Source organism: Bactrocera oleae, chromosome X (genome assembly GCF_042242935.1).
Source record: "Bactrocera oleae isolate idBacOlea1 chromosome X, idBacOlea1, whole genome shotgun sequence".
Taxonomy (NCBI): domain Eukaryota; kingdom Metazoa; phylum Arthropoda; class Insecta; order Diptera; family Tephritidae; genus Bactrocera; species Bactrocera oleae.
The window spans coordinates 27,687,920-27,759,335 of NC_091541.1; the positions used below are offsets into that span (position 1 = coordinate 27,687,920).

General features: G+C 36.0%; 6 long non-coding RNA genes across 11 annotated transcripts; all 6 read right to left on the minus strand.

The window, feature by feature from the left end:
- Positions 1–5,033: 5,033 nt before the first annotated feature.
- On the minus strand, positions 5,034–14,064 carry LOC138858011 (uncharacterized). 5 transcript variants are annotated; one of them, XR_011397266.1, is made up of 4 exons: positions 12,262–14,064; positions 6,742–7,655; positions 6,370–6,630; positions 5,034–6,284 (listed from the first exon to the last, which is right to left on the minus strand). It is a non-coding gene; the product is annotated as an uncharacterized lncRNA (long non-coding RNA). The 5 variants fall into 5 exon arrangements; XR_011397269.1 differs by having other exon boundaries at positions 7,414–7,655; positions 12,262–13,241; XR_011397268.1 differs by lacking the exon at positions 6,742–7,655 and having other exon boundaries at positions 12,262–12,545; positions 12,957–13,232.
- Positions 14,065–14,285: 221 nt separating this feature from the next.
- On the minus strand, positions 14,286–16,228 carry LOC138858012 (uncharacterized). Its single transcript, XR_011397270.1, has 3 exons — positions 15,250–16,228; positions 14,870–15,140; positions 14,286–14,729 (listed from the first exon to the last, which is right to left on the minus strand). It is a non-coding gene; the product is annotated as an uncharacterized lncRNA (long non-coding RNA).
- A 21,024-nt stretch (positions 16,229–37,252) lies between these two features.
- On the minus strand, positions 37,253–39,327 carry LOC138858100 (uncharacterized). Its single transcript, XR_011397337.1, has 3 exons — positions 38,838–39,327; positions 38,445–38,728; positions 37,253–38,359 (listed from the first exon to the last, which is right to left on the minus strand). It is a non-coding gene; the product is annotated as an uncharacterized lncRNA (long non-coding RNA).
- Positions 39,328–45,076: 5,749 nt separating this feature from the next.
- Positions 45,077–48,308, minus strand: LOC138857971 (uncharacterized). 2 transcript variants are annotated; one of them, XR_011397224.1, is made up of 4 exons: positions 47,939–48,308; positions 46,344–47,851; positions 45,951–46,234; positions 45,077–45,865 (listed from the first exon to the last, which is right to left on the minus strand). It is a non-coding gene; the product is annotated as an uncharacterized lncRNA (long non-coding RNA). The 2 variants fall into 2 exon arrangements; XR_011397223.1 differs by having other exon boundaries at positions 46,344–48,308.
- Positions 48,309–52,325: 4,017 nt separating this feature from the next.
- On the minus strand, positions 52,326–58,260 carry LOC118681068 (uncharacterized). Its single transcript, XR_011397225.1, has 3 exons — positions 54,342–58,260; positions 53,949–54,232; positions 52,326–53,863 (listed from the first exon to the last, which is right to left on the minus strand). It is a non-coding gene; the product is annotated as an uncharacterized lncRNA (long non-coding RNA).
- An 8,389-nt stretch (positions 58,261–66,649) lies between these two features.
- LOC118682618 (uncharacterized) lies at positions 66,650–68,721 on the minus strand. The gene is made up of 2 exons (XR_011397226.1): positions 68,351–68,721; positions 66,650–68,210 (listed from the first exon to the last, which is right to left on the minus strand). It is a non-coding gene; the product is annotated as an uncharacterized lncRNA (long non-coding RNA).
- Between the last annotated feature and the right edge of the window lie 2,695 nt (positions 68,722–71,416).

Genomic DNA, 71,416 nt, shown 5'->3' on the forward strand with positions numbered 1-71,416 from the left:
TGGTTTCACAATCCACAAATTGTGTTTTCTAGAGGATTTCAATTCGGTGCGAACATAGTATAAGCCAGACCATATGTGAAATGAGCAAAAGCGGCGTAATCGAACCATCAGAGAGCCCGTGGAGCTCACCTGTAGTACTTGTGAAGAAGAAAGATGGCAACATGAGATTTTGTGTGGACTATAGAAGGTTGAATGATGTAACGAGGAAAGCCAGTTATCCACTACCTAGAATCGATGACACACTGGACTCGTTATCAGGCACAAAATGGTTCTCAACACTTGATTTGAAAAGTGGTTATTTCCAAGTGAAGGTAAACGAAGAAGACAAAGAAAAGACGGCTTTCAGCGTTGGAGATGGTCTATGGCAATTTACCGTAATGCCCTTTGGATTATGTAACGCTCCTGCTACTTTTGAGAGACTTATGGACCAGGTATTGAAAGAATTACACTGAAAGACCTGTTTGGTATACCCCGACGATATCATCGTGTTGTGTAAAAGCTTCGATGAACACCTTAAGGACTTGGAAGAGGTTTTCCAACGGATAGCTAGCGCTGGTCTGAAGCTGAGTCCAAAGAAGTGTTCCCTTTTTTAAAAGGAAGTAAGCTACTTAGGGCACAAAGTGACAACGGAGGGCATTTGCACAGCTAATGAAAATATCGAGGTAGTAAGAGATAGGCCCACTCTTGAAAATGTATATGAATTGCGGAGTTTCCTTGGACTGTGTACTTATTATAGACGATTCGTTCTAAATTTTGCCTCCATGAACTCACGAAAAAGAACAGAGTTTTTGAATGGAATAAAGCACAGAAAGTGGCTTTCCAAACTCTGAAGAAACAGTTAAGTACTGCGCCAATGTTAGCATATCCTGTCCCAAGATCAACGTTTATTTTGGATACGGATGCTAGTGGATTTGCAGTAGGAGGCGTTTTATCACAAGTCATTGATGGGCATGAGAAAGTGGTATTATAGCCAGACCATTAGCAAGCCAGAGAGAAATTATTGTGTTTCTCGGAGGGAATTACTGGCGTTGGTGAGTGCATCAAACATTTTAATAAGTACCTTTATGGCCAGCGATTTCGGGTGAGGACAGATCATGCAGCATTAAAATGGCTTTTACAATTCAGGAACCTAAAAGGACAGTTGGCACGGTGGATTGAGAGACTCCAAAGTTACAACTTCTCTATATAACATCTCAAAGGTAGTAGTCATGGAAATGCTGATGCCATGCCCCTCCGTCCATGTAATCTGGAATGCAGACATTGCTCAAGAGCTGAGGATAAAGAAGACATTATAGATGTCCGATTAATGACTATAACAACAGATCCCAGAACTGGGATCCGGAGAAGCTACGAAATGTAAGCAAGAGGATCCAGATTTGAAAAGTGTAATACACGGGTTGGAGATGAATAAACGTCCAACGAGAGAAGAAATAGCTGCAGAAAGCCCAGTCGCAAAGACTTATTGGGCACAATGAAATAGTTTAAAGTTAGTTTCTGGCTACTTGCATCGCGTATGGGAAAGCGAAGATGGGCAAAGTTCACGAGTTCTGATGATTGTTCCAGAAGTAAGAATTCCTGAAGTTCTCAACGAACTGCACAACGGTCCAAGTGGTGGACACATGGGTATCACTAAAACCTTGGAGAAATTAAAGCAAAGATTTTATTGGGTTGGTTGTCGTCTATCAGTTACGGAGTGGATCGCCAATTGTGTCGAGTGCATTGCTGCTAAAGGGCCGCGGTCCAGGAGTCATGGCCTGATGAAGCAGTACAATTCAGGTGCGCCGTTTGAACGAGTAGCCATGGATGTAGCTGGTCCATTTCCTATCAGTAAATTAGGAAACAGATATGCTTTGGTAGTCATGGACTATTTCAGCAAATGGTCAGAAGGATACGCAATTCCTAACCAAGAGACAGGAACAGTAGCGGATGTATTTATCAACAATTGGGTATCGAGATATGGTGTTCCAATAGAATTACATTCTGACCAAGGGAGAAATTTTGAATCAACTGTAATACAGGATATATGCCAGAAGCTCGGTATCCGGAAAACCAGTACAACTGCACTACATCCGCAGTCCGATGGCATGGTAGAACATTTGAGAAAAGTTGTGGACAAGTATCAAAAAAATTGGGATACCCATATATCCTTGTTCCTGATGGCTTATCGGTCTGCTGTACATGAAACAATGGGGCAGACTCCAGCAAGGCTAATTTTTGGTAATGATCCTCGACTACCGATTGGTTTTAAATTTGGAATTATCGCCAACAGAGGAAGGAATACTAAGGAATTCAATAGCATCCTAGAAGACGAGATGAGGGATCTACATGCTATGGTGAGACAGCGCACCAAAATTATGAGCGATAAGATAAAAGCAAAATACGACAAGGCAATAAATTCTGATTGTTTTATTGAAGCCGATTTGGTATTGTTATATAACCCACAACGAAAGAAAGGGTTATCTCCCAAATTACAGTGTAATTGGGAAGGACCATATCAGGTTATTAAACGACTCAATGATGTAGTGTATCGCATACAGACCATTGGAATACCAAGGAATAAAATGAAAGTGGTTCATCTGGAACGGGTTGCAACGTTTGGTACCGCAAATATGTCTAATCGGGACGATCAGACTTAGGTAGAGGGCAGTTCGGCGAACGCGAATACCAGAACAAATCAGAATCGACGATAAACTGCCAGAAGCAACTAGATAAAGAATTCGTAGTTGCCAGAATGTTCTAGTAGCGAATTTTTGTTAAAAATTAACTATATAAGGGCTGCCGGATTGTGCAGCAGACACAGTTCTAATTAGAGTGTCCGTGTAAAAAGCAATAAAGCTATAAGCAATAAGTTGTAAACTCGATTATCGAGCAATAAGTGTTAAGTTGTTGGAATAAAGATAAGTGTATAGCCATTAAATTGGACTTTAATTTAACAATTCAGTGATCGAACTCAGGAGTGAGTTACAGATAGACGATTTATCGAGAAATCCGTTACAATATGTATACTGTGAAATTCGATCACAACAGAATGTTCGCATAATATATTTCAATTTCATAATTTTGCTCTCCAAGATCAGGATTACTAAATAAAATATATCTTTCTTTACAATTTTTGTTTTTCCACGGTTCTTAATGCTTTTTAAGGTACTGGTAAACCGTGGCATCAAAAATACTTCTGAATTGCGGTTGCATGTATAGTGAGGTTATGTGCAGTCGGCAGTACAGAATAATTGAAATTCTTTGCTAACTGTATTACCAGACTATATCTATATTATTATGTAGCTATATTAGTTGAAATTTTGCAATGTTATGAAAATTGTTAGTAATTCTAGTTTAGGCATAAAGCATCGATAGTCAAAATAAACTATCGATAGTGAGACGAATATTAAACTATCGGCAGTCTCATCGATTGATTTGCAGCTCTAGTCAGTAAACTATATCAATTATTGATATTGGAAGAGGATTTGTCGCGCTCGATTCGTTATGATTTCAATTAAACAAATTAATATGAAACATTCACTATTATAACATCGACTAATCATGCACATATATTCATATGAATTTATGGTGTTAGGTGTAGTCCGAATGTCGACATCGAATAGCCAGCAGCAGCTGCAAGCGGCCAGGTAAATTGAGTGTAAACTCCAAATGCGCTTTCTCAAAAGTACGAGTATGTCTTTTGAACTGGTGATCACTTTTAGCTCGAAAGTCGCTCAGAAGATTTCAATGAAATGTGTACAGCTCTTTGAAAACATGAAAATTTAGTGCCTGTTCGGAGTTTTTTTTTCATTTCAATTTGTAATATACAATTAACCGTTGTTTTTTTCCCGAAAAACTGGAAAAAAATTGTCCTGAGGCCGCCATTTTGCTAATTAAAGAAATAAGATTTAATCAGGCACTAGAATATCTATTAATAAAACAAATGTTTTTGTCCAATTGATTTTAAATGAATCACCAAGGACTAGTGATGGAATAACGAACAGGATTACCCGCTATTACTTTTAAAATAAATTATTTTTTCTAATTCCTATAAAGTCGAGTCGAAACCTTTAAGTGCATTATTAACTATGATAAAAACATTGTCTTTGACTAGACCAAACCCCTTATTTACTTTTTTTCATTCTGTTTTTGAATCTCACATTGTCTAATTGAAATTTTCGCATGAAAACTGAAAATCATCCAAATACTGAGGAAATGTAACAGTCACAATTTCTTTTGCGCCGCGATCTGGGGGACTCATAATTCAATCGCGTCAAACTTCTTTCCACACAGGCGGCCTTCGGCCGCGCGTCAAAAACATTGCCCTGGTCGGTCTTACACCGGAATGTTCATAGTTCTTTTGCACCGAACTCCTTTCAGCAGCGGAAAAAAAAAGAATTTATTTTAATGTGTCACAATTTTTTATTTTTAATGCATATGTATTAAAAACAATAAAAATAACGTTTTTTTTGGTTATTTTTGTTTGAAAAAAAAATAAATAGAAATGTTGAAAAAATTCACTTTTCGGTTAAAACTGGAACTGAAAAACTTAACATTATTTTAAAAGTTTTTGTGACTACGTAGTGCCGCATTGTATAAGCCTACAAGTAGCCAAAGAATCAGCTGTTTTCCTATGTGTGTGAAACAGCCGTGATCACCTGATCGAATATGCCTTTTTTTGACACAGAGTTTTAAATAAAAGGATGTAGTTTAACAATTTGGTAATGAACATGTATTTGTTATGGAAATAATAATGAAAACTCTCAAGAATATTTTCAAAACAAAATATTATTATATATTAATTGCTTTTTCTCACCACCTCTGAGGTTGCAATATAGGCGCGTTACCGATCTTTTTTGGGTGTTCGGTTCCCCAGGACTAAACCGGTAAACTAAGAATTTAAATATTCAACAGACAAAGGATTTTCACTCACAAAAACATAAACATGTACGTTTAAAATGATAAAATTCGAAACATTTAATAATATTTCAATACAATAAATAATAATTTAAATAATACTATGTAAATTTAATCTTTAGGAATTAAAACAACCGATGTTTGAATATGGAACAAAAACATTCATAAAATTATAAATTTTAAAACATAACACGGCAACACACTATAGCAGATTTCTGTACAAAGTGTGACTTTAGTAGCAGAATATTGGTTGGCAACCCGTACCAAGTGTGATTTTAGTAGTAGAATTTTCGAGGCAACCCGTACCAAGTGGGATATTATTATATTAGGATTGGCTACTTGTAGACTTATACAATGTAGTGCCGCACTCCATGAATCCTGTATCGTGTGACTGTTGAACTACTAGGGATGGTAAACTCGATTCCGGTTCTACTCAAAAATTGATTTTTCGGAGCCGACCTTTACTTTCCGAGATCGAAAAAGAATCGATTCTGGGTAACTAGTTTCGAGTTCTTCATACCATTATAATATCATAACACACCGTGTGATAGAAAGGCATACAAATATATATATATTTACTAATTTAGTACTTATTATTTATATATTAACATCGAAATATACTTTTAAATATATTTATTAAAATGGCACCTAGCGCAGTATTATCTGTTTTACCAGTGTACATAAACCCTTGCAAAGGATATGCGTTTTCTTCATCACAAATCCACCAGATCTTTATACCATACTTAGCTGGTTTCGATGGAATATATTGAGTAAATCAAGTACGACCACATTATGGATCAAGCTGTTCATCAATCGTAAAGTTAGCTGTTGGTTTGTACATCTGAGTTAAATTTGAATTCAACATTGTCCACACATCATAAATTGAAGCTGCCTTGTTTTATTTTTTACGTTCACTTCGAGTTTTACCATCGTCGAATTGCAAAAAACGCAGAATATTATGGGATATATATATAATCTCGTCAATCCAATCGTCGCGCGATACAGCGGATAAGAATTGGAGTGCCACATGTCAAACGTATGATCTGTATTCGAATTATTTGCTCCAGCACAAATGAAGATACCGAAGAACGAATAAATTTCGGGTATCGTAACGGGCTTCCATTGATGCTGTGAGTTTGGATGGTTAGCACTGTACTCTTGGAAATTGTTTCAGCTTTTTTCTTAGTGCGACGGACGATTATATCAACCATTTCGTTGATACAAATTTTTTTTGAAAGTTCTCGTAAATTGACAACGTTTCCGTACTCCGATGAGTTCCACTCCGCTGGCGTACAAAATTATGAGCTGCGGTCTGATGCTGAGTTGGTAGAGTTTTGTTCCACACTGTTTTATCTTTGGCAATAAAACCCCAAGATGGATGGCTTTTCCTAAAATAATAATAACAACATTAATTAATTATTTAAGAAAAATAATTATTATTTTAATCATTGCTAAGAACAAATATTTTACTACCTTCAGGCTCAGCTGTTTCTACTTCATTGTCATCATCCTCACTCTCGCTACTCTCAACTTCTTCTTCTACTGCTGAATTCTCTTCAGCGATTTCTTCTGTATCTTCAGAATCTTCTGGTTCGTCACGTACTGAATTACCTTGTTGGTTTTAATGTCTAGCTCTATCTGCTGGAATCTAATCTATCAGAAACCCTACTCGAATCACTGTCGTGTTCTCCAAGTAGTTTCCTCAAGTACCCATTCCTTTCGGTTGCATTTAACCTAATAAATTAAATATTATGTGATATACGTCGTAAATAATTATAATTATATTACACAAAATTGTAATTAAAATATTTACAAATGTTAAATATATGTTACGATATTTCTTACATAGTTCTAATTCTAACATAGCTCTATTTCACTGTCAAGAGAACACCAAATGAAACACGTCTGATCCCACCAAAAATCTATTACATACTAAAAATTCTCGAATCTAGTGCGCAATAGAAAACAAAGAAATAACCTTGAGTTTTTCTTTCTCTCTCGAACGGAATCTGCTCGGCTCCGACTACCTGCGGTGTCCCAAATAGGTTTTAGATGACGTTCACGTTTCTACGTTGTTATTTTTGTTTTCTTTAAATTGTTACTGACTATTAATTTTAATAAAATAAACAAAATTTTAAATACTCAGATCGTTGCTAAAAGACGTCGGTAAAGTTGGTTACTAACATAAGGGTCAAACATCTGATAAAACACACAAAATTGATTAAACCCTTGCTAATTATAATCGCACTAGAACAACGAGTGAGAAAGACAGTGTTTTTATTTATTTTTGTGCTTTATTATTTAGTAAATTTGAATTACCCGTCTTTGGCATTGCGATTTTATAAATAAATATATTAACAATAAACTTTATTGATCATTTAATACTATGTTCGCACCGACACAAAATTCGTGTTTTCATAGACAAAAGAGGTTTTCACGCGAAAACTTGTGTTTTCATCCATACAAAATCTGTCAAACGAAAACACAGTTTTCGCTGAAAACCCCTTGAAAACTTACATGCCACTCATTATACTCGGTGCTTGCTCTAGTTTAACCGATATTATTAGAAGACATATTTTGCCAGCACTAAATGTCAGTTGACAATTTGTTTACATTCCATAATTGGGCGAAACGTACCCTACAAGAAACTGCTGATGGGTTCATCAATACACTCACATTTGATATGTCAGTACTGTTAATTTACATTTGCATTTTTAAATTCAGAACTATCCACTGATTGGAGAAAGACGTACGCAGAGCTAATGAGAGAGAAGGAGATGGCATCAAGTGAAAATTTATTTTTATATATTCATATTTTATTATATATTTTGTTGCATTCCTTTTTATATTTAAGTATATTATTATAACTAATTTTGATTAAAAGTTTGAAATTTATTCAAGAAATAAAAATTATATTATCTACTGCGCAAATAAATTTTTCCCTTCTGATAGCGTTTCAGTCATAACTGACAATTTTCAGCTATGACGGATTTATAGTCAGCAATGACTCCAAAAGAACAAAACAAACAATTAAAAAGAAAACAAGGCTCTTAAGAAAATGATATGACTGTCATATTACCCATCAGATGACCGTCACTGTTCTTGTAGGGTACATAACAAATGTAAACAAATAGATGTATGAACTGTCAATGAAAACTCATCGAAAACACACAATGTCGGTCAGAACGACTTTGGTTTCACAATCCACAAATTGTGTTTTCTAGAGGATTTCAATTCGGTGCGAACATAGTATAAGCCAGACCATATGTGAAATGAGCGAAAGCGGTGTAATCGAACCATCAGTCCAACCAAGTCCGTGAAGCTCACCTGTAGTACTTGTGAAGAAGAAAGATGGCAACATGAGATTTAGTGTGGATTATAGAAGGTTGCATGATGTAACGAAGAAAGCCAACAAAATGGTTCTCAACACTTGATTTGAAAAGTGGTTATTTCCAAGTGGAGGTAAACGAAGAAGACAAAGAAAAGACAGCTTTCAGCGTTGGAGATGGTCTATGGCAATTTACCGTAATGCCCTTTGGATTATGTAACGCTCCTGCTACTTTTGAGAGACTTATGGACCAGGTATTGAAAGAATAACACTGAAAGACCTGTTTGGTATACCCCGACGATATCATCGTGTTGGGTAAAAGCTTCGATGAACACCTTAAGAACTTGGTTTTCCAACGGATAGCTAGCGCTGGTCTGAAGCTGAGTTCAAAGAAGTGTTCCCTTTTAAAAAAGCAAGTTAGCTACTTAGGACACGAAGTGACAACGGATGGCATTTGCACAGCTGATGAAAAGATCGAGGCAGTAAGAGATTGGCCCGCTCCTAAAAATTTATATGAATTGCGGAGTTTCCTTGGACTGTGTACTTATTATAGACGATTCGTTCCAAATTTTGCCAGCGTAGCTAGTAGCCTTCATGAACTCACGAAAAAGAACAGAGTTTTTGAATGGAATAAAGAACAGGAAGTGGCTTTCCAAACTCTGAAGAAACGGTTAAGTACTGCGCCAATGTTAGCATACCCTGTCCCAAGATCAACGTTTATTTTGGATACGGATGCTAGTGGATTTGCAGTAGGAGGCGTTTTATCAGAAGTCATTGGTGGGCATGAGAAAGTGGTTGCGTATTACAGCCAGACCATAAGCAAGCCAGAGAGAAATTATTGTGTTTCTCGGAGGGAATTACTGGCGTTGGTGAAGTGCATCAAACATTTTAATAAGTACCTTTATGGCCAGCGATTTCGGGTGAGGACAGATCATGCAGCATTAAAATTGCTTTTACAATTCAGGAACCTAGAAGGACAGTTGGCACGGTGGATTGAGAGACTCCAAAGTTACGACTTCTCTATAGAACATCGCAAAGGTAGTAGTCATGGAAATGCTGATGCCATGTCCCTGTAATCTGGAATGCAGACATTGCTCAAAATCTGAGGCCAAAGAAGACATTATAGATGTCCGATGAATGACTATAACAACAGATCCGGAGAAGCTACGAAATGTAAGCAAGAGGATCCAGATTTGAAAAGTGTAATACAAGGGTTGGAGATGAATAAACGTCCAACGAGAGAAGAAATAGCTGCAGAAAGCCCAGTCGCAAAGACTTATTGGGCACAATGGAATAGTTTGAAGTTAGTTTCTGGCTACTTGCATCGCGTATGGGAAAGCGAAGATGGGCAAAGTTCACGAGTTCTGATGATTGTTCCAGAAGTAAGAATTCCTGAAGTTCTCAACGAACTGCACAACGGTTCAAGTGGAGGACACATGGGTATCACTAAAACCTTGGAGAAATTAAAGCAAAGATTTTATTGGGTTGGTTGTCGTCTATCATTTACGGAGTGGATCGCCAATTGTGTCGAGTGCATTGCTGCTAAAGGGCCGCGGTCCAGGAGTCATGGCCTGATGAAGCAGTACAATTCAGGTGCGCCGTTTGAACGAGTAGCCATGGATGTAGCTGGTCCATTTCCTATCAGTAAATTAGGAAACAGATATGCTTTGGTAGTCATGGACTATTTCAGCAAATGGTCAGAAGGATACGCAATTCCTAACCAAGAGACAGGAACAGTAGCGGATGTATTTATCAACAATTGGGTATCGAGATATGATGTTCCAATAGAATTACATTCTGACCAAGGGAGATATTTTGAATCAACTGTAATACAGGACATATGCCAGAAGCTCGGTATCCGGAAAACCAGTACAACTGCACTACATCCGCAGTCCGATGGCATGGTAGAACATTTGAGAAAAGTTGTGGACAAGTATCAAAAAAATTGGGATACCCATATATCCTTGTTCCTGATGGCTTATCGGTCTGCTGTACATGAAACAATGGGGCAGACTCCAGCAAGGCTAATTTTTGATAATGATCCTCGACTACCGATTGGTTTAAAATTTGGAATTATTGCCAACAGAGGAAGGAATACTAAGGAATTCAATAGCATCCTAGAAGACGTTATGAGGGATATACATGCTATGGTGAGGCAGCGCACCAAAATTATGAGCGATAAGATGAAGGCAAAGTACGACAAGACAATAAATTCTAATGATTTTATTGAAGGCGGTTGGGTATTGTTATATAACCCACACAGTGTAATTGGGAAGGACCATACCAGGTTATTAAACGAATCAATGATGTAGTGTATCGCATACAGACCATTGGAATACCAAGGAATAAAATGAAGGTGGTTCATCTGGAACGGGTTGCAGCGTTTGGTACCGCAAATATGTCTAATCGGGACGATCAGACTTAGGTGGAGGGCAGTTCGGCGAACACGAATACCAGAACAAATCAGAATCGACGATAAACTGCCAGAAGCAAGTAGACTAGAGAATTCGTAGTTGCCAGAATGTTCTAGTAGCGAATTTTTTTTAAAAATTAACTATATAAGGGCTGCCGGATTGTGCAGCAGACACAGTTCTAATTAGAGTGTCCGTGTAAAAATCAATAAAGCTATAAGCAATAAGTTGTAAACTCGATTATCGAGCAATAAGTGTTAAGTTGTTGGAATAAAGATAAGTGTATAGCCATTAAATTGGACTTTAATTTAACAATTCAGTGATCGAACTCAGGAGTGAGTTACAGATAGACGATTTATCGGGAAATCCGTTACAATATGTATATTGTGAAATTCGATCACAACAGAATATTCGCATAATATATTTCAATTTTATAATTTTGCTCTCCAAGATCAGGATTACTAAATAAAATATATCTTTCTTTACAATTTTTGTTTTTCCACGGTTCTTAATGCTTATTAAAGTACTGGAAAACCGTGCTATCAAAAATTCTTCTGAATTGCGGTTGCATGTATGTATAAGTGAGGTTATGTGCAGTCGGCAGTTCAGAATAATTGAAATTCTTTGCTAACTGTATTTGTATTACCAGACTATATCTATATCATTATGTAGCTATCTTAATTGAAATTTTGCAATTTTATGAAAATTGTTAGTAATTCTAGTTTAGGCATTAACCATCGATAGTCAAAATAAACTATCGATAGTGAGACGAATATTAAACTATCGGTAGTCTCATCGATTGATTTGCAGCTCTAGTCAGTAAACTATATCAATTATTGATATTGGAAGTGGATTTGTCGCGCTCGAGAAAAGGAACATGCAAAAAAAAACCAAAAAAACCAGACGCAACAGAAAACATTCGTTATGATTTCAATTAAACAAATTAATATGAAACATTCACTATTATAGCATCGACTAATCATGTACATATATTCATATGAATTTATGGTGTTAGGTGTAGTCCGAATGTCGACATCGAATAGCCAGCAGCAGCTGCAAGCGGCCAGGTAAATTGAGTGTAAACTCCAAATGCGCTTTCTCAAAAGTACGAGTATGTTTTTGAACTGGTGATCACTTTTAGCTCGAAAGTCGCTCAGAAGATTTCAATGAAATGTGTGCAGCTCTTTGAAAACATGAAAATTTAGTGCCTGTACGGAGTTTTTTTTTAATTTCAATTTGTAATATGTTATTTTTTTCCGAAAAACTGGAAAAAAATTGTCCTGAGGCCGCCATTTTGCTAATTAAAGAAATAAGATTTAATCAGGCACTAGAATATCTATTAATAAAACAAATTTTTTTGTCCAATTGATTTTAAATGAATCTCTAAGGACTAGTGATGGAATAACGAACAGGATTAACCGCCATTACTTTTAAAATACATATCTAATTCCTATAAAGTCAAGTCGAAACCTTTAAGTGCACGATTAACTTTGATAAAAACATTGTCTCTGACATGACCAAACCCCTTATTTACTTTTTTTCATTGTTTTTGAATTGAAATATTCGCATGAAAACTGAAAATCATCCAACTCTAGAATATTTTCGGGAACTATACCATATACATACATTTTTTCGCTCCAATTTCTTGTGTTGATATTGTGGGAACTTAAAATTCTGCAGAATTCATATCACTTAGCTGTAATTACCAGTTCAGCGAGTTAAACATTTTCTTGTGAAAAAAAATACTGAAGAAATGTAACAGTCACAATTTCTTTAGCGCCGCGATCTGGGGTACTCATAATTCAATCGCGTCAAACTTCTTTCACACAGGCGTCCTTCGGCCGCGCGTCAAAAACATTGCCCTGGTCGGTCCAACACCGGGGTGTTCATAGTTCTTTTGCACCGAACTCCTTTCAGCAGCGGAAAAAAAAGGAATTTATTTAATGTGTCACAATTTTTTATTTTTAATGCATATGTATTAAAAAAATTAAAAAAAGGAATTATTTTTGGTTATTTTTGTTTGAAAAAAAAAATTTAATAGAAATGTTGAAAAAATTCACTTTTCGGATAAAACTGGAACTGAAAAACTTAACATAATTTTAAAAGTTTTTGTGACTACGTAGTGCCGCGCTCCATGAATCCTGTATCGTGTTCGATTTTTCGGAGCCGACCTTTACTTTCCGAAATCGAAAAAGAATCGATTCTGGGTAACTAGTTTCGAGTTCTTCATACCATTATAATATCATAACACACCGTGTGATAGAAAGGCATACAAATATATATATATTTACTAATTTAGTACTTATTATTTATATATTTACATCGAAATATACTTTTTTTTAAATATATTTATTAAAATGGCACCTAGCGCCGTGTAGATTTATTTTAAAAGAGTAAACAATGGATCTAATGTTTAGTGTGATAAATGTGCGAAGCAGCGGAAATATAGTAACTGTACGACTAGTTTGATTAACCCTTATGTTAGTAACTGGGTACCCGGGTACCCACCGCGGTGTATATGTGTGAATAACTTAAAAAAAATTCAAGATTTCATTTTAGGCTCGTCGTTTTTAACTTAAAAGAAAGCTATTTGTGAGTTCATTTTATTTTTTTTTTCAAATAAGCTTAAACTCTATCCATCGCCCTATTAGCAACCGGTGGAAAGCATAGGAAAAAAATGGTTTAAAATTTCAATTAATGAATGCAACTAAATTTTATTAAAAAAATAAAGAAATATTACACTTTTTTTTATAATTAATGACATTGAACACATTGTACACGATTAACTGAGTGCTCGTCACACACAGGTTGGTGACAATTATCACAGGCCTTACGTGTCTTTCACCGTCTTCTTATTGGCAAAGCATTGCAGACATGACAAGATCCTGTTACTTTTTTCCTTCCGGATTTATCACGACTGTTTCTGTCAGTATATGGCCTAATACACTTTCAATGCCAATCTTTGTTGAGAAGTGGCGCATTACTTGTGGATTCGCCGTGCAATGTTCAATCATCGGCAATGCTAGTTCTTTATTAGTTTACGCATAAATTGACGACGTTCTGTCGTTTTTTTGACAATCATTTTATTATTTTAATAATAAATTATATATGCCGCAAGTGAAGAAATATCTAGCATGTTGAAGAACATTGCCAGTGGCCATCTCGAAGATCGTCGTTGACTAGTGTATCTCCGCACCATTTGGTCCATTGTGTCAACTCCAGCTTTATATTTATTACTGCTCCCGTGTCTTATTCGCTCTCACAACACTAGGGATGTAAGGTTTATTCTTTTTTAGCGTGCTAAGAATGATAATATTCCACGACAATAAATGTATAGCAACTGGTATAGTAGTAAAGAAATTATCCATGCAGATGTTTCTACCACTACCTCGGTACGGAGCCGCCAATTCTTTCACTACTCTTTCACCCTAATTTTTTTCTGCAGTATTATCTGTTTTACCAGTGTACATAATCCCTTGCAAAGGATATGCGTTTTCTGCATCACAAATCCACCAGATCTTAATACCATACTTAGCTGGTTTCGATGGAATATATTGAGTAAATCCAGTACGGCCACGGTATGGATCAAGCTGTTCATCAATCGTCAAGTTAGCTCTTGGTTTGTACAGCTGAGCTAAATTTGAATTCAACATTGTCCACAAATCACAAATTGGAGCTGCCTTGTTTTCTTTTTTACGTTCACTTCGAGTATTACCATCGTCGAATCGCAAAAAATGCAGAATATTATGGAATATATATATAATCTCGTCAATCCCATCGTCGCGCGATACAGCGGATAAGAATTGGAGTGCCACTTGTTAAACATATGATCTGTATTCGAATTATTTGCTCCATTGATGCTGTGAGTTTGGATGGTTAGCATTGTACTCTTGGAAATTGTTTCAGCTTTTTTCTTAGATTGATACTCATTTTTTTGAAAGTCTCGTTAATTGACAACGTTTCCGTACTGCGATGAGGTCCACTCCGCTGGCGTACAAAATTATGAGCTGCGGTCTGATGCTGAGTTGGTGGAGTTTTGTTCCACACTGTTTTATCTTTGGCAATAAAACTCCAAGATGGCTGTTGAGCTCTTCCTAAAATAATAATAACAACATTAATTAATTATTTAAGAAAAATAGTTATTATTTCAACCATTGCTAAGAACAACATTAATTAATTATTTAAGAAAAATAATTATTATTTTAATCATTGCTAAGAACAAATATTTTACTACCTTTAGGCTCAGCTGTTTCTACTTCATTGTCATCATCCTCACTCTCGCTACTCTCAACTTCTTCTTCTACTGCTGAATTCTCTTTAGCGATTTTTCTGCATCTTCAGAATCATCTGGTTCGTCACGTACTGAATTACCTTGTTGGTTTTAATGTCTAGCTGTATTTGCTGGAATCCAGTCTTCGTCATCGCTCTCAGAAACCCTACTCGAATCACTGTCGTGTTCTCCAAGTAGTTTCCTCAAGTACTCATTCCTTTCGGTTGCACTTAACCTAATAAATTAAATATTATGTGATATACGTCGTAAATAATTATAATTATATTACACAAAATTGTAATTAAAATATTTACAAATGTTAAATATATGTAACGTTTACTTACCGAGCATAGTCAGCTCTCGATAATTCTTACATAACTCTATTTCACTGTCAAGAGAACACCAAATGAAACACGTCTGATCCCACCAAAAATCTATTACATACTAAAAAATGCTCGAATCTAATGCGCGATAGAAAACAAAGAAATAACCTTGAGTTTTTCTTTCTCTCTCGAACGGCATCTGCTCGGCTCCGAACAATACAAGTAAAAGCCGGCCGACTACCTGCGGTGTCCCAAATAAGTTTTAGATGACGTTCACGTTTCTACGTTGTTATTTTCTTTAAATTGTCACTGACTATTAATTTTAATAAAAAAAAAACAAAATTTTTAATACTCAGATCGTTGCTAAAAGACGTCGGTAAAGTTGGTTACTAACATAAGGGTTAAACATCTGATAAAACACACAAAATTGATTAAACCCTTGCTAATTATAATCGCACTAGAACAACGAGTGAGAAAGACAGTGTTTTTATTTATTTTTGTGCTTTATTATTTAGTAAATTTGAATTACCCGTCTTTGGCATTGCGACTTTATAAATAAATATATTAACAATAAAATTTATTGATCATTTAATACTATGTTCGCACCGACACAAAATTCGTGTTTTCATAGACAAAAGAGGTTTTCACTCGAAAACTTGTGTTTTCATCCATACAATATCTGTCAAACGAAAACACAGTTTTCGCTTAAAACCCCTTGAAAACTTACATTCCACTCATTATAACCGGTGCTTGCTCGAGTTTAATCGATATTATTAGAAGACATATTTTGCCAGCCCTAAATGTCAGTTGACAATTTGTTTACATTCCATAATTGGCCAAAACGTACCCTACAAGAAACTGCTGATGGGTTCACCAATACACTCACATTTGATATGTCAGTACTGTTAATTTACATTTGCATTTTTAAATTCAGAACTATCCACTGATTGGAGAAAGACGTACGCAGAGCTATTGAGAGGAGGAGATGGCATCAAGTGAAAATTTATTTTTATATTTTCATATTTTATTATATATTTTGTTGCATTCCTTTTTATATTTAAGTATATTATTATAACTAATTTTGATTAAAAGTTTGAAATTTATTAAAGAAATAAAAATTATATTATCTACTGCGCAAAAAAATTTTTCCCTTCTGATAGCGTTTCAGTCCTAACTGACAATTTTCTGCTATGACGGATTTATGGTCAGCAATGACTCCAAAAAAAACCAAACAAACAAACAAAAAGAAAACAAGGCTCTTAAGAAAATGATAGAAAATTTGTTCTGCGCGCTGAGAAAATTTTTTCAGCTATGACTGTCATATTACCCATCAGATGACCGTCACTGTTCTTGTAAGGTACATAACAAATGTAAACAAATAGATGTATGAACTGTCAATGAAAACTCATCGAAAACACACAATATCGGTCAGAACGACTTTGGTTTCACAATCCACAAATTGTGTTTTCTAGAGGATATCAATTCGGTGCGAACATAGTATAAGCCAGACCATATGTGAAATGAGCGAAAGCGATGTAATCGAACCATCAGTCCAACCAAGTCCGTGAAGCTCACCTGTAGTACTTGTGAAGAAGAAAGATGGCAACATGAGATTTTGTGTGGATTATAGAAGGTTGAATGATGTAACGAAGAAAGCCGGTTATACACTACCTAGAATCGATGACACACTGGACTCGTTATCAGGCACAAAATGGTTCTCAACACTTGATTTGAAAAGTGGTTATTTCCAAGCTAGCTAGCGCTGGTCTGAAGCTGAGTCCAAAGAAGTGTTCCCTTTTCAAAAAGCAAGTTAGCTACTTAGGACACGAAGTGACAACGGATGGCATTTGCACAGCTGATGAAAAGATCGAGGCAGTAAGAGATTGGCCCGCTCCTAAAAATTTATATGAATTGCGGAGTTTCCTTGGACTGTGTACTTATTATAGACGATTCGTTCCAAATTTTGCCAGCGTAGCTAGTAGCCTTCATGAACTCACGAAAAAGAACAGAGTTTTTGAATGGAATAAAGAACAGGAAATGGCTTTCCAAACTCTGAAGAAACGGTTAAGTACTGCGCCAATGTTAGCATATCCTGTCCCAAGATCAACGTTTATTTTGGATACGGATGCTAGTGGATTTGCAGTAGATGGCGTTTTATCACAAGTCATTGATGGGCATGAGAAAGTGATTGCGTATTTCAGCCAGACCATTAGCAAGCCGAGAGAAATTATTGTGTTTCTCGGAGGGAATTACTGGCGTTGGTGAAGTGCATCAAACATTTTAATAAGTACCTTTATGGCCAGCGATTTCGGGTGAGGACAGATCATGCAGCATTAAAATTGCTTTTACAATTCAGGAACCTAGAAGGACAGTTGGCACGGTGGATTGAGAGACTCCAAAGTTACGACTTCTCTATAGAACATCGCAAAGGTAGTAGTCATGGAAATGCTGATGCCATGTCCCTGTAATCTGGAATGCAGACATTGCTCAAAATCTATCAGTTACGGAGTATATCGCCAATTGTGTCGAGTGCATTGCTGCTAAAGGGCCGCGGTCCAGGAGTCATGGCCTGATGAAGCAGTACAATTCAGGTGCGCCGTTTGAACGAGTAGCCATGGATGTAGCTGGTCCATTTCCTATCAGTAAATTAGGAAACAGATATGCTTTGGTAGTCATGGACTATTTCAGCAAATGGTCAGAAGGATACGCAATTCCTAACCAAGAGACAGGAACAGTAGCGGATGTATTTATCAACAATTGGGTATCGAGATATGGTGTTCCAATAGAATTACATTCTGACCAAGGGAGAAATTTTGAATCAACTGTAATACAGGATATATGCCAGAAGCTCGGTATCCGGAAAACCAGTACAACTGCACTACATCCGCAGTCCGATGGCATGGTAGAACATTTGAGAAAAGTTGTGGACAAGTATCAAAAAAATTGGGATACCCATATATCCTTGTTCCTGATGGCTTATCGGTCTGCTGTACATGAAACAATGGGGTAGACTCCAGCAAGGCTAATTTTTGGTAATGATCCTCGACTACCGATTGGTTTTAAATTTGGAATTATCGCCAACAGAGGAAGGAATACTAAGGAATTCAATAGCATCCTAGAAGACGAGATGAGGGATATACATGCTATGGTGAGACAGCGCACCAAAATTATGAGCGATAAGATGAAAGCAAAATACGACAAGGCAATAAATTCTGAGGGTTTTATTGAAGCCGATTGGGTATTGTTATATAACCCACAACGAAAGAAAGGGTTATCTCCCAAATTACAGTGTAATTGGGAAGGACCATATCAGGTTATTAAACGACTCAATGATGTAGTGTATCGCATACAGACCATTGGAATACCAAGGAATAAAATGAAAGTGGTTCATCTGGAACGGGTTGCAACGTTTGGTACCGCAAATATGTCTAATCGGGACGATCAGACTTAGGTAGAGGGCAGTTCGGCGAACGCGAATACCAGAACAAATCAGAATCGACGATAAACTGCCAGAAGCAACTAGACAAAGAATTCGTAGTTGCCAGAATGTTCTAGTTGCGAATTTTTGTTAAAAATTAACTATATAAGGGCTGCCGGATTGTGCAGCAGACACAGTTCTAATTAGAGTGTCCGTGTAAAAAGCAATTAAGCAATAACCAATAAGTTGTAAACTCGATTATCGAGCAATAAGTGTTAAGTTGTTGGAATAAAGATAAGTGTATAGCCATTAAATTGGACTTTAATTTAACAATTCAGTGATCGAACTCAGGAGTGAGTTACAGATAGACGATTTATCGGGAAATCCGTTACAATATGTATATTGTGAAATTCGATCACAACAGAATATTCGCCTAATATATTTCAATTTTATAATTTTGCTCTCCAAGATCAGGATTACTAAATAAAATATATCTTTCTTTACAATTTTTGTTTTTCCACGGTTCTTAATGCTTATTAAAGTACTGGAAAACCGTGCCATCAAAAATTCTTCTGAATTGCGGTTTCATGTATGTATAAGTGAGGTTATGTGCAGTCGGCAGTTCAGAATAATTGAAATTCTTTGCTAACTGTATTTGTATTACCAGACTATATCTATATCATTATGTAGCTATCTTAATTGAAATTTTGCAATTTTATGAAAATTGTTAGTAATTCTAGTTTAGGCATTAACCATCGACAGTCAAAATAAACTATCGATAGTGAGACGAATATTAAACTATCGGTAGTCTCATCGATTGATTTGCAGCTCTAGTCAGTAAAATATATCAATTATTGATATTGGAAGTGAATTTGTCGCGCTCGAGAAAACGAACATGCAAAAAAAAACCAAAAAAAACCAGACGCAACAGAAAACATTCGTTATGATTTCAATTAAACAAATTAATATGAAACATTCACTATTATAGCATCGACTAATCATGTACATATATTCATATGAATTTATGGTGTTAGGTGTAGTCCGAATGTCGACATCGAATAGCCAGCAGCAGCTGCAAGCGGCCAGGTAAATTGAGTGTAAACTCCAAATGCGCTTTCTCAACAGTACGAGTATGTTTTTAAACTGGTGATCACTTTTAGCTCGAAAGTCGCTCAGAAGATTTCAATGAAATGTGCGCAGCTCTTTGAAAACATGAAAATTTAGTGCCTGTACGGAGTTTTTTTTTAATTTCAATTTGTAATATGTTATTTTTTTTCCGAAAAACTGGAAAAAAATTGTCCTGAGGCCGCCATTTTGCTAATTAAAGAAATAAGATTTAATCAGGCACTAGAATATCTATTAATAAAACAAATGTTTTTGTCCAATTGATTTTAAATGAATCTCTAAGGACTAGTGATGGAATAACGAACAGGATTAACCGCCATTACTTTTAAAATACGTATCTAATTCCTATAAAGTCAAGTCGAAACCTTTAAGTGCACGATTAACTTTGATAAAATCATTGTCTCTGACATGACCAAACCCCTTATTTACTTTTTTTCATTGTTTTTGAATCTCACATTGTCTAATTGAAATATTCGCATGAAAACTGAAAATCATCCAACTCTAGAATATTTTCGGGAACTATACCATATACATACATTTTTTTGCTCTAATTTCTTGTGTTGATATTGTGGGAACTTAAAATTCTGCAGAATTCATATCACTTAGCTGTAATTACCAGTACAGCGAGTTAAACATTTTCTTGTGAAAAAAAATACTGAAGAAATGTAACAGTCACAATTTCTTTTGCGCCGCGATCTGGGGTACTCATAATTCAATCGCGTCAAACTTCTTTCACACAGGCGGCCTTTGGCCGCGCGTCAAAAACATTGCCCTGGTCGGTCCAACACCGGGGTGTTCATAGTTCTTTTGCACCGAACTCCTTTCAGCAGCGGAAAAAAAAGGAATTATTTTTGGTTATTTTTGTTTGAAAAAAAAAAATTAATAGAAATGTTGAAAAAATTCACTTTTCGGTTAAAACTGGAACTGAAAAACTAAACATAATTTTAAAAGTTTTTGTGACTACGTAGTGCCGCGCTCCATGAATCCTGTATCGTGTTCGATTTTTCGGAACCGACCTTTACTTTCCGAGATCGAAAAAGAATCGATTCTGGGTAACTAGTTTCGAGTTCTTCATACCATTATAATATCATAACACACCGTGTGATAGAAAGGCATACAAATATATATATATTTACTAATTTAGTACTTATTATTTATATATTTACATCGAAATATACTTTTTTTTAAATATATTTATTAAAATGGCACCTAGCGCCGTGTAGATTTATTTTAAAAGAGTAAACAATGGATCTAATGTTTAGTGTGATAAATGTGCGAAGCAGCGGAAATATAGTAACTGTACGACTAGTTTGATTAACCCTTATGTTAGTAACTGGGTACCCGGGTACCCACCGCGGTGTATATGTGTGAATAACTTAAAAAAAATTCAAGATTTCATTTTAGGCTCGTCGTTTTTAACTTAAAAGAAAGCTATTTGTGAGTTCATTTTATTTTTTTTTTCAAATAAGCTTAAACTCTATCCATCGCCCTATTAGCAACCGGTGGAAAGCATAGGAAAAAAATGGTTTAAAATTTCAATTAATGAATGCAACTAAATTTTATTAAAAAAATAAAGAAATATTACACTTTTTTTATAATTAATGACATTGAACACATTGTACACGATTAACTGAGTGCGCGTCACACACAGGTTGGTGACAATTATCACAGGCCTTACGTGTCTTTCACCGTCTTCTTATTGGCAAAGCATTGCAGACATGACAAGATCCTGTTACTTTTTTCCTTCCGGATTTATCACGACTGTTTCTGTCAGTATATGGCCTAATACACTTTCAATGCCAATCTTTGTTGAGAAGTGGCGCATTACTTGTGGATTCGCCGTGCAATGTTCAATCATCGGCAATGCTAGTTCTTTATTAGTTTACGCATAAATTGACGACGTTCTGTCGTTTTTTTGACAATCATTTTATTATTTTAATAATAAATTATATATGCCGCAAGTGAAGAAATATCTAGCATGTTGAAGAACATTGCCAGTGGCCATCTCGAAGATCGTCGTTGACTAGTGTATCTCCGCACCATTTGGTCCATTGTGTCAACTCCAGCTTTATATTTATTATAAAAATTTATTATTTCTGGTTTTCGTTTAGCGTCATCACCAACTGATATATCTGAATGCATTGTATATATCAGAATGACAGCTTTATTTTTTTAGGAACGTAGGAACACATGGTAACCTTTTCGTGAAATCCAAAAACTGTCGTATACTGCTCCCGTGTTTTATTCGCTCTCATAACGCTAGGGATGTAAGGTTTATTCTTTTTTAGCGTGCCAAGAATGGTAATATTCCACGACAATAAATGTATAGCAACTGGTACAGTAGTAAAGAAATTATCCATGCAGATGTTTCTACCACTACCTCGGTACGGAGCCGCCAATTCTTTCACTACTCTTTCACCCTAATTTTTTTCTGCAGTATTATCTGTTTTACCAGTGCACATAATCCCTTGCAAAGGATAAGCGTTTTCTTCATCACAAATCCACCAGATCTTAATACCATACTTGTATATATTGAGTACGGAATATATTGAGTAAATCCAGTACGGTATGGATCAAGCTGTTCATCAATCGTCAAGTTAGCTGTTGGTTTGTACATCTGAGCTAAATTTGAATTCAATATTGTCCACACATCACAAATTGGAGCTGCCTTGTTTTCTTTTTTACGTTCACTTCGAGTATTACCATCGTCGAATCGCAAAAAACGCAGAATATTATGAAATATATATATAATTTCGTCAATCCCATCGTCGCGCGATACAGCGGATATCTGTATTCGAATTATTTGCTCCAGCACAAATCAAGGTACCGAAGAACGAATAAATTTCGGGTATCGTAACGGGCTTCCATTGATGCTGTGAGTTTGGATGGTTAGCACTGATTATATCAACCATTTCGTTGATACACATTTTTTTGAAAGTCCTCGTAAATTGACAACGTTTCCGTGCTCCGATGAGTTCCACTCCGCTGGCGTACAAAATTATGAGCTGCGGTCTGATGCTGAGTTGGTAGAGTTTTGTTCCACACTGTTTTATCTTTGGCAATAAAACCCCAAGATGGATGGCTTTTCCTAAAATAATAATAACAACATTAATTAATTATTTAAGATAAATAATTATTATTTTAATCATTGCTAAGAACAAATATTTTACTACCTTCACGCTCAGCTGTTTCTACTTCATTGTCATCATCCTCACTCTCGCTACTCTCAACTTCTTTTTCTACTGCTGAATTCTCTTCAGCGATTTCTTCTGTATCTTCAGAATCTTCTGGTTCGTCACGTACTGAATTACCTTGTTGGTTTTAATGTCTAGCTCTATCTGCTGGAATCTAATCTATCAGAAACCCTACTCGAATCACTGTCGTGTTCTCCAAGTAGTTTCCTCAAGTACCCATTCCTTTCGGTTGCATTTAACCTAATAAATTAAATATTATGTGATATACGTCGTAAATAATTATAATTATATTACACAAAATTGTAATTAAAATATTTACAAATGTTAAATATATGTAACGATATTTCTTACATAGTTCTAATTCTAACATAGCTCTATTTCACTGTCAAGAGAACACCAAATGAAACACGTCTGATCCCACCAAAAATCTATTACATACTAAAAATTCTCGAATCTAGTGCGCAATAGAAAACAAAGAAATAACCTTGAGTTTTTCTTTCTCTCTCGAACGGCATCTGCTCGGCTCCGACTACCTGCGGTGTCCCAAATAGGTTTTAGATGACGTTCACGTTTCTACGTTGTTATTTTGGTTTTCTTTAAATTGTTACTGACTATTAATTTTAATAAAATAAACAAAATTTTAAATACTCAGATCGTTGCTAAAAAACGTCGGTAAAGTTGGTTACTAACATAAGGGTCAAACATCTGATAAAACACACAAAATTGATTAAACCCTTGCTAATTATAATCGCACTAGAACAACGAGTGAGAAAGACAGTGTTTTTATTTATTTTTGTGCTTTATTATTTAGTAAATTTGAATTACCCGTCTTTGGCATTGCGATTTTATAAATAAATATATTAACAATAAAATTTATTGATCATTTAATACTATGTTCGCACCGACACAAAATTCGTGTTTTCATAGACAAAAGAGGTTTTCACGCGAAAACTTGTGTTTTCATCCATACAAAATCTGTCAAACGAAAACACAGTTTTCGCTGAAAACCCCTTGAAAACTTACATGCCACTCATTATACTCGGTGCTTGCTCTAGTTTAACCGATATTATTAGAAGACATATTTTGCCAGCCCTAAATGTTAGTTGACAATTTGTTTACATTCCATAATTGGCCGAAACGTACCCTACAAGAAACTGCTGATGGGTTCATCAATACACTCACATTTGATATGTCAGTACTGTTAATTTACATTTGCATTTTTAAATTCAGAACTATCCACTGATTGGAGAAAGACGTACGCAGAGCTATTGAGAGGAGGAGATGGCATCAAGTGAAAATTTATTTTTATATTTTCATATTTTATTATATATTTTGTTGCATTCCTTTTTATATTTAAGTATATCATTATAACTAATTTTGATTAAAAGTTTGAAATTTATTCAAGAAATAAAAATTATATTATCTACTGCGCAAATAAATTTTTCCCTTCTGATAGCGTTTCAGTCATAACTGACAATTTTCAGCTATGACGGATTTATAGTCAGCAATGACTCCAGAAAAACAAAACAAACAAACAAAAAGAAAACAAGGCTCTTAAGAAAATCATATGACTGTCATATTACCCATCAGATGACCGTCACTGTTCTTGTAGGGTACATAACAAATGTAAACAAATAGATGTATGAACTGTCAATAAAAACTCATCGAAAACACACAATGTCGGTCAGAACGACTTTGGTTTCACAATCCACAAATTGTGTGTTCTAGAGGATTTCAATTCGGTACGAACATAGTATAAGCCAGACCATATGTGAAATGAGCGAAAGCGGTGTAATCGAACCATTAGTCCAACCAAGTCCGTGAAGCTCACCTGTAGTACTTGTGAAGAAGAAAGATGGCAACATGAGATTTTGTGTGGATTATAGAAGGTTGAATGATGTAACGAAGAAAGCCAGTTATACACTACCTAGAATCGATGACACACTGGACTCGTTATCAGGCACAAAATGGTTCTCAACACTTGATTTGAAAAGTGGTTATTTCCAAGCTAGCTAGCGCTGGTCTGAAGCTGAGTCCAAAGAAGTGTTCCCTTTTCAAAAAGCAAGTTAGCTACTTAGGACACGAAGTGACAACGGATGGCATTTGCACAGCTGATGAAAAGATCGAGGCAGTAAGAGATTGGCCCGCTCCTAAAAATTTATATGAATTGCGGAGTTTCCTTGGACTGTGTACTTATTATAGACGATTCGTTCCAAATTTTGCCAGCGTAGCTAGTAGCCTTCATGAACTCACGAAAAAGAACAGAGTTTTTGAATGGAATAAAGAACAGGAAATGGCTTTCCAAACTCTGAATAAACGGTTAAGTACTGCGCCAATGTTAGCATATCCTGTCCCAAGATCAAAGTTTATTTTGGATACGGATGCTAGTGGATTTGCAGTAGATGGCGTTTTATCACAAGTCATTGATGGGCATGAGAAAGTGGTTGCGTATTACAGCCAGACCATTAGCAAGCCAGAGAGAAATTATTGTGTTTCTCGGAGGGAATTACTGGCGTTGGTGAAGTGCATCAAACATTTTAATAAGTACCTTTATGGCCAGCGATTTCGGGTGAGGACAGATCATGCAGCATTAAAATTGCTTTTACAATTCAGGAACCTAGAAGGACAGTTGGCACGGTGGATTGAGAGACTCCAAAGTTACGACTTCTCTATAGAACATCGCAAAGGTAGTAGTCATGGAAATGCTGATGCCATGTCCCTGTAATCTGGAATGCAGACATTGCTCAAAATCTATCAGTTACGGAGTATATCGCCAATTGTGTCGAGTGCATTGCTGCTAAAGGGCCGCGGTCCAGAAGTCATGGCCTGATGAAGCAGTACAATTCAGGTGCGCCGTTTGAACGAGTAGCCATGGATGTAGCTGGTCCATTTCCTATCAGTAAATTAGGAAACAGATATGCTTTGGTAGTCATGGACTATTTCAGCAAATGGTCAGAAGGATAGGCAATTCCTAACCAAGAGACAGGAACAGTAGCGGATGTATTTATCAACAATTGGGTATCGAGATATGGTGTTCCAATAGAATTACATTCTGACCAAGGGAGAAATTTTGAATCAACTGTAATACAGGATATATGCCAGAAGCTCGGTATCCGGAAAACCAGTACAACTGCACTACATCCGCAGTCCGATGGCATGGTAGAACATTTGAGAAAAGTTGTGGACAAGTATCAAAAAAATTGGGATACCCATATATCCTTGTTCCTGATGGCTGATCGGTCTGCTGTACATGAAACAATGGGGCAGACTCCAGCAAGGCTAATTTTTGATAATGATCCTCGACTACCGATTGGTTTTAAATTTGGAATTATCGCCAACAGAGGAAGGAATACTAAGGAATTCAATAGCATCCTAGAAGACGAGATGAGGGATATACATGCTATGGTGAGACAGCGCACCAAAATTATGAGCGATAAGATGAAAGCAAAATACGACAAGGCAATAAATTCTGAGGGTTTTATTGAAGCCGATTTGGTATTGTTATATAACCCACAACGAAAGAAAGGGTTATCTCCCAAATTACAGTGTAATTGGGAAGGACCATATCAGGTTATTAAACGACTCAATGATGTAGTGTATCGCATACAGACCATTGGAATACCAAGGAATAAAATGAAAGTGGTTCATCTGGAACGGGTTGCAACGTTTGGTACCGCAAATATGTCTAATCGGGACGATCAGACTTAGGTAGAGGGCAGTTCGGCGAACGCGAATACCAGAACAAATCAGAATCGACGATAAACTGCCAGAAGCAACTAGACAAAGAATTCGTAGTTGCCAGAATGTTCTAGTTGCGAATTTTTGTTAAAAATTAACTATATAAGGGCTGCCGGATTGTGCAGCAGACACAGTTCTAATTAGAGTGTCCGTGTAAAAAGCAATTAAGCAATAACCAATAAGTTGTAAACTCGATTATCGAGCAATAAGTGTTAAGTTGTTGGAATAAAGATAAGTGTATAGCCATTAAATTGGACTTTAATTTAACAATTCAGTGATCGAACTCAGGAGTGAGTTACAGATAGACGATTTATCGGGAAATCCGTTACAATATGTATATTGTGAAATTCGATCACAACAGAATATTCGCCTAATATATTTCAATTTTATAATTTTGCTCTCCAAGATCAGGATTACTAAATAAAATATATCTTTCTTTACAATTTTTGTTTTTCCACGGTTCTTAATGCTTATTAAAGTACTGGAAAACCGTGCCATCAAAAATTCTTCTGAATTGCGGTTTCATGTATGTATAAGTGAGGTTATGTGCAGTCGGCAGTTCAGAATAATTGAAATTCTCTGCTAACTGTATTTGTATTACCAGACTATATCTATATCATTATGTAGCTATCTTAATTGAAATTTTGCAATTTTATGAAAATTGTTAGTAATTCTAGTTTAGGCATTAACCATCGATAGTCAAAATAAACTATCGATAGTGAGACGAATATTAAACTATCGGTAGTCTCATCGATTGATTTGCAGCTCTAGTCAGTAAAATATATCAATTATTGATATTGGAAGTGAATTTGTCGCGCTCGAGAAAACGAACATGCAAAAAAAAACCAAAAAAAACCAGACGCAACAGAAAACATTCGTTATGATTTCAATTAAACAAATTAATATGAAACATTCACTATTATAGCATCGACTAATCATGTACATATATTCATATGAATTTATGGTGTTAGGTGTAGTCCGAATGTCGACATCGAATAGCCAGCAGCAGCTGCAAGCGGCCAGGTAAATTGAGTGTAAACTCCAAATGCGCTTTCTCAAAAGTACGAGTATGTTTTTAAACTGGTGATCACTTTTAGCTCGAAAGTCGCTCAGAAGATTTCAATGAAATGTGCGCAGCTCTTTGAAAACATGAAAATTTAGTGCCTGTACGGAGTTTTTTTTTAATTTCAATTTGTAATATGTTATTTTTTTTCCGAAAAACTGGAAAAAAATTGTCCTGAGGCCGCCATTTTGCTAACTAAAGAATTAAGATTTAATCAGGCACTAGAATATCTATTAATAAAACAAATGTTTTTGTCCAATTGATTTTAAATGAATCTCTAAGGACTAGTGATGGAATAACGAACAGGATTAACCGCCATTACTTTTAAAATACGTATCTAATTCCTATAAAGTCAAGTCGAAACCTTTAAGTGCACGATTAACTTTGATAAAATCATTGTCTCTGACATGACCAAACCCCTTATTTACTTTTTTTCATTGTTTTTGAATCTCACATTGTCTAATTGAAATATTCGCATGAAAACTGAAAATCATCCAACTCTAGAATATTTTCGGGAACTATACCATATACATACATTTTTTTGCTCTAATTTCTTGTGTTGATATTGTGGGAACTTAAAATTCTGCAGAATTCATATCACTTAGCTGTAATTACCAGTACAGCGAGTTAAACATTTTCTTGTGAAAAAAAATACTGAAGAAATGTAACAGTCACAATTTCTTTTGCGCCGCGATCTGGGGTACTCATAATTCAATCGCGTCAAACTTCTTTCACACAGGCGGCCTTCGGCCGCGCGTCAAAAACATTGCCCTGGTCGGTCCAACACCGGGGTGTTCATAGTTCTTTTGCACCGAACTCCTTTCAGCAGCGAAAAAAAAAGGAATTATTTTTGGTTATTTTTGTTTGAAAAAAAAAATTAATAGAAATGTTGAAAAAATTCACTTTTCGGTTAAAACTGGAACTGAAAAACTTAACATAATTTTAAAAGTTTTTGTGACTACGTAGTGCCGCGCTCCATGAATCCTGTATCGTGTTCGATTTTTCGGAACCGACCTTTACTTTCCGAGATCGAAAAAGAATCGATTCTGGGTAACTAGTTTCGAGTTCTTCATACCATTATAATATCATAACACACCGTGTGATAGAAAGGCATACAAATATATATATATTTACTAATTTAGTACTTATTATTTATATATTTACATCGAAATATACTTTTTTTTAAATATATTTATTAAAATGGCACCTAGCGCCGTGTAGATTTATTTTAAAAGAGTAAACAATGGATCTAATGTTTAGTGTGATAAATGTGCGAAGCAGCGGAAATATAGTAACTGTACGACTAGTTTGATTAACCCTTATGTTAGTAACTGGGTACCCGGGTACCCACCGCGGTGTATATGTGTGAATAACTTAAAAAAAATTCAAGATTTCATTTTAGGCTCGTCGTTTTTAACTTAAAAGAAAGCTATTTGTGAGTTCATTTTATTTTTTTTTTCAAATAAGCTTAAACTCTATCCATCGCCCTATTAGCAACCGGTGGAAAGCATAGGAAAAAAATGGTTTAAAATTTCAATTAATGAATGCAACTAAATTTTATTAAAAAAATAAAGAAATATTACACTTTTTTTATAATTAATGACATTGAACACATTGTACACGATTAACTGAGTGCTCGTCACACACAGGTTGGTGACAATTATCACAGGCCTTACGTGTCTTTCACCGTCTTCTTATTGGCAAAGCATTGCAGACATGACAAGATCCTGTTACTTTTTTCCTTCCGGATTTATCACGACTGTTTCTGTCAGTATATGGCCTAATACACTTTCAATGCCAATCTTTGTTGAGAAGTGGCGCATTACTTGTGGATTCGCCGTGCAATGTTCAATCATCGGCAATGCTAGTTCTTTATTAGTTTACGCATAAATTGACGACGTTCTGTCGTTTTTTTTGACAATCATTTTATTATTTTAATAATAAATTATATATGCCGCAAGTGAAGAAATATATAGCATGTTGAAGAACATTGCCAGTGGCCATCTCGAAGATCGTCGTTGACTAGTGTATCTCCGCACCATTTGGTCCATTGTGTCAACTCCAGCTTTATATTTATTATAAAAATTTATTATTTCTGGTTTTCGTTTAGCGTCATCTCCAACTGATATATCTGAATGCATTGTATATATCAGAATGACAGCTTTATTTTTTTAGGAACGTAGGAACACATGGTAACCTTTTCGTGAAATCCAAAAACTGTCGTATACTGCTCCCGTGTTTTATTCGCTCTCATAACGCTAGGGATGTAAGGTTTATTCTTTTTTAGCGTGCCAAGAATGGTAATATTCCACGACAATAAATGTATAGCAACTGGTACAGTAGTAAAGAAATTATCCATCCAGATGTTTCTACCACTACCTCGGTACGGAGCCGCCAATTCTTTCACTACTCTTTCACCCTAATTTTTTTCTGCAGTATTATCTGTTTTACCAGTGCACATAATCCCTTGCAAAGGATAAGCGTTTTCTTCATCACAAATCCACCAGATCTTAATACCATACTTGTATATATTGAGTACGGAATATATTGAGTAAATCCAGTACGGTATGGATCAAGCTGTTCATCAATCGTCAAGTTAGCTGTTGGTTTGTACATCTGAGCTAAATTTGAATTCAATATTGTCCACACATCACAAATTGGAGCTGCCTTGTTTTCTTTTTTACGTTCACTTCGAGTATTACCATCGTCGAATCGCAAAAAACGCAGAATATTATGAAATATATATATAATTTCGTCAATCCCATCGTCGCGCGATACAGCGGATATCTGTATTCGAATTATTTGCTCCAGCACAAATCAAGGTACCGAAGAACGAATAAATTTCGGGTATCGTAACGGGCTTCCATTGATGCTGTGAGTTTGGATGGTTAGCACTGATTATATCAACCATTTCGTTGATACACATTTTTTTGAAAGTCCTCGTAAATTGACAACGTTTCCGTGCTCCGATGAGTTCCACTCCGCTGGCGTACAAAATTATGAGCTGCGGTCTGATGCTGAGTTGGTAGAGTTTTGTTCCACACTGTTTTATCTTTGGCAATAAAACCCCAAGATGGATGGCTTTTCCTAAAATAATAATAACAACATTAATTAATTATTTAAGAAAAATAATTATTATTTTAATCATTGCTAAGAACAAATATTTTACTACCTTCAGGCTCAGCTGTTTCTACTTCATTGTCATCATCCTCACTCTCGCTACTCTCAACTTCTTTTTCTACTGCTGAATTCTCTTCAGCGATTTCTTCTGTATCTTCAGAATCTTCTGGTTCGTCACGTACTGAATTACCTTGTTGGTTTTAATGTCTAGCTCTATCTTCTGGAATCTAATATTCCAATCAGTCTTCGTCATCGCTATCAGAAACCCTACTCGAATCACTGTCGTGTTCTCCAAGTAGTTTCCTCAAGTACCCATTCCTTTCGGTTGCACATAACCTAATAAATTAAATATTATGTGATATACGTCGTAAATAATTATAATTATATTACACAAAATTGTAATTAAAATATTTACAAATGTTAAATATATGTAACGTTTACTTACCGAGCATAGTCAGCTCTCGATAATTCTTACATAGCTCTATTTCACTGTCAAGAGAACACAAAATGAAACACGTCTGATCCCACCAAAAATCTATTACTATATTTTACTAAAAATTCTCGAATCTAGTGCGCAATAGAAAACAAAGAAATAACCTTGAGTTTTTCTTTCTCTCTCGAACGGCATCTGCTCGGCTCCGACTACCTGCGGTGTCCCAAATAGGTTTTAGATGACGTTCACGTTTCTACGTTGTTATTTTGGTTTTCTTTAAATTGTTACTGACTATTAATTTTAATAAAATAAACAAAATTTTAAATACTCAGATCGTTGCTAAAAAACGTCGGTAAAGTTGGTTACTAACATAAGGGTCAAACATCTGATAAAACACACAAAATTGATTAAACCCTTGCTAATTATAATCGCACTAGAACAACGAGTGAGAAAGACAGTGTTTTTATTTATTTTTGTGCTTTATTATTTAGTAAATTTGAATTACCCATCTTTAGCATTGCGATTTTATAAATAAATATATTAACAATAAAATTTATTGATCATTTAATACTATGTTCGCACCGACACAAAATTCGTGTTTTCATAGACAAAAGAGGTTTTCACGCGAAAACTTGTGTTTTCATCCATACAAAATCTGTCAAACGAAAACACAGTTTTCGCTGAAAACCCCTTGAAAACTTACATGCCACTCATTATACTCGGTGCTTGCTCTAGTTTAACCGATATTATTAGAAGACATATTTTGCCAGCCCTAAATGTTAGTTGACAATTTGTTTACATTCCATAATTGGCCGAAACGTACCCTACAAGAAACTGCTGATGGGTTCATCAATACACTCACATTTGATATGTCAGTACTGTTAATTTACATTTGCATTTTTAAATTCAGAACTATCCACTGATTGGAGAAAGACGTACGCAGAGCTATTGAGAGGAGGAGATGGCATCAAGTGAAAATTTATTTTTATATATTCATATTTTATTATATATTTTGTTGCATTCCTTTTTATATTTATAACTAATTTTGATTAAAAGTTTGAAATTTATTCAAGAAATAAAAATTATATTATCTACTGCGCAAATAAATTTTTCCCTTCTGATAGCGTTTCAGTCATAACTGACAATTTTCAGCTATGACGGATTTATAGTCAGCAATGACTCCAGAAAAACCAAACAAACAAACAAAAAGAAAACAAGGCTCTTAAGAAAATCATATGACTGTCATATTACCCATCAGATGACCGTCACTGTTCTTGTAGGGTACATAACAAATGTAAACAAATAGATGTATGAACTGTCAATAAAAACTCATCGAAAACACACAATGTCGGTCAGAACGACTTTGGTTTCACAATCCACAAATTGTGTGTTCTAGAGGATTTTAATTCGGTGCGAACATAGTATAAGCCAGACCATATGTGAAATGAGCGAAAGCGGTGTAATCGAACCATTAGTCCAACCAAGTCCGTGAAGCTCACCTGTAGTACCTGTGAAGAAGAAAGATGGCAACATGAGATTTTGTGTGGATTATAGAAGGTTGAATGATGTAACGAAGAAAGCCAGTTATACACTACCTAGAATCGATGACACACTGGACTCGTTATCAGGCACAAAATGGTTCTCAACACTTGATTTGAAAAGTGGTTATTTCCAAGCTATCTAGCGCTGGTCTGAAGCTGAGTCCAAAGAAGTGTTCCCTTTTCAAAAAGCAAGTTAGCTACTTAGGACACGAAGTGACAACGGATGGCATTTGCACAGCTGATGAAAAGATCGAGGCAGTAAGAGATTGGCCCGCTCCTAAAAATTTATATGAATTGCGGAGTTTCCTTGGACTGTGTACTTATTATAGACGATTCGTTCCAAATTTTGCCAGCGTAGCTAGTAGCCTTCATGAACTCACGAAAAAGAACAGAGTTTTTGAATGGAATAAAGAACAGGAAGTGGCTTTCCAAACTCTGAAGAAACGGTTAAGTACTGCGCCAATGTTAGCATATCCTGTCCCAAGATCAACGTTTATTTTGGATACGGATGCTAGTGGATTTGCAGTAGATGGCGTTTTATCACAAGTCATTGATGGGCATGAGAAAGTGGTTGCGTATTACAGCCAGACCATTAGCAAGCCAGAGAGAAATTATTGTGTTTCTCGGAGGGAATTACTGGCGTTGGTGAAGTGCATCAAACATTTTAATAAGTACCTTTATGGCCAGCGATTTCGGGTGAGGACAGATCATGCAGCATTAAAATTGCTTTTACAATTCAGGAACCTAGAAGGACAGTTGGCACGGTGGATTGAGAGACTCCAAAGTTACGACTTCTCTATAGAACATCGCAAAGGTAGTAGTCATGGAAATGCTGATGCCATGTCCCTGTAATCTGGAATGCAGACATTGCTCAAAATCTATCAGTTACGGAGTATATCGCCAATTGTGTCGAGTGCATTGCTGCTAAAGGGCCGCGGTCCAGGAGTCATGGCCTGATGAAGCAGTACAATTCAGGTGCGCCGTTTGAACGAGTAGCCATGGATGTAGCTGGTCCATTTCCTATCAGTAAATTAGGAAACAGATATGCTTTGGTAGTCATGGACTATTTCAGCAAATGGTCAGAAGGATACGCAATTCCTAACCAAGAGACAGGAACAGTAGCGGATGTATTTATCAACAATTGGGTATCGAGATATGGTGTTCCAATAGAATTACATTCTGACCAAGGGAGAAATTTTGAATCAACTGTAATACAGGGTATATGCCAGAAGCTCGGTATCCGGAAAACCAGTACAACTGCACTACATCCGCAGTCCGATGGCATGGTAGAACATTTGAGAAAAGTTGTGGACAAGTATCAAAAAAATTGGGATACCCATATATCCTTGTTCCTGATGGCTTATCGGTCTGCTGTACATGAAACAATGGGGTAGACTCCAGCAAGGCTAATTTTTGGTAATGATCCTCGACTACCGATTGGTTTTAAATTTGGAATTATCGCCAACAGAGGAAGGAATACTAAGGAATTCAATAGCATCCTAGAAGACGAGATGAGGGATATACATGCTATGGTGAGACAGCGCACCAAAATTATGAGCGATAAGATGAAAGCAAAATACGACAAGGCAATAAATTCTGAGGGTTTTATTGAAGCCGATTGGGTATTGTTATATAACCCACAACGAAAGAAAGGGTTATCTCCCAAATTACAGTGTAATTGGGAAGGACCATATCAGGTTATTAAACGACTCAATGATGTAGTGTATCGCATACAGACCATTGGAATACCAAGGAATAAAATGAAAGTGGTTCATCTGGAACGGGTTGCAACGTTTGGTACCGCAAATATGTCTAATCGGGACGATCAGACTTAGGTAGAGGGCAGTTCGGCGAACGCGAATACCAGAACAAATCAGAATCGACGATAAACTGCCAGAAGCAACTAGACAAAGAATTCGTAGTTGCCAGAATGTTCTAGTTGCGAATTTTTGTTAAAAATTAACTATATAAGGGCTGCCGGATTGTGCAGCAGACACAGTTCTAATTAGAGTGTCCGTGTAAAAAGCAATTAAGCAATAACCAATAAGTTGTAAACTCGATTATCGAGCAATAAGTGTTAAGTTGTTGGAATAAAGATAAGTGTATAGCCATTAAATTGGACTTTAATTTAACAATTCAGTGATCGAACTCAGGAGTGAGTTACAGATAGACGATTTATCGGGAAATCCGTTACAATATGTATATTGTGAAATTCGATCACAACAGAATATTCGCCTAATATATTTCAATTTTATAATTTTGCTCTCCAAGATCAGGATTACTAAATAAAATATATCTTTCTTTACAATTTTTGTTTTTCCACGGTTCTTAATGCTTATTAAAGTACTGGAAAACCGTGCCATCAAAAATTCTTCTGAATTGCGGTTTCATGTATGTATAAGTGAGGTTATGTGCAGTCGGCAGTTCAGAATAATTGAAATTCTCTGCTAACTGTATTTGTATTACCAGACTATATCTATATCATTATGTAGCTATCTTAATTGAAATTTTGCAATTTTATGAAAATTGTTAGTAATTCTAGTTTAGGCATTAACCATCGATAGTCAAAATAAACTATCGATAGTGAGACGAATATTAAACTATCGGTAGTCTCATCGATTGATTTGCAGCTCTAGTCAGTAAAATATATCAATTATTGATATTGGAAGTGAATTTGTCGCGCTCGAGAAAACGAACATGCAAAAAAAAACCAAAAAAAACCAGACGCAACAGAAAACATTCGTTATGATTTCAATTAAACAAATTAATATGAAACATTCACTATTATAGCATCGACTAATCATGTACATATATTCATATGAATTTATGGTGTTAGGTGTAGTCCGAATGTCGACATCGAATAGCCAGCAGCAGCTGCAAGCGGCCAGGTAAATTGAGTGTAAACTCCAAATGCGCTTTCTCAAAAGTACGAGTATGTTTTTAAACTGGTGATCACTTTTAGCTCGAAAGTCGCTCAGAAGATTTCAATGAAATGTGCGCAGCTCTTTGAAAACATGAAAATTTAGTGCCTACAGCGAGTTAAACATTTTCTTGTGAAAAAAAATACTGAAGAAATGTAACAGTCACAATTTCTTTTGCGCCGCGATCTGGGGTACTCATAATTCAATCGCGTCAAACTTCTTTCACACAGGCGGCCTTCGGCCGCGCGTCAAAAACATTGCCCTGGTCGGTCCAACACCGGGGTGTTCATAGTTCTTTTGCACCGAACTCCTTTCAGCAGCGAAAAAAAAAGGAATTATTTTTGGTTATTTTTGTTTGAAAAAAAAAAATTAATAGAAATGTTGAAAAAATTCACTTTTCGGTTAAAACTGGAACTGAAAAACTTAACATAATTTTAAAAGTTTTTGTGACTACGTAGTGCCGCGCTCCATGAATCCTGTATCGTGTTCGATTTTTCGGAACCGACCTTTACTTTCCGAGATCGAAAAAGAATCGATTCTGGGTAACTAGTTTCGAGTTCTTCATACCATTATAATATCATAACACACCGTGTGATAGAAAGGCATACAAATATATATATATTTACTAATTTAGTACTTATTATTTATATATTTACATCGAAATATACTTTTTTTTAAATATATTTATTAAAATGGCACCTAGCGCCGTGTAGATTTATTTTAAAAGAGTAAACAATGGATCTAATGTTTAGTGTGATAAATGTGCGAAGCAGCGGAAATATAGTAACTGTACGACTAGTTTGATTAACCCTTATGTTAGTAACTGGGTACCCGGGTACCCACCGCGGTGTATATGTGTGAATAACTTAAAAAAAATTCAAGATTTCATTTTAGGCTCGTCGTTTTTAACTTAAAAGAAAGCTATTTGTGAGTTCATTTTATTTTTTTTTTCAAATAAGCTTAAACTCTATCCATCGCCCTATTAGCAACCGGTGGAAAGCATAGGAAAAAAATGGTTTAAAATTTCAATTAATGAATGCAACTAAATTTTATTAAAAAAATAAAGAAATATTACACTTTTTTTATAATTAATGACATTGAACACATTGTACACGATTAACTGAGTGCTCGTCACACACAGGTTGGTGACAATTATCACAGGCCTTACGTGTCTTTCACCGTCTTCTTATTGGCAAAGCATTGCAGACATGACAAGATCCTGTTACTTTTTTCCTTCCGGATTTATCACGACTGTTTCTGTCAGTATATGGCCTAATACACTTTCAATGCCAATCTTTGTTGAGAAGTGGCGCATTACTTGTGGATTCGCCGTGCAATGTTCAATCATCGGCAATGCTAGTTCTTTATTAGTTTACGCATAAATTGACGACGTTCTGTCGTTTTTTTGACAATCATTTTATTATTTTAATAATAAATTATATATGCCGCAAGTGAAGAAATATATAGCATGTTGAAGAACATTGCCAGTGGCCATCTCGAAGATCGTCGTTGACTAGTGTATCTCCGCACCATTTGGTCCATTGTGTCAACTCCAGCTTTATATTTATTATAAAAATTTATTATTTCTGGTTTTCGTTTAGCGTCATCACCAACTGATATATCTGAATGCATTGTATATATCAGAATGACAGCTTTATTTTTTTAGGAACGTAGGAACACATGGTAACCTTTTCGTGAAATCCAAAAACTGTCGTATACTGCTCCCGTGTTTTATTCGCTCTCATAACGCTAGGGATGTAAGGTTTATTCTTTTTTAGCGTGCCAAGAATGGTAATATTCCACGACAATAAATGTATAGCAACTGGTACAGTAGTAAAGAAATTATCCATGCAGATGTTTCTACCACTACCTCGGTACGGAGCCGCCAATTCTTTCACTACTCTTTCACCCTAATTTTTTTCTGCAGTATTATCTGTTTTACCAGTGCACATAATCCCTTGCAAAGGATAAGCGTTTTCTTCATCACAAATCCACCAGATCTTAATACCATACTTGTATATATTGAGTACGGAATATATTGAGTAAATCCAGTACGGTATGGATCAAGCTGTTCATCAATCGTCAAGTTAGCTGTTGGTTTGTACATCTGAGCTAAATTTGAATTCAATATTGTCCACACATCACAAATTGGAGCTGCCTTGTTTTCTTTTTTACGTTCACTTCGAGTATTACCATCGTCGAATCGCAAAAAACGCAGAATATTATGAAATATATATATAATTTCGTCAATCCCATCGTCGCGCGATACAGCGGATATCTGTATTCGAATTATTTGCTCCAGCACAAATCAAGGTACCGAAGAACGAATAAATTTCGGGTATCGTAACGGGCTTCCATTGATGCTGTGAGTTTGGATGGTTAGCACTGATTATATCAACCATTTCGTTGATACACATTTTTTTGAAAGTCCTCGTAAATTGACAACGTTTCCGTGCTCCGATGAGTTCCACTCCGCTGGCGTACAAAATTATGAGCTGCGGTCTGATGCTGAGTTGGTAGAGTTTTGTTCCACACTGTTTTATCTTTGGCAATAAAACCCCAAGATGGATGGCTTTTCCTAAAATAATAATAACAACATTAATTAATTATTTAAGAAAAATAATTATTATTTTAATCATTGCTAAGAACAAATATTTTACTACCTTCAGGCTCAGCTGTTTCTACTTCATTGTCATCATCCTCACTCTCGCTACTCTCAACTTCTTTTTCTACTGCTGAATTCTCTTCAGCGATTTCTTCTGTATCTTCAGAATCTTCTGGTTCGTCACGTACTGAATTACCTTGTTGGTTTTAATGTCTAGCTCTATCTTCTGGAATCTAATATTCCAATCAGTCTTCGTCATCGCTATCAGAAACCCTACTCGAATCACTGTCGTGTTCTCCAAGTAGTTTCCTCAAGTACCCATTCCTTTCGGTTGCACATAACCTAATAAATTAAATATTATGTGATATACGTCGTAAATAATTATAATTATATTACACAAAATTGTAATTAAAATATTTACAAATGTTAAATATATGTAACGTTTACTTACCGAGCATAGTCAGCTCTCGATAATTCTTACATAGCTCTATTTCACTGTCAAGAGAACACAAAATGAAACACGTCTGATCCCACCAAAAATCTATTACTATATTTTACTAAAAATTCTCGAATCTAGTGCGCAATAGAAAACAAAGAAATAACCTTGAGTTTTTCTTTCTCTCTCGAACGGCATCTGCTCGGCTCCGACTACCTGCGGTGTCCCAAATAGGTTTTAGATGACGTTCACGTTTCTACGTTGTTATTTTGGTTTTCTTTAAATTGTTACTGACTATTAATTTTAATAAAATAAACAAAATTTTAAATACTCAGATCGTTGCTAAAAAACGTCGGTAAAGTTGGTTACTAACATAAGGGTCAAACATCTGATAAAACACACAAAATTGATTAAACCCTTGCTAATTATAATCGCACTAGAACAACGAGTGAGAAAGACAGTGTTTTTATTTATTTTTGTGCTTTATTATTTAGTAAATTTGAATTACCCATCTTTAGCATTGCGATTTTATAAATAAATATATTAACAATAAAATTTATTGATCATTTAATACTATGTTCGCACCGACACAAAATTCGTGTTTTCATAGACAAAAGAGGTTTTCACGCGAAAACTTGTGTTTTCATCCATACAAAATCTGTCAAACGAAAACACAGTTTTCGCTGAAAACCCCTTGAAAACTTACATGCCACTCATTATACTCGGTGCTTGCTCTAGTTTAACCGATATTATTAGAAGACATATTTTGCCAGCCCTAAATGTTAGTTGACAATTTGTTTACATTCCATAATTGGCCGAAACGTACCCTACAAGAAACTGCTGATGGGTTCATCAATACACTCACATTTGATATGTCAGTACTGTTAATTTACATTTGCATTTTTAAATTCAGAACTATCCACTGATTGGAGAAAGACGTACGCAGAGCTATTGAGAGGAGGAGATGGCATCAAGTGAAAATTTATTTTTATATATTCATATTTTATTATATATTTTGTTGCATTCCTTTTTATATTTATAACTAATTTTGATTAAAAGTTTGAAATTTATTCAAGAAATAAAAATTATATTATCTACTGCGCAAATAAATTTTTCCCTTCTGATAGCGTTTCAGTCATAACTGACAATTTTCAGCTATGACGGATTTATAGTCAGCAATGACTCCAGAAAAACCAAACAAACAAACAAAAAGAAAACAAGGCTCTTAAGAAAATCATATGACTGTCATATTACCCATCAGATGACCGTCACTGTTCTTGTAGGGTACATAACAAATGTAAACAAATAGATGTATGAACTGTCAATAAAAACTCATCGAAAACACACAATGTCGGTCAGAACGACTTTGGTTTCACAATCCACAAATTGTGTGTTCTAGAGGATTTTAATTCGGTGCGAACATAGTATAAGCCAGACCATATGTGAAATGAGCGAAAGCGGTGTAATCGAACCATTAGTCCAACCAAGTCCGTGAAGCTCACCTGTAGTACCTGTGAAGAAGAAAGATGGCAACATGAGATTTTGTGTGGATTATAGAAGGTTGAATGATGTAACGAAGAAAGCCAGTTATACACTACCTAGAATCGATGACACACTGGACTCGTTATCAGGCACAAAATGGTTCTCAACACTTGATTTGAAAAGTGGTTATTTCCAAGCTATCTAGCGCTGGTCTGAAGCTGAGTCCAAAGAAGTGTTCCCTTTTCAAAAAGCAAGTTAGCTACTTAGGACACGAAGTGACAACGGATGGCATTTGCACAGCTGATGAAAAGATCGAGGCAGTAAGAGATTGGCCCGCTCCTAAAAATTTATATGAATTGCGGAGTTTCCTTGGACTGTGTACTTATTATAGACGATTCGTTCCAAATTTTGCCAGCGTAGCTAGTAGCCTTCATGAACTCACGAAAAAGAACAGAGTTTTTGAATGGAATAAAGAACAGGAAGTGGCTTTCCAAACTCTGAAGAAACGGTTAAGTACTGCGCCAATGTTAGCATATCCTGTCCCAAGATCAACGTTTATTTTGGATACGGATGCTAGTGGATTTGCAGTAGATGGCGTTTTATCACAAGTCATTGATGGGCATGAGAAAGTGGTTGCGTATTACAGCCAGACCATTAGCAAGCCAGAGAGAAATTATTGTGTTTCTCGGAGGGAATTACTGGCGTTGGTGAAGTGCATCAAACATTTTAATAAGTACCTTTATGGCCAGCGATTTCGGGTGAGGACAGATCATGCAGCATTAAAATTGCTTTTACAATTCAGGAACCTAGAAGGACAGTTGGCACGGTGGATTGAGAGACTCCAAAGTTACGACTTCTCTATAGAACATCGCAAAGGTAGTAGTCATGGAAATGCTGATGCCATGTCCCTGTAATCTGGAATGCAGACATTGCTCAAAATCTATCAGTTACGGAGTATATCGCCAATTGTGTCGAGTGCATTGCTGCTAAAGGGCCGCGGTCCAGGAGTCATGGCCTGATGAAGCAGTACAATTCAGGTGCGCCGTTTGAACGAGTAGCCATGGATGTAGCTGGTCCATTTCCTATCAGTAAATTAGGAAACAGATATGCTTTGGTAGTCATGGACTATTTCAGCAAATGGTCAGAAGGATACGCAATTCCTAACCAAGAGACAGGAACAGTAGCGGATGTATTTATCAACAATTGGGTATCGAGATATGGTGTTCCAATAGAATTACATTCTGACCAAGGGAGAAATTTTGAATCAACTGTAATACAGGGTATATGCCAGAAGCTCGGTATCCGGAAAACCAGTACAACTGCACTACATCCGCAGTCCGATGGCATGGTAGAACATTTGAGAAAAGTTGTGGACAAGTATCAAAAAAATTGGGATACCCATATATCCTTGTTCCTGATGGCTTATCGGTCTGCTGTACATGAAACAATGGGGTAGACTCCAGCAAGGCTAATTTTTGGTAATGATCCTCGACTACCGATTGGTTTTAAATTTGGAATTATCGCCAACAGAGGAAGGAATACTAAGGAATTCAATAGCATCCTAGAAGACGAGATGAGGGATATACATGCTATGGTGAGACAGCGCACCAAAATTATGAGCGATAAGATGAAAGCAAAATACGACAAGGCAATAAATTCTGAGGGTTTTATTGAAGCCGATTGGGTATTGTTATATAACCCACAACGAAAGAAAGGGTTATCTCCCAAATTACAGTGTAATTGGGAAGGACCATATCAGGTTATTAAACGACTCAATGATGTAGTGTATCGCATACAGACCATTGGAATACCAAGGAATAAAATGAAAGTGGTTCATCTGGAACGGGTTGCAACGTTTGGTACCGCAAATATGTCTAATCGGGACGATCAGACTTAGGTAGAGGGCAGTTCGGCGAACGCGAATACCAGAACAAATCAGAATCGACGATAAACTGCCAGAAGCAACTAGACAAAGAATTCGTAGTTGCCAGAATGTTCTAGTTGCGAATTTTTGTTAAAAATTAACTATATAAGGGCTGCCGGATTGTGCAGCAGACACAGTTCTAATTAGAGTGTCCGTGTAAAAAGCAATTAAGCAATAACCAATAAGTTGTAAACTCGATTATCGAGCAATAAGTGTTAAGTTGTTGGAATAAAGATAAGTGTATAGCCATTAAATTGGACTTTAATTTAACAATTCAGTGATCGAACTCAGGAGTGAGTTACAGATAGACGATTTATCGGGAAATCCGTTACAATATGTATATTGTGAAATTCGATCACAACAGAATATTCGCCTAATATATTTCAATTTTATAATTTTGCTCTCCAAGATCAGGATTACTAAATAAAATATATCTTTCTTTACAATTTTTGTTTTTCCACGGTTCTTAATGCTTATTAAAGTACTGGAAAACCGTGCCATCAAAAATTCTTCTGAATTGCGGTTTCATGTATGTATAAGTGAGGTTATGTGCAGTCGGCAGTTCAGAATAATTGAAATTCTCTGCTAACTGTATTTGTATTACCAGACTATATCTATATCATTATGTAGCTATCTTAATTGAAATTTTGCAATTTTATGAAAATTGTTAGTAATTCTAGTTTAGGCATTAACCATCGATAGTCAAAATAAACTATCGATAGTGAGACGAATATTAAACTATCGGTAGTCTCATCGATTGATTTGCAGCTCTAGTCAGTAAAATATATCAATTATTGATATTGGAAGTGAATTTGTCGCGCTCGAGAAAACGAACATGCAAAAAAAAACCAAAAAAAACCAGACGCAACAGAAAACATTCGTTATGATTTCAATTAAACAAATTAATATGAAACATTCACTATTATAGCATCGACTAATCATGTACATATATTCATATGAATTTATGGTGTTAGGTGTAGTCCGAATGTCGACATCGAATAGCCAGCAGCAGCTGCAAGCGGCCAGGTAAATTGAGTGTAAACTCCAAATGCGCTTTCTCAAAAGTACGAGTATGTTTTTAAACTGGTGATCACTTTTAGCTCGAAAGTCGCTCAGAAGATTTCAATGAAATGTGCGCAGCTCTTTGAAAACATGAAAATTTAGTGCCTACAGCGAGTTAAACATTTTCTTGTGAAAAAAAATACTGAAGAAATGTAACAGTCACAATTTCTTTTGCGCCGCGATCTGGGGTACTCATAATTCAATCGCGTCAAACTTCTTTCACACAGGCGGCCTTCGGCCGCGCGTCAAAAACATTGCCCCGGTCGGTCCAACACCGGGGTGTTCATAGTTCTTTTGCACCGAACTCCTTTCAGCAGCGAAAAAAAAAGGAATTATTTTTGGTTATTTTTGTTTGAAAAAAAAAAATTAATAGAAATGTTGAAAAAATTCACTTTTCGGTTAAAACTGGAACTGAAAAACTTAACATAATTTTAAAAGTTTTTGTGACTACGTAGTGCCGCGCTCCATGAATCCTGTATCGTGTTCGATTTTTCGGAACCGACCTTTACTTTCCGAGATCGAAAAAGAATCGATTCTGGGTAACTAGTTTCGAGTTCTTCATACCATTATAATATCATAACACACCGTGTGATAGAAAGGCATACAAATATATATATATTTACTAATTTAGTACTTATTATTTATATATTTACATCGAAATATACTTTTTTTTAAATATATTTATTAAAATGGCACCTAGCGCCGTGTAGATTTATTTTAAAAGAGTAAACAATGGATCTAATGTTTAGTGTGATAAATGTGCGAAGCAGCGGAAATATAGTAACTGTACGACTAGTTTGATTAACCCTTATGTTAGTAACTGGGTACCCGGGTACCCACCGCGGTGTATATGTGTGAATAACTTAAAAAAAATTCAAGATTTCATTTTAGGCTCGTCGTTTTTAACTTAAAAGAAAGCTATTTGTGAGTTCATTTTATTTTTTTTTTCAAATAAGCTTAAACTCTATCCATCGCCCTATTAGCAACCGGTGGAAAGCATAGGAAAAAAATGGTTTAAAATTTCAATTAATGAATGCAACTAAATTTTATTAAAAAAATAAAGAAATATTACACTTTTTTTATAATTAATGACATTGAACACATTGTACACGATTAACTGAGTGCTCGTCACACACAGGTTGGTGACAATTATCACAGGCCTTACGTGTCTTTCACCGTCTTCTTATTGGCAAAGCATTGCAGACATGACAAGATCCTGTTACTTTTTTCCTTCCGGATTTATCACGACTGTTTCTGTCAGTATATGGCCTAATACACTTTCAATGCCAATCTTTGTTGAGAAGTGGCGCATTACTTGTGGATTCGCCGTGCAATGTTCAATCATCGGCAATGCTAGTTCTTTATTAGTTTACGCATAAATTGACGACGTTCTGTCGTTTTTTTGACAATCATTTTATTATTTTAATAATAAATTATATATGCCGCAAGTGAAGAAATATATAGCATGTTGAAGAACATTGCCAGTGGCCATCTCGAAGATCGTCGTTGACTAGTGTATCTCCGCACCATTTGGTCCATTGTGTCAACTCCAGCTTTATATTTATTATAAAAATTTATTATTTCTGGTTTTCGTTTAGCGTCATCACCAACTGATATATCTGAATGCATTGTATATATCAGAATGACAGCTTTATTTTTTTAGGAACGTAGGAACACATGGTAACCTTTTCGTGAAATCCAAAAACTGTCGTATACTGCTCCCGTGTTTTATTCGCTCTCATAACGCTAGGGATGTAAGGTTTATTCTTTTTTAGCGTTCCAAGAATGGTAATATTCCACGACAATAAATGTATAGCAACTGGTACAGTAGTAAAGAAATTATCCATGCAGATGTTTCTACCACTACCTCGGTACGGAGCCGCCAATTCTTTCACTACTCTTTCACCCTAATTTTTTTCTGCAGTATTATCTGTTTTACCAGTGCACATAATCCCTTGCAAAGGATAAGCGTTTTCTTCATCACAAATCCACCAGATCTTAATACCATACTTGTATATATTGAGTACGGAATATATTGAGTAAATCCAGTACGGTATGGATCAAGCTGTTCATCAATCGTCAAGTTAGCTGTTGGTTTGTACATCTGAGCTAAATTTGAATTCAATATTGTCCACACATCACAAATTGGAGCTGCCTTGTTTTCTTTTTTACGTTCACTTCGAGTATTACCATCGTCGAATCGCAAAAAACGCAGAATATTATGAAATATATATATAATTTCGTCAATCCCATCGTCGCGCGATACAGCGGATATCTGTATTCGAATTATTTGCTCCAGCACAAATCAAGGTACCGAAGAACGAATAAATTTCGGGTATCGTAACGGGCTTCCATTGATGCTGTGAGTTTGGATGGTTAGCACTGATTATATCAACCATTTCGTTGATACACATTTTTTTGAAAGTCCTCGTAAATTGACAACGTTTCCGTGCTCCGATGAGTTCCACTCCGCTGGCGTACAAAATTATGAGCTGCGGTCTGATGCTGAGTTGGTAGAGTTTTGTTCCACACTGTTTTATCTTTGGCAATAAAACCCCAAGATGGATGGCTTTTCCTAAAATAATAATAACAACATTAATTAATTATTTAAGAAAAATAATTATTATTTTAATCATTGCTAAGAACAAATATTTTACTACCTTCAGGCTCAGCTGTTTCTACTTCATTGTCATCATCCTCACTCTCGCTACTCTCAACTTCTTTTTCTACTGCTGAATTCTCTTCAGCGATTTCTTCTGTATCTTCAGAATCTTCTGGTTCGTCACGTACTGAATTACCTTGTTGGTTTTAATGTCTAGCTCTATCTGCTGGAATCTAATATTCCAATCAGTCTTCGTCATCGCTATCAGAAACCCTACTCGAATCACTGTCGTGTTCTCCAAGTAGTTTCCTCAAGTACCCATTCCTTTCGGTTGCACATAACCTAATAAATTAAATATTATGTGATATACGTCGTAAATAATTATAATTATATTACACAAAATTGTAATTAAAATATTTACAAATGTTAAATATATGTAACGTTTACTTACCGAGCATAGTCAGCTCTCGATAATTCTTACATAGCTCTATTTCACTGTCAAGAGAACACAAAATGAAACACGTCTGATCCCACCAAAAATCTATTACTATATTTTACTAAAAATTCTCGAATCTAGTGCGCAATAGAAAACAAAGAAATAACCTTGAGTTTTTCTTTCTCTCTCGAACGGCATCTGCTCGGCTCCGACTACCTGCGGTGTCCCAAATAGGTTTTAGATGACGTTCACGTTTCTACGTTGTTATTTTGGTTTTCTTTAAATTGTTACTGACTATTAATTTTAATAAAATAAACAAAATTTTAAATACTCAGATCGTTGCTAAAAAACGTCGGTAAAGTTGGTTACTAACATAAGGGTCAAACATCTGATAAAACACACAAAATTGATTAAACCCTTGCTAATTATAATCGCACTAGAACAACGAGTGAGAAAGACAGTGTTTTTATTTATTTTTGTGCTTTATTATTTAGTAAATTTGAATTACCCGTCTTTGGCATTGCGATTTTATAAATAAATATATTAACAATAAAATTTATTGATCATTTAATACTATGTTCGCACCGACACAAAATTCGTGTTTTCATAGACAAAAGAGGTTTTCACGCGAAAACTTGTGTTTTCATCCATACAAAATCTGTCAAACGAAAACACAGTTTTCGCTGAAAACCCCTTGAAAACTTACATGCCACTCATTATACTCGGTGCTTGCTCTAGTTTAACCGATATTATTAGAAGACATATTTTGCCAGCCCTAAATGTTAGTTGACAATTTGTTTACATTCCATAATTGGCCGAAACGTACCCTACAAGAAACTGCTGATGGGTTCATCAATACACTCACATTTGATATGTCAGTACTGTTAATTTACATTTGCATTTTTAAATTCAGAACTATCCACTGATTGGAGAAAGACGTACGCAGAGCTATTGAGAGGAGGAGATGGCATCAAGTGAAAATTTATTTTTATATATTCATATTTTATTATATATTTTGTTGCATTCCTTTTTATATTTAAGTATATCATTATAACTAATTTTGATTAAAAGTTTGAAATTTATTCAAGAAATAAAAATTATATTATCTACTGCGCAAATAAATTTTTCCCTTCTGATAGCGTTTCAGTCATAACTGACAATTTTCAGCTATGACGGATTTATAGTCAGCAATGACTCCAGAAAAACCAAACAAACAAACAAAAAGAAAACAAGGCTCTTAAGAAAATCATATGACTGTCATATTACCCATCAGATGACCGTCACTGTTCTTGTAGGGTACATAACAAATGTAAACAAATAGATGTATGAACTGTCAATAAAAACTCATCGAAAACACACAATGTCGGTCAGAACGACTTTGGTTTCACAATCCACAAATTGTGTGTTCTAGAGGATTTTAATTCGGTGCGAACATAGTATAAGCCAGACCATATGTGAAATGAGCGAAAGCGGTGTAATCGAACCATTAGTCCAACCAAGTCCGTGAAGCTCACCTGTAGTACCTGTGAAGAAGAAAGATGGCAACATGAGATTTTGTGTGGATTATAGAAGGTTGAATGATGTAACGAAGAAAGCCAGTTATACACTACCTAGAATCGATGACACACTGGACTCGTTATCAGGCACAAAATGGTTCTCAACACTTGATTTGAAAAGTGGTTATTTCCAAGCTAGCTAGCGCTGGTCTGAAGCTGAGTCCAAAGAAGTGTTCCCTTTTCAAAAAGCAAGTTAGCTACTTAGGACACGAAGTGACAACGGATGGCATTTGCACAGCTGATGAAAAGATCGAGGCAGTAAGAGATTGGCCCGCTCCTAAAAATTTATATGAATTGCGGAGTTTCCTTGGACTGTGTACTTATTATAGACGATTCGTTCCAAATTTTGCCAGCGTAGCTAGTAGCCTTCATGAACTCACGAAAAAGAACAGAGTTTTTGAATGGAATAAAGAACAGGAAGTGGCTTTCCAAACTCTGAAAAAACGGTTAAGTACTGCGCCAATGTTAGCATATCCTGTCCCAAGATCAACGTTTATTTTGGATACGGATGCTAGTGGATTTGCAGTAGATGGCGTTTTATCACAAGTCATTGATGGGCATGAGAAAGTGGTTGCGTATTACAGCCAGACCATTAGCAAGCCAGAGAGAAATTATTGTGTTTCTCGGAGGGAATTACTGGCGTTGGTGAAGTGCATCAAACATTTTAATAAGTACCTTTATGGCCAGCGATTTCGGGTGAGGACAGATCATGCAGCATTAAAATTGCTTTTACAATTCAGGAACCTAGAAGGACAGTTGGCACGGTGGATTGAGAGACTCCAAAGTTACGACTTCTCTATAGAACATCGCAAAGGTAGTAGTCATGGAAATGCTGATGCCATGTCCCTGTAATCTGGAATGCAGACATTGCTCAAAATCTATCAGTTACGGAGTATATCGCCAATTGTGTCGAGTGCATTGCTGCTAAAGGGCCGCGGTCCAGGAGTCATGGCCTGATGAAGCAGTACAATTCAGGTGCGCCGTTTGAACGAGTAGCCATGGATGTAGCTGGTCCATTTCCTATCAGTAAATTAGGAAACAGATATGCTTTGGTAGTCATGGACTATTTCAGCAAATGGTCAGAAGGATACGCAATTCCTAACCAAGAGACACGAACAGTAGCGGATGTATTTATCAACAATTGGGTATCGAGATATGGTGTTCCAATAGAATTGCATTCTGACCAAGGGAGAAATTTTGAATCAACTGTAATACAGGGTATATGCCAGAAGCTCGGTATCCGGAAAACCAGTACAACTGCACTACATCCGCAGTCCGATGGCATGGTAGAACATTTGAGAAAAGTTGTGGACAAGTATCAAAAAAATTGGGATACCCATATATCCTTGTTCCTGATGGCTTATCGGTCTGCTGTACATGAAACAATGGGGTAGACTCCAGCAAGGCTAATTTTTGGTAATGATCCTCGACTACCGATTGGTTTTAAATTTGGAATTATCGCCAACAGAGGAAGGAATACTAAGGAATTCAATAGCATCCTAGAAGACGAGATGAGGGATATACATGCTATGGTGAGACAGCGCACCAAAATTATGAGCGATAAGATGAAAGCAAAATACGACAAGGCAATAAATTCTGAGGGTTTTATTGAAGCCGATTGGGTATTGTTATATAACCCACAACGAAAGAAAGGGTTATCTCCCAAATTACAGTGTAATTGGGAAGGACCATATCAGGTTATTAAACGACTCAATGATGTAGTGTATCGCATACAGACCATTGGAATACCAAGGAATAAAATGAAAGTGGTTCATCTGGAACGGGTTGCAACGTTTGGTACCGCAAATATGTCTAATCGGGACGATCAGACTTAGGTAGAGGGCAGTTCGGCGAACGCGAATACCAGAACAAATCAGAATCGACGATAAACTGCCAGAAGCAACTAGACAAAGAATTCGTAGTTGCCAGAATGTTCTAGTTGCGAATTTTTGTTAAAAATTAACTATATAAGGGCTGCCGGATTGTGCAGCAGACACAGTTCTAATTAGAGTGTCCGTGTAAAAAGCAATTAAGCAATAACCAATAAGTTGTAAACTCGATTATCGAGCAATAAGTGTTAAGTTGTTGGAATAAAGATAAGTGTATAGCCATTAAATTGGACTTTAATTTAACAATTCAGTGATCGAACTCAGGAGTGAGTTACAGATAGACGATTTATCGGGAAATCCGTTACAATATGTATATTGTGAAATTCGATCACAACAGAATATTCGCCTAATATATTTCAATTTTATAATTTTGCTCTCCAAGATCAGGATTACTAAATAAAATATATCTTTCTTTACAATTTTTGTTTTTCCACGGTTCTTAATGCTTATTAAAGTACTGGAAAACCGTGCCATCAAAAATTCTTCTGAATTGCGGTTGCATGTATGTATAAGTGAGGTTATGTGCAGTCGGCAGTTCAGAATAATTGAAATTCTTTGCTAACTGTATTTGTATTACCAGACTATATCTGTATCATTATGTAGCTATCTTAATTGAAATTTTGCAATTTTATGAAAATTGTTAGTAATTCTAGTTTAGGCATTAACCATCGATAGTCAAAATAAACTATCGATAGTGAGACGAATATTAAACTATCGGTAGTCTCATCGATTGATTTGCAGCTCTAGTCAGTAAAATATATCAATTATTGATATTGGAAGTGGATTTGTCGCGCTCGAGAAAACGAACATGCAAAAAAAAACCAGACGCAACAGAAAACATTCGTTATGATTTCAATTAAACAAATTAATATGAAACATTCACTATTATAGCATCGACTAATCATGTACATATATTCATATGAATTTATGGTGTTAGGTGTAGTCCGAATGTCGACATCGAATAGCCAGCAGCAGCTGCAAGCGGCCAGGTAAATTGAGTGTAAACTCCAAATGCGCTTTCTCAAAAGTACGAGTATGTTTTTAAACTGGTGATCACTTTTAGCTCGAAAGTCGCTCAGAAGATTTCAATGAAATGTGCGCAGCTCTTTGAAAACATGAAAATTTAGTGCCTGTACGGAGTTTTTTTTTAATTTCAATTTGTAATATGTTATTTTTTTCCGAAAAACTGGAAAAAAATTGTCCTGAGGCCGCCATTTTGCTAATTAAAGAAATAAGATTTAATCAGGCACTAGAATATCTATTAATAAAACAAATGTTTTTGTCCAATTGATTTTAAATGAATCTCTAAGGACTAGTGATGGAATAACGAACAGGATTAACCGCCATTACTTTTAAAATACGTATCTAATTCCTATAAAGTCAAGTCGAAACCTTTAAGTGCACGATTAACTTTGATAAAATCATTGTCTCTGACATGACCAAACCCCTTATTTACTTTTTTTCATTGTTTTTGAATCTCACATTGTCTAATTGAAATATTCGCATGAAAACTGAAAATCATCCAACTCTAGAATATTTTCGGGAACTATACCATATACATACATTTTTTTGCTCTAATTTCTTGTGTTGATATTGTGGGAACTTAAAATTCTGCAGAATTCATATCACTTAGCTGTAATTACCAGTACAGCGAGTTAAACATTTTCTTGTGAAAAAAAATACTGAAGAAATGTAACAGTCACAATTTCTTTTGCGCCGCGATCTGGGGTACTCATAATTCAATCGCGTCAAACTTCTTTCACACAGGCGGCCTTCGGCCGCGCGCAAAAACATTGCCCTGGTCGGTCCAACACCGGGGTGTTCATAGTTCTTTTGCACCGAACTCCTTTCAGCAGCGGAAAAAAAGGAATTATTTTTGGTTATTTTTGTTTGAAAAAAAAAAATTAATAGAAATGTTGAAAAAATTCACTTTTCGGTTAAAACTGGAACTGAAAAACTTAACATAATTTTAAAAGTTTTTGTGACTACGTAGTGCCGCGCTCCATGAATCCTGTATCGTGATCGATTTTTCGGAACCGACCTTTACTTTCCGAGATCGAAAAAGAATCGATTCTGGGTAACTAGTTTCGAGTTCTTCATACCATTATAATATCATAACACACCGTGTGATAGAAAGGCATACAAATATATATATATTTACTAATTTAGTACTTATTATTTATATATTTACATCGAAATATACTTTTTTTTAAATATATTTATTAAAATGGCACCTAGCGCCGTGTAGATTTATTTTAAAAGAGTAAACAATGGATCTAATGTTTAGTGTGATAAATGTGCGAAGCAGCGGAAATATAGTAACTGTACGACTAGTTTGATTAACCCTTATGTTAGTAACTGGGTACCCGGGTACCCACCGCGGTGTATATGTGTGAATAACTTAAAAAAAATTCAAGATTTAATTTTAGGCTCGTCGTTTTTAACTTAAAAGAAAGCTATTTGTGAGTTCATTTTATTTTTTTTTTTCAAATAAGCTTAAACTCTATCCATCGCCCTATTAGCAACCGGTGGAAAGCATAGGAAAAAAATGGTTTAAAATTTCAATTAATGAATGCAACTAAATTTTATTAAAAAAATAAAGAAATATTACACTTTTTATAATTAATGACATTGAACACATTGTACACGATTAACTGAGTGCTCGTCACACACAGGTTGGTGACAATTATCACAGGCCTTACGTGTCTTTCACCGTCTTCTTATTGGCAAAGCATTGCAGACATGACAAGATCCTGTTACTTTTTTCCTTCCGGATTTATCACGACTGTTTCTGTCAGTATATGGCCTAATACACTTTCAATGCCAATCTTTGTTGAGAAGTGGCGCATTACTTGTGGATTCGCCGTGCAATGTTCAATCATCGGCAATGCTAGTTCTTTATTAGTTTACGCATAAATTGACGACGTTCTGTCGTTTTTTTGACAATCATTTTATTATTTTAAGTGAAGCAATATCTAGCATGTTGAAGAACATTGCCAGTGGCCATCTCGAAGATCGTCGTTGACTAGTGTATCTCCGCACCATTTGGTCCATTGTGTCAACTCCAGCTTTATATTTATTATAAAAATTTATTATTTCTGGTTTTCGTTTAGCGTCATCACCAACTGATATATCTGAATGCATTGTATATATCAGAATGACAGCTTTATTTTTTTAGGAACGTAGGAACACATGGTAACCTTTTCGTGAAATCCAAAAACTGTCGTATACTGCTCCCGTGTTTTATTCGCTCTCATAACGCTAGGGATGTAAGGTTTATTCTTTTTTAGCGTGCCAAGAATGGTAATATTCCACGACAATAAATGTATAGCAACTGGTACAGTAGTAAAGAAATTATCCATGCAGATGTTTCTACCACTACCTCGGTACGGAGCCGCCAATTCTTTCACTACTCTTTCACCCTAATTTTTTTCTGCAGTATTATCTGTTTTACCAGTGCACATAATCCCTTGCAAAGGATAAGCGTTTTCTTCATCACAAATCCACCAGATCTTAATACCATACTTGTATATATTGAGTACGGAATATATTGAGTAAATCCAGTACGGTATGGATCAAGCTGTTCATCAATCGTCAAGTTAGCTGTTGGTTTGTACATCTGAGCTAAATTTGAATTCAATATTGTCCACACATCACAAATTGGAGCTGCCTTGTTTTCTTTTTTACGTTCACTTCGAGTATTACCATCGTCGAATCGCAAAAAACGCAGAATATTATGGAATATATATATAATTTCGTCAATCCCATCGTCGCGCGATACAGCGGATATCTGTATTCGAATTATTTGCTCCAGCACAAATCAAGGTACCGAAGAACGAATAAATTTCGGGTATCGTAACGGGCTTCCATTGATGCTGTGAGTTTGGATGGTTAGCACTGATTATATCAACCATTTCGTTGATACACATTTTTTTGAAAGTCCTCGTAAATTGACAACGTTTCCGTGCTCCGATGAGTTCCACTCCGCTGGCGTACAAAATTATGAGCTGCGGTCTGATGCTGAGTTGGTAGAGTTTTGTTCCACACTGTTTTATCTTTGGCAATAAAACCCCAAGATGGATGGCTTTTCCTAAAATAATAATAACAACATTAATTAATTATTTAAGAAAAATAATTATTATTTTAATCATTGCTAAGAACAAATATTTTACTACCTTCAGGCTCAGCTGTTTCTACTTCATTGTCATCATCCTCACTCTCGCTACTCTCAACTTCTTCTTCTACTGCTGAATTCTCTTCAGCGATTTCTTCTGTATCTTCAGAATCTTCTGGTTCGTCACGTACTGAATAACCTTGTTGGTTTTAATGTCTAGCTCTATCTGCTGGAATCTAATATTCCAATCAGTCTTCGTCATAGCTATCAGAAACCCTACTCGAATCACTGTCGTGTGCTCCAAGTAGTTTCCTCAAGTACCCATTCCTTTCGGTTGCACTTAACCTAATAAATTAAATATTATGTGATATACGTCGTAAATAATTATAATTATATTACACAAAATTGTAATTAAAATATTTACAAATGTTAAATATATGTAACGTTTACTTACCGAGCATAGTCAGCTCTCGATAATTCTTACATAGCTCTATTTCACTGTCAAGAGAACACAAAATGAAACACGTCTGATCCCACCAAAAATCTATTACATACTAAAAAATTCTCGAATCTAGTGCGCGATAGAAAACAAAGAAATAACCTTGAGTTTATCTTTCTCTCTCGAACGGCATCTGCTCGGCTCCGAACAATACAAGTAAAAGCCGGCCGACTACCTGGGGTGTCCCAAATAGGTTCCAGATGTCGTTCACGTTTCTACGTTGTTATTTTTCTTTTCTTTAAATTGTCACTGACTATTAATTTTAATAAAAAAAAACAAAATTTTAAATACTCAGATCGTTGCTAAAAGACGTCGGTAAAGTTGGTTACTAACATAAGGGTTAAACATCTCATAAAACACACAAAATTGATTAAACCCTTGCTAATTATAATCGCACTAGAACAACGAGTGAGAAAGACAGTGTTTTTATTTATTTTTGTGCTTTATTATTTAGTAAATTTGAGTTACCCGTCTTTGGCATTGCGATTTTATAAATAAATATATTAACAATAAAATTTATTGATCATTTAATACTATGTTCGCACCGACACAAAATTTGTGTTTTCATAGACAAAAGAGGTTTTCACGCGAAAGCTTGTGTTTTCATCCATACAAAATCTGTCAAACGAAAACACAGTTTTCGCTGAAAACCCCTTGGAAACTTACATGCCACTCATTATACTCGGTGCTTGCTCTAGTTTAACCGATATTATTAGAAGACATATATTGCCAGCCCTAAATGTCAGTTGACAATTTGTTTACATTCCATAATTGGCCAAAACGTACCCTACAAGAAACTGCTGATGGGTTCACCAATACACTCACATTTGATATGTCAGTACTGTTAATTTACATTTGCATTTTTAAATTCAGAACTATCCACTGATTGGAGAAAGACGTACGCAGAGCTATTGAGAGGAGGAGATGGCATCAAGTGAAAATTTATTTTTATATATTCATATTTTATTATATATTTTGTTGCATTCCTTTTTATATTTAAGTATATCATTATAACTAATTTTGATTAAAAGTTTGAAATTTATTCAAGAAATAAAAATTATATTATCTACTGCGCAAATAAATTTTTCCCTTCTGATAGCGTTTCAGTCATAACTGACAATTTTCAGCTATGACGGATTTATAGTCAGCAATGACTCCAGAAAAACAAAACAAACAAACAAAAAGAAAACAAGGCTCTTGAGAAAATGATATGACTGTCATATTACCCATCAGATGACCGTCACTGTTCTTGTAGGGTACATAACAAATGTAAACAAATAGATGTATGAACTGTCAATGAAAACTCATCGAAAACACACAATGTCGGTCAGAACGACTTTGGTTTCACAATCCACAAATTGTGTGTTCCAGAGGATTTCAATCCGGTGCGAACATAGTATAAGCCAGACCATATGTGAAATGAGCGAAAGCGGTGTAATCGAACCATTAGTCCAACCAAGTCCGTGAAGCTCACCTGTAGTACTTGTGAAGAAGAAAGATGGCAACATGAGATTTTGTGTGGATTATAGAAGGTTGAATGATGTAACGAGGAAAGCCAGTTATCCACTATCTAGAATCGATGACACACTGGGCTCGTTATCAGCCACAAAATGGTTCTCAAACTTGATTTGAAAAGTGGTTATTTCCAAGTGGAGGTAAACGAAGAAGACAAAGAAAAGACGGCTTTCAGCGTTGGAGATGGTCTATAGCAATTTACCGTAATGCCCTTTGGATTATGTAACGCTCCTGCTACTTTTGAGAGACTTATGGACCAGGTATTGAAAGAATTACACTGAAAGACCTGTTTGGTATACCCCGACGATATCATCGTGTTGGGTAAAAGCTTCGATGAACACCTTAAGGACTTGGAAGAGGTTTTCCAACGGATAGCTAGCGCTGGTCTGAAGCTGAGTCCAAAGAAGTGTTCCCTTTTCAAAAAGCAAGTTAGCTACTTAGGACACGAAGTGACAACGGATGGCATTTGCACAGCTGATGAAAAGATCGAGGCAGTAAGAGATTGGCCCGCTCCTAAAAATTTACATGAGTTGCGGAGTTTCCTTGGACTGTGTACTTATTATAGACGATTCGTTCTAAATTTTGCCTCCATGAACTCACGAAAAAGAACAGAGTTTTTGAATGGAATAAAGCACAGAAAGTGGCTTTCCAAACTCTGAAGAAACGGTTAAGTACTGCGCCAATGTTAGCATACCCGGTCCCAGGATCAACGTTTATTTTGGATACGTATGCTAGTGGATTTGCAATAGGAGACGTTCTATCACAAGTCATTGATGGGCATGAGAAAGTGGTTGCGTATTACAGCCAGACCATTAGCAAGCCAGAGAGAAATTATTGTGTAACTCGGAGGGAATTACTGGCGTTGGTCAAGTGCATCAAACATTTTAATAAGTATTTTTAAGGCCAGCGATTTTGGGTGAGGACAGATCATGCAGCATTCAAATGGCTTAATCACGACTGTTTCTGTCAGTATATGGCCTAATACACTTTCAATGGCAATCTTTGTTGAGAAGTGGCGCATTACTTGTGGATTCGCCGTGCGATGTTGAATCATCGGCAATGCTAGGTCTTCACTTAGTTTACACATAAATTGACGACGTTCTGTCGTTTTTTTGACAATCATTTTATTATTTTCATAATAAATTATATATGCCGCAAGTGAAGAAATATATAGCATGTTGAAGAACATTGCCAGTGGCCATCGCGAAGATCGTCGTTGACTGGTGTATCTCCGCACCATTTGGTCCATTGTGTCAACTTCAGTTATATATTTATTATAAAAATTTATTATTTCTGGTTTTCGTTTAGCGTCATCACCAACTGATATAACTGAATGCATTGTATATGCCAGAATGACAGCTTTATTTTTTTAGGAACGTAGGAACACATGGTAACTTTTTCGTGAAATCCAAAAACTGTCGTATACTGCTCCCGTGTCTTATTCGCTCCCATAACACTACGGATGTAAGGTTTATTCTATTTTAGCGTGCCAATAATGGTAATATTCCACGACACTAAATGTATAGCAACTGGTATAGTAGTAAAGAAATTATCCATGCAGATGTTTCTACCACTACCTCGGTACGGAGCCGCCAATTCTTTCACTACTCTTTCACCCAAATTGTTTTCTGCAGTATTATCTGTTTTACCAGTGTACATAATCCCTTGCAAAGGATATGCGTTTTCTTCATCACAAATCCACCAGATCTTTATACCATACTTAGCTGGTTTCGATGGAATATATTGAGTAAATCAAGTACGACCACGGTATGGATCAAGCTGTTCATCAATCGTAAAGTTAGCTGTTGGTTTGTACATCTGAGCTAAATTTGAATTCAACATTGTCCACACATCATAAATTGAAGCTGTCTTGTTTTATTTTTTACGTTCACTTCGAGTTTTACCATCGTCGAATCGCAAAAAACGCAGAATATTATGGAATATATATATAATCTCGTCAATCCAACCGTCGCGCGATACAGCGGATAAGAATTGGAGTGCCACATGTCAAACGTATGATCTGTATTCGAATTATTTGCTCCAGCACAAATGAAGATACCGAAGAACGAATAAATTTCGGGTATCGTAACGGGCTTCCATTCATGCTGTGAGTTTGGATGGTTAGCACTGTACTCTTGGAAATTGTTTCAGCTTTTTTCTTAGTGCGACGGACGATTATATCAACCATTTCGTTGATACAAATTTTTTTTGAAAGTTCTCGTAAATTGACAACGTTTCCGTACTCCGATGAGTTCCATTCCGCTGGCGTACAAAATTATGAGCTGCGGTCTGATGCTGAGTTGGTAGAGTTTTGTTCCACACTGTTTTATCTTTGGCAATAAAACCCCAAGATGGTTGTTGAGCTTTTCCTAAAATAATAATAACAACATTAATTAATTATTTAAGAAAAATAATTATTATTTTAATCATTGCTAAGAACAAATATTTTACACCTTCAGGCTCAGCTGTTTCTACTTCATTGTCATCATCCTCACTCTCGCTACTCTCAACTTCTTCTTCTACTGCTGAATTCTCTTCAGCGATTTCTTCTTTATCTTCAGAATCTTCTGGTTCGTCACGTACTGAATTACCTTGTTGGTTTTAATGTCTAGCTCTATCTGCTGGAATCTAATATTCCAATCAGTCTTCGTCATAGCTATCAGAAACCCTACTCGAATCACTGTCGTGTTCTCCAAGTAGTTTCCTCAAGTACCCATTCCTTTCGGTTGCACTTAACCTAATAAATTAAATATTATGTGATATACGTCGTAAATAATTATAATTATATTACACAAAATTGTAATTAAAATATTTACAAATGTTAAATATATGTAACGTTTACTTACCGAGCATAGTCAGCTCTCGATAATTCTTACATAGCTCTATTTCACTGTCAAGAGAACACAAAATGAAACACGTCTGATCCCACCAAAAATCTATTACATACTAAAAAATTCTCGAATCTAGTGCGCGATAGAAAACAAAGAAATAACCTTGAGTTTATCTTTCTCTCTCGAACGGCATCTGCTCGGCTCCGAACAATACAAGTAAAAGCCGGCCGACTACCTGGGGTGTCCCAAATAGGTTCCAGATGTCGTTCACGTTTCTACGTTGTTATTTTTCTTTTCTTTAAATTGTCACTGACTATTAATTTTAATAAAAAAAAACAAAATTTTAAATACTCAGATCGTTGCTAAAAGACGTCGGTAAAGTTGGTTACTAACATAAGGGTTAAACATCTCATAAAACACACAAAATTGATTAAACCCTTGCTAATTATAATCGCACTAGAACAACGAGTGAGAAAGACAGTGTTTTTATTTATTTTTGTGCTTTATTATTTAGTAAATTTGAGTTACCCGTCTTTGGCATTGCGATTTTATAAATAAATATATTAACAATAAAATTTATTGATCATTTAATACTATGTTCGCACCGACACAAAATTTGTGTTTTCATAGACAAAAGAGGTTTTCACGCGAAAGCTTGTGTTTTCATCCATACAAAATCTGTCAAACGAAAACACAGTTTTCGCTGAAAACCCCTTGGAAACTTACATGCCACTCATTATACTCGGTGCTTGCTCTAGTTTAACCGATATTATTAGAAGACATATATTGCCAGCCCTAAATGTCAGTTGACAATTTGTTTACATTCCATAATTGGCCAAAACGTACCCTACAAGAAACTGCTGATGGGTTCACCAATACACTCACATTTGATATGTCAGTACTGTTAATTTACATTTGCATTTTTAAATTCAGAACTATCCACTGATTGGAGAAAGACGTACGCAGAGCTATTGAGAGGAGGAGATGGCATCAAGTGAAAATTTATTTTTATATATTCATATTTTATTATATATTTTGTTGCATTCCTTTTTATATTTAAGTATATTATTATAACTAATTTTGATTAAAAGTTTGAAATTTATTCAAGAAATAAAAATTATATTATCTACTGCGCAAAAAAATTTTTCCCTTCTGATAGCGTTTCAGTCATAACTGACAATTTTCAGCTATGACGGATTTATAGTCAGCAATGACTCCAAAAAAACAAAACAAACAAACAAAAAGAAAACAAGGCTCTTAAGAAAATGATATGACTGTCATATTACCCATCAGATGACCGTCACTGTTCTTGTAGGGTACATAAAATGTAAACAAATAGATGTATGAACTGTCAATGAAAACTCATCGAAAACACACAATGTCGGTCAGAACGACTTTGGTTTCACAATCCACAAATTGTGTTTTCTAGAGGATTTCAATTCGGTGCGAACATAGTATAAGCCAGACCATATGTGAAATGAGCGAAAGCGGTGTAATCGAACCATCAGTCCAACCAAGTCCGTGAAGCTCACCTGTAGTACTTGTGAAGAAGAAAGATGGCAACATGAGATTTTGTGTGGATTATAGAAGGTTGCATGATGTAACGAAGAAAGCCAGTTATACACTACCTAGAATCGATGACACACTGGACTCGTTATCAGGCACAAAATGGTTCTCAACACTTGATTTGAAAAGTGGTTATTTCCAAGTGGAGGTAAACGAAGAAGACAAAGAAAAAACAGCTTTCAGCGTTGGAGATGGTCTATGGCAATTTACCGTAATGCCCTTTGGATTATGTAACGCTCCTGCTACTTTCGAGAGACTTATGGACCAGGTATTGAAAGAATAACACTGAAAGACCTGTTTGGTATACCCCGACGATATCATCGTGTTGGGTAAAAGCTTCGATGAACACCTTAAGGACTTGGAAGAGGTTTTCCAACGGATAGCTAGCGCTGGTCTGAAGCTGAGTCCAAAGAAGTGTTCCCTTTTCAAAAAGCAAGTTAGCTACTTAGGACACGAAGTGACAACGGATGGCATTTGCACAGCTGATGAAAAGATCGAGGCAGTAAGAGATTGGCCCGCTCCTAAAAATTTACATGAGTTGCGGAGTTTCCTTGGACTGTGTACTTATTATAGATGATTCGTCCCAAATTTTGCCAGCGTAGCTAGTAGCCTTCATGAACTCACGAAAAAGAACAGAGTTTTTGAATGGAATAAAGAACAGGAAGTGGCTTTCCAAACTCTGAAGAAACGGTTAAGTACTGCGCTAATGTTAGCATACCCTGTCCCAAGATCAACGTTTATTTTGGATACGGATGCTAGTGGATTTGCAGTAGGAGGCGTTTTATCACAAGTCATTGATGGGCATGAGAAAGTGGTTGCGTATTACAGCCAGACCATAAGCAAGCCAGAGAGAAATTATTGTGTTACTCGGAGGAAATTACTGGCGTTGGTGAAGTGCATCAAACATTTTCATAAGTACCTTTATGGCCAGCGATTTCGGGTGAAGACCGATCATGCAGCATTAAAATTGCTTTTACAAATTAGGAACCTAGAAGGACAGTTGGCACGGTGGATTGAGAGACTCCAAAGTTACGACTTCTCTATAGAACATCGCAAAGGTAGTAGTCATGGAAATGCTGATGCCATGTCCCTGTAATCTGGAATGCAGACATTGCTCAAAATCTGAGGCCAAAGAAGACATTATAGATGTCCGATGAATGACTATAACAACAGATCCCAGAACTGGGATCCGGAGAAGCTACGAAATGTAAGCAAGAGGATCCAGATTTGAAAAGTGTGATACAAGGGTTGGAGATGAATAAACGTCCAACGAGAGAAGAAATAGCTGCAGAAAGCCCAGTCGCAAAGACTTATTGGGCACAATGGAATAGTTTGAAGTTAGTTTCTGGCTACTTGCATCGCGTATGGGAAAGCGAAGATGGGCAAAGTTCACGAGTTCTGATGATTGTTCCAGAAGTAAGAATTCCTGAAGTTCTCAACGAACTGCACAACGGTTCAAGTGGAGGACACATGGGTATCACTAAAACCTTGGAGAAATTAAAGCAAAGATTTTATTGGGTTGGTTGTCGTCTATCAGTTACGGAGTGGATCGCCAATTGTGTCGAGTGCATTGCTGCTAAAGGGCCGCGGTCCAGGAGTCATGGCCTGATGAAGCAGTACAATTCAGGTGAGCCGTTTGAACGAGTAGCCATGGATGTAGCTGGTCCATTTCCTATCAGTAAATTAGGAAACAGATATGCTTTGGTAGTCATGGACTATTTCAGCAAATGGTCAGAAAGATACGCAATTCCTAACCAAGAGACAGGAACAGTAGCGGATGTATTTATCAACAATTGGGTATCGAGATATGGTGTTCCAATAGAATTACATTCTGACCAAGGGAGAAATTTTGAATCAACTGTAATACAGGATATATGCCAGAAGCTCGGTATCCGGAAAACCAGTACAACTGCACTACATCCGCAGTCCGATGGCATGGTAGAACATTTGAGAAAAGTTGTGGACAAGTATCAAAAAAATTGGGATACCCATATATCCTTGTTCCTGATGGCTTATCGGTCTGCTGTACATGAAACAATGGGGTAGACTCCAGCAAGGCTAATTTTTGGTAATGATCCTCGACTACCGATTGGTTTTAAATTTGGAATTATCGCCAACAGAGGAAGGAATACTAAGGAATTCAATAGCATCCTAGAAGACGAGATGAGGGATATACATGCTATGGTGAGACAGCGCACCAAAATTATGAGCGATAAGATGAAAGCAAAATACGACAAGGCAATAAATTCTGAGGGTTTTATTGAAGCCGATTGGGTATTGTTATATAACCCACAACGAAAGAAAGGGTTATCTCCCAAATTACAGTGTAATTGGGAAGGACCATATCAGGTTATTAAACGACTCAATGATGTAGTGTATCGCATACAGACCATTGGAATACCAAGGAATAAAATAAAAGTGGTTCATCTGGAACGGGTTGCAACGTTTGGTACCGCAAATATGTCTAATCGGGACGATCAGACTTAGGTAGAGGGCAGTTCGGCGAACGCGAATACCAGAACAAATCAGAATCGACGATAAACTGCCAGAAGCAACTAGACAAAGAATTCGTAGTTGCCAGAATGTTCTAGTTGCGAATTTTTGTTAAAAATTAACTATATAAGGGCTGCCGGATTGTGCAGCAGACACAGTTCTAATTAGAGTGTCCGTGTAAAAAGCAATTAAGCAATAACCAATAAGTTGTAAACTCGATTATCGAGCAATAAGTGTTAAGTTGTTGGAATAAAGATAAGTGTATAGCCATTAAATTGGACTTTAATTTAACAATTCAGTGATCGAACTCAGGAGTGAGTTACAGATAGACGATTTATCGGGAAATCCGTTACAATATGTATATTGTGAAATTCGATCACAACAGAATATTCGCCTAATATATTTCAATTTTATAATTTTGCTCTCCAAGATCAGGATTACTAAATAAAATATATCTTTCTTTACAAGTTTTGTTTTTCCACGGTTCTTAATGCTTATTAAAGTACTGGAAAACCGTGCCATCAAAAATTCTTCTGAATTGCGGTTGCATGTATGTATAAGTGAGGTTATGTGCAGTCGGCAGTTCAGAATAATTGAAATTCTTTGCTAACTGTATTTGTATTTCCAGACTATATCTGTATCATTATGTAGCTATCTTAATTGAAATTTTGCAATTTTATGAAAATTGTTAGTAATTCTAGTTTAGGCATTAACCATCGATAGTCAAAATAAACTATCGATAGTGAGACGAATATTAAACTATCGGTAGTCTCATCGATTGATTTGCAGCTCTAGTCAGTAAACTATATCAATTATTGATATTGGAAGTGGATTTGTCGCGCTCGAGAAAACGAACATGCAAAAAAAACCAAAAAAAACCAGACGCAACAGAAAACATTCGTTATGATTTCAATTAAACAAATTAATATGAAACATTCACTATTATAGCATCGACTAATCATGTACATATATTCATATGAATTTATGGTGTTAGGTGTAGTCCGAATGTCGACATCGAATAGCCAGCAGCAGCTGCAAGCGGCCAGGTAAATTGAGTGTAAACTCCAAATGCGCTTTCTCAAAAGTACGAGTATGTTTTTGAACTGGTGATCACTTTTAGCTCGAAAGTCGCTCAGAAGATTTCAATGAAATGTGTGCAGGTCTTTGAAAACATGAAAATTTAGTGCCTGTACGGAGTTTTTTTATACTCTCGCAACCTGTTGCTACAGAGTATAATAGTTTTGTTCACCTAACGGTTGTTTGTATCACGTAAAATTAATCAAGTTAGATATAGGGTTATATATATAAAAATGATCAGGATGACGAGACGAGTTGAAATCCGGGTGACTGTCTGTCCGTCCGTCCGTCCGTCCGTCTGTCCGTCCGTCCGTGCAAGCTCTAACTTGAGTAAAAATTGAGATATCTTTATGAAACTTGGTAGACATGTTTCATGGTACCGTGAGACGGTTGGTATTGCAGATGGGCGTAATCGGACCACTGCCACGCCCACAAAACGCCATTAATCAAAAACAAATAACTTGCCATAACTAAGCTCCGCAATAAGATACAAGACTGTTATTTGGTACACAGGATCACATTAGGGAGGGGCATCTGCAGTTAAAAAATTTTTTTAAAAAGTGGGCGTGGTCCCGCCTCTAATAGGTTTAATGTGCATATCTCCTAAACCGCTAATGCTATAATAACAAAATTCACTGGAAGCAAATGTTTTTAGCACTTCTATTGACGGTGTGAAAATAGTTGAAATCGGGTGGCAACTCCGCCCACTCCCCATATAACGGTACTGTTAAAAACTACTAAAAGCGCGATAAATCAAGCACTAAACACGCCAGAGACATTAAATTTTATCTCTGAGATAGTATAAGATGACTTTATAGGAACCGCGTTCAAAATTAGACAGTGGGCGTGGCACAGCCCACTTTTAGGTGAAAACCCATATCTTGAGATCTGCTTAACCGATTCGATCAACCAAATTCGGTGCGTAACGTTCTTTTCATGTTTCTATGTCATAGTGCGAAAATGGGCGAAATCGGATTACAACCACGCCTATTTTCCATATGACACCATTTTAAATACCACTTGATTCTTTCACTTTCCACTATGCATATCAAGCAACAATGATTATATCGGGTTAAAACTTTGCGTGAATAATACGTTTAAAGTATGCCACCTTGTGACCAAAAATTGTCTAAATCGAACCAAAACTGTTCAAGCCCCTAAGTACTAAATATGTGGACCCCAGTGCCTATAGTTGACCTTCTACCGAAAATATCAGTCAATCCACAAAGAAATCTCAAACGAGTATACCATTTGACTTTGCGAGAGTATAAAATGTTCGGTTACATCCGAACTTAGCCCTTCCTTACTTGTTTTAATTTCAATTTGTAATATGTTATTTTTTTTCCGAAAAACTGGAAAAAAATTGTCCTGAGGCCGCCATTTTGCTAATTAAAGAAATAAGATTTAATCAGGCACTAGAATATCTATTAATAAAACAAATTTTTTTGTCCAATTGATTTTAAATGAATCTCTAAGGACTAGTGATGGAATAACGAGCAGGATTAACCGCCATTACTTTTAAAATACATATCTAATTCCTATAAAGTCAAGTCGAAACCTTTAAGTGCACGATTAACTTTGATAAAAACATTGTCTCTGACATGACCAAACCCCTTATTTACTTTTTTTCATTGTTTTTGAATCTCACATTGTCTAATTGAAATATTCGCATGAAAACTGAAAATCATCCAACTCTAGAATATTTTCGGGAACTATACCATATACATACATTTTTTCGCTCCAATTTCTTGTGTTGATATTGTGGGAACTTAAAATTCTGCAGAATTCATATCACTTAGCTGTAATTACCAGTTCAGCGAGTTAAACATTTTCTTGTGAAAAAAAATACTGAAGAAATGTAACAGTCACAATTTCTTTTGCGCCGCGATCTGGGGTACTCATATTTCAATCGCGTCAAACTTCTTTCACACAGGCGGCCTTCGGCCGCGCGTCAAAAACATTGCCCTGGTCGGTCCAACACCGGGGTGTTCATAGTTCTTTTGCACCGAACTCCTTTCAGCAACGGAAAAAAAAGGAATTTATTTAATGTGTCACAATTTTTTATTTTTAATGCATATGTATTAAAAAAATTAAAAAAACGTTTTTTTTGGTTATTTTTGTTTGAAAAAAAAAATTAATAGAAATGTTGAAAAAATTCACTTTTCGGTTAAAACTGGAACTGAAAAACTTAACATAATTTTAAAAGTTTTTGTGACTACGTAGTGCCGCGCTCCATGAATCCTGTATCGTGTTCGATTTTTCGGAACCGACCTTTACTTTCCGAGATCGAAAAAGAATCGATTCTGGGTAACTAGTTTCGAGTTCTTCATACCATTATAATATCATAACACACCGTGTGATAGAAAGGCATACAAATATATATATATTTACTAATTTAGTACTTATTATTTATATATTTACATCGAAATATACTTTTTTTTAAATATATTTATTAAAATGGCACCTAGCGCCGTGTAGATTTATTTTAAAAGAGTAAACAATGGATCTAATGTTTAGTGTGATAAATGTGCGAAGCAGCGGAAATATAGTAACTGTACGACTAGTTTGATTAACCCTTATGTTAGTAACTGGGTACCCGGGTACCCACCGCGGTGTATATGTGTGAATAACTTAAAAAAAATTCAAGATTTCATTTTAGGCTCGTCGTTTTTAACTTAAAAGAAAGCTATTTGTGAGTTCATTTTATTTTTTTTTTCAAATAAGCTTAAACTCTATCCATCGCCCTATTAGCAACCGGTGGAAAGCATAGGAAAAAAATGGTTTAAAATTTCAATTAATGAATGCAACTAAATTTTATTAAAAAAATAAAGAAATATTACACTTTTTTTATAATTAATGACATTGAACACATTGTACACGATTAACTGAGTGCTCGTCACACACAGGTTGGTGACAATTATCACAGGCCTTACGTGTCTTTCACCGTCTTCTTGTTGGCAAAGCATTGCAGACATGACAAGATCCTGTTACTTTTTTCCTTCCGGATTTATCACGACTGTTTCTGTCAGTATATGGCCTAATACACTTTCAATGCCAATCTTTGTTGAGAAGTGGCGCATTACTTGTGGATTCGCCGTGCAATGTTCAATCATCGGCAATGCTAGTTCTTTATTAGTTTACGCATAAATTGACGACGTTCTGTCGTTTTTTTGACAATCATTTTATTATTTTAATAATAAATTATATATGCCGCAAGTGAAGAAATATCTAGCATGTTGAAGAACATTGCCAGTGGCCATCTCGAAGATCGTCGTTGACTAGTGTATCTCCGCACCATTTGGTCCATTGTGTCAACTCCAGCTTTATATTTATTATAAAAATTTATTATTTCTGGTTTTCGTTTAGCGTCATCACCAACTGATATATCTGAATGCATTGTATATATCAGAATGACAGCTTTCTTTTTTTAGGAACGTAGGAACACATGGTAACCTTTTCGTGAAATCCAATAACTGTCGAATACTGCTCCCGTGTCTTATTCGCTCTCACAACACTAGGGATGTAAGGTTTATTCTTTTTTAGCGTGCCAAGAATGATAATATTCCACGACAATAAATGTATAGCAACTGGTATAGTAGTAAAGAAATTATCCATGCAGATGTTTCTACCACTACCTCGGTACGGAGCCGCCAATTCTTTCACTACTCTTTCACCCTAATTTTTTTCTGCAGTATTATCTGTTTTACCAGTGTACACCAGCGTTTTCTGCATCACAAATCCACCAGATCTTAATACCATACTTAGCTGGTTTCGATGGAATATATTGAGTAAATCCAGTACGGCCACGGTATGGATCAAGCTGTTCATCAATCGTCAAGTTAGTTCTTGGTTTGTACAGCTGAGCTAAATTTGAATTCAACATTGTCCACAAATCACAAATTGGAGCTGCCTTGTTTTCTTTTTTACGTTCACTTCGAGTATTACCATCGTCGAATCGCAAAAAATGCAGAATATATATATAATCTCGTCAATCCCATCGTCGCGCGATACAGCGGATAAGAATTGGAGTGCCACTTGTCAAACATATGATCTGTATTCGAATTATTTGCTCCATTGATGCTGTGAGTTTGGATGGTTAGCATTGTACTCTTGGAAATTGTTTCAGCTTTTTTCTTAGGGTGGCGGACGATTATATCAACCATTTCGTTGATACTCATTTTTTTGAAAGTCTCGTTAATTGACAACGTTTCCGTACTGCGATGAGGTCCACTCCGCTGTCGTACAAAATTATGAGCTGCGGTCTGATGCTGAGTTGGTGGAGTTTTGTTCCACACTGTTTTATCTTTGGCAATAAAACTCCAAGATGGTTGTTGAGCTCTTCCTAAAATAAAAATAACAACATTAATTAATTATTTAAGAAAAATAGTTATTATTTCAACCATTGCTAAGAACAACATTAATTAATTATTTAAGAAAAATAATTATTATTTTAATCATTGCTAAGAACAAATATTTTACTACCTTTAGGCTCAGCTGTTTCTATTTCATTGTCATCATCCTCACTCTCGCTACTCTCAACTTCTTCTTCTACTGCTGAATTCTCTTTAGCGATTTTTCTGCATCTTCAGAATCTTCTGGTTCGTCACGGACTGAATTACCTTGTTGGTTTTAATGTCTAGCTGTATTTGCTGGAATCCAGTCTTCGTCATCGCTCTCAGAAACCCTACTCGAATCACTGTCGTGTTCTCCAAGTAGTTTCCTCAAGTACTCATTCCTTTCGGTTGCACTTAACCTAATAAATTAAATATTATGTGATATATGTCGTAAATAATTATAATTATATTACACAAAATTGTAATTAAAATATTTACAAATGTTAAATAGATGTATCGTTTACTTACCGAGCATAGTCAGCTCTCGATAATTCTTACATACCTCTATTTCACTGTCAAGAGAACACAAAATGAAACACGTCTGATCCCACCAAAAATCTATTACATACTAAAAAATGCTCGAATCTAGTGCGCGATAGAAAACAAAGAAATAACCTTGAGTTTTTCTTTCTCTCTCGAACGGCATCTGCTCGGCTCCGAACAATACAAGTAAAAGCCGGCCGACTACCTGCGGTGTCCCAAATAAGTTTTATATGACGTTAACGTTTCTACGTTGTTATTTTCTTTAAATTGTCACTGACTATTAATTTTAATAAAAAAAAACAAAATTTTTAATACTCAGATCGTTGCTAAAAGACGTCGGTAAAGTTGGTTACTAACATAAGGGTTAAACATCTGATAAAACACACAAAATTGATTAAACCCTTGCTAATTATAATCGCACTAGAACAACGAGTGAGAAAGACAGTGTTTTTATTTATTTTGGTGCTTTATTATTTAGTAAATTTGAATTACCCGTCTTTGGCATTGCGTTTTCATAGACAAAAGAGGTTTTCACGCGAAAACTTGTGTTTTCATCCATACAATATCTGTCAAACGAAAACACAGTTTTCGCTTAAAACCCCTTGAAAACTTACATTCCACTCATTATAACCGGTGCTTGCTCGAGTTTAATCGATATTATTAGAAGACATATTTTGCCAGCCCTAAATGTCAGTTGACAATTTGTTTACATTCCATAATTGGCCAAAACGTACCCTACAAGAAACTGCTGATGGGTTCACCAATACACTCACATTTGATATGTCAGTACTGTTAATTTACATTTGCATTTTTAAATTCAGAACTATCCACTGATTGGAGAAAGACGTACGCAGAGCTATTGAGAGGAGGAGATGGCATCAAGTGAAAATTTATTTTTATATATTCATATTTTATTATATATTTTGTTGCATTCCTTTTTATATTTAAGTATATTATTATAACTAATTTTGATTAAAAGTTTGAAATTTATTAAAGAAATAAAAATTATATTATCTACTGCGCAAAAAAATTTTTCCCTTCTGATAGCGTTTCAGTCCTAACTGACAATTTTCTGCTATGACGGATTTATGGTCAGCAATGACTCCAAAAAAAACCAAACAAACAAACAAAAAGAAAACAAGGCTCTTAAGAAAATGATAGAAAATTTGTTCTGCGCGCTGAGAAAATTTTTTCAGCTATGACTGTCATATTACCCATCAGATGACCGTCACTGTTCTTGTAAGGTACATAACAAATGTAAACAAATAGATGTATGAACTGTCAATGAAAACTCATCGAAAACACACAATGTCGGTCAGAACGACTTTGGTTTCACAATCCACAAATTGTGTTTTCTAGAGGATATCAATTCGGTGCGAACATAGTATAAGCCAGACCATATGTGAAATGAGCGAAAGCGGTGTAATCGAACCATCAGTCCAACCAAGTCCGTGTAGCTCACCTGTAGTACTTGTGAAGAAGAAAGGTGGCAACATGAGATTTTGTGTGGATTATAGAAGGTTGAATGATGTAACGAAGAAAGCCAGTTATACACTACCTAGAATCGATGACACACTGGACTCGTTATCAGGCACAAAATGGTTCTCAACACTTGATTTGAAAAGTGGTTATTTCCAAGCTAGCTAGCGCTGGTCTGAAGCTGAGTCCAAAGAAGTGTTCCCTTTTCAAAAAGCAAGTTAGCTACTTAGGACACGAAGTGACAACGGATTGCATTTGCACAGCTGATGAAAAGATCGAGACAGTAAGAGATTGGCCCGCTCCTAAAAATTTATATGAATTACGGAGTTTCCTTGGACTGTGTACTTATTATAGACGATTCGTTCCAAATTTTGCCAGCGTAGCTAGTAGCCTTCATGAACTCACGAAAAAGAACAGAGTTTTTGAATGGAATAAATTACAGGAAGTGGCTTTCCAAACTCTGAAGAAACGGTTAAGTACTGCGCCAATGTTAGCATATCCTGTCCCAAGATCAACGTTTATTTTGGATACGGATGCTAGTGGATTTGCAGTAGGAGGCGTTTTATCACAAGTCATTGATGGGCATGAGAAAGTGGTTGCGTATTACAGCCCGATCATTAGCAAGCCAGAGAGAAATTATTGTGTTTCTCGGAGGGAATTACTGGCGTTGGTGAAGTGCATCAAACATTTTAATAAGTACCTTTATGCCAGCGATTTCGGGTGAGGACAGATCATGCAGCATTAAAATTGCTTTTACAATTCAGGAACCTAGAAGGACAGTTGGCACGGTGGATTGAGAGACTCCAAAGTTACGACTTCTCTATAGAACATCGCAAAGGTAGTAGTCATGGAAATGCTGATGCCATGTCCCTGTAATCTGGAATGCAGACATTGCTCAAAATCTGAGGCCAAAGAAGACATTATAGATGTCCGATGAATGACTATAACAACAGATCCCAGAACTGGGATCCGGAGAAGCTACGAAATGTAAGCAAGAGGATCCAGATTTGAAAAGTGTAATACAAGGGTTGGAGATGAATAAACGTCCAACGAGAGAAGAAATAGCTGCAGAAAGCCCAGTCGCAAAGACTTATTGGGCACAATGGAATAGTTTGAAGTTAGTTTCTGGCTACTTGCATCGCGTATGGGAAAGCGAAGATGGGCAAAGTTCACGAGTTCTGATGATTGTTCC